Source organism: Lagenorhynchus albirostris, chromosome 6, assembly GCF_949774975.1.
Source record: "Lagenorhynchus albirostris chromosome 6, mLagAlb1.1, whole genome shotgun sequence".
Lineage (NCBI taxonomy): Eukaryota > Metazoa > Chordata > Mammalia > Artiodactyla > Delphinidae > Lagenorhynchus > Lagenorhynchus albirostris.
The window spans coordinates 20,943,059-21,004,006 of NC_083100.1; the positions used below are offsets into that span (position 1 = coordinate 20,943,059).

Sequence of the window (60,948 nt, forward strand, 5' to 3'; positions counted from 1 at the left end):
TTAAATAGTTTGAATGTCACCTCCAGATGAAACTACCCAAATGGAATGAGGCATCTAACAGAGCCACATGGGGTCCATTTGGGATGGCTCCTCGGAGGACAAACCTTGCAAAGGAAATCTGAAGGGGTAAGAGATGCAATTTAGTGCCTGGGAGAGTGAGGGATTGGACAAAATCTCTGATTAAGGGGCACTCCTCCTGCGCATGCTGGGGCTTAAACACAGGGTTCAGGCGCCCTGCACATCCCTCTGCCCTTAACCACCCTCTGGGCCCCTCCCCTGTGACGGACCCTGAGGGCAGGCCTAGCAGCCAGTGGCCGCATTATTAATACTCCTTGATCTGCCCGACTCCCCGTTGTTTCCCTGCCAGCTGCGCCCTCCCTCTCCTCTTTGCTCCTAGACAACATGTGCTGGAAGAATGCGGGTCAGAACAGCCACAGAGGGCTCCCAGCAACCCCTGAAATCCTCTGCCCGGCAGGGGCCTCCAGAGGTTATCTAGGCAGGGTCGAGGATAGAAGACTTTCACTGGGATGCAGATGCTTTTCAGGGAAAGAGGTTCGATAACTTCTGGGGGATGGTGTCCTATATCTTGTAACAGTTGGGAAAGGGCTCCTTAAGGCTTCATCTCAGTTCCTTCTATTCAAAGGGAGAAAGAGTGAATTGGAACAGGGAGGAAGGGAGAGGAGGGGAGGGCCAAAGCCCATCCCCTCCCCCTATCTTGCTATGGAAATGGAGAAACCAGATGGCAGCTCATTTCACTGGCTCTGGAGCTGGACAGCCCTGGGTTCACCTCCGGGCTCTCTCCTTACCAGCTGTCTGACTCCGACAGGTTATCTAACCTCCCAGGACCCAGTTTTCTCATCTATAAAATTGGAATAATAATAACTCAGGGTCCTTGTAAGGATGAAATGAGGCAATGGATGGAAAGCATCTACCCATGTGACTACTGTTAGTTCCCTTCTCTTCCTTCCTCATATTAAGTTGGGCAAGAAGACAAAAACTGTCTCCCTAGCCATTGAAATATTCATAAAATAAGCTTAGGAGTTCTTTCTGCCAGCTACATATTTTCTCGCATATCTTCACCTGGTCTTTTCTTTCCTCGGGTTCCCCATCCCTCCCTGGTCATCTCCTGGGAATAAAAGAATAAGAGATGCCCAGACAGTCAGAAGATGGTTCCTGAAGCCAAGCAGAGATTTCAGAAGGGACAGTTTCTACCGTTTTGTACTGCATACCAGGAGCCTCTCCAATGTTCATAGTGTATAACCTGGAACTTCACTTCCAGGAATCAAAGTGAAAACATTTGAAGATTTAAAGCTTCAAAGATTTATGTATAAGGGTATGAGATATGTGTGTGTATACACACACACATAAGTCTGACACATATATTTACTTGACGTTTAGGTTGTGATATACATATGATGTGATTGATATATATATATATATAAAAACATAACCTAAATGTCAGGTAAATGCTAAACAAATTAAATAAGTAAATAAATAAAAAAATAAATAATTTTTTTATGCTAGAACATTATCAAGCCATTAAAAATTAGGTTTGGTGCACCCCAATGTTTATAGCAGCGTTATTTACAATTGTTAAGATATGGAAGCAACCTAAGTGTCCATCAACAGATGAATGGATAAAGAAGATGTGGCATGTGTATACACACACACACACACACACACACACACACACACACACACACACACACCAATGGAATACTACTCAGCCATAAAAAAGAATGAAATTTGCAACGACACAAATGGACTTGGAAGGTATTATGTTTAGTGAAATAAGTCAGACAAAGAAAGACAAATACTGTATGATATCATGTGTATGTGGAATCTAAAAAACACAACAAACCAGTGCATATCACAAAAAAGAAGCAAACTGACAGATATAGAGAACAAACTAGTTGTTACCAGTGGGGAGAAGGAAGGAGGGAGGGACAAGACAGGGGTAGGGGACTGAGGTACAAGCTACTATGTATAAAATAAATAAGCTACAGAGATATATTGTACAGCACAGAGAACATAGCCGATATTTTATAGTAACTACAAATGGAGTACAAACTAAAAATTGTGAATCGCTATGTTGTACACCTGAAACATATGATATTGCAAATCAACTATACCTCAATTTTAAAAAAAGGAAAAGTACACTGGAGCAAAAACAAATAGGTTTGGGAAAATATTTAGTGAGAGAGAGAGACTCTTAAAATATAAAGCACAGTGAAAAGTCAAGACACATACTGTATTCATGGCACGATCTCAAATATTCAAGAGATGTTTGAGTGCAGACAAAAGGCTGCAAGGAAATTCACCAGAATATAAATTCTGGTCAACTCTGAGTATTGGAAGGAAAAGTGAGGTTTATTTCCTTCATTACAAAAGTAATCCATGTCACTGTAGAAAATTTGAAAAATGCAGAATGGGATAACCAGAAAAGGTTGATTTGAATTTTTAAGTATCTTTAAAAAGAATGGGTGGTTTCCAATGAACCCACCAAAAACAGCGGTCAAAATCATCAGCTCCTCTACTACCTGCTACCCACCTCCAGTGTTTGTAACACTATCCTCCATACACACCTACACACACGCACACACACATGCACCGACCCCTGCCTACACATATGCACACACATGCATGCACAGAACACACCTGAGATTCCCACCTAGGCATGTGGTCAAGTCCCTTGGGGTTGTTGCAGGAGCCCGAGGCTAAGGAGAAAGTGTCTGCTGGAAGGATGGAAGAGAAAAAATAAGAGGAAGTGGGCGTGGGGCTTGTGAGGGAGGAGTGAAATGAGAAGGGAGGGGGAGTGGACTTCTAGGAATAAAATTCCTGCAAATCACCATCTTCGTTCAGAAAGATGAGCTGAGTTTTTCCAGGGAAAGGAGAGTCCACAGGATGGTTGGGGTGGCAGTTGTTTTAAGAAAAATAGAAGCAACTGGTCCGGAAGGACTTGAGGGGCTTTTGCTCCCCAGCACCAGGGGCGCCAGTGTTCTGTTGTCCCTTAACAAACCACCCCCCACGACTTAGCGACTCTATGAGCAACAAGCATTTATCGTGCTCAAGGACCTGCAATTTGGGCGGGGCCGGATGGGAGCAGCTCACCTCTGCTGCACGTTCTGTCTGCTGGGCTGGCTGGACCGGGGGCTTCCAGGACGGCTCACTCACGGGGCTGGCACCTTGGCACTGGGTGTTCAGCCAGGGCCACGGGCCTGGAGCCTCGCTTCCTCCCCACGTGGGTCTCTCCTCCCCACAGGCCGCTTTGGCTCCCACTCGGCACAGGGCTGGCTTCCAAGAGCGAGCATCCCAGGAGACAGGAGGTGCCGGCTGCCCGTTTCTGAAGAGCTGGACCCAGACATGGGCACAGCGCCTCGTCTACTGTATTCTTTCGTCAAATGGTCACAAGGGCAGATTCAAGGGGAAGGGAGACAGATCCCGCCTCTCAAGAAGCGGAGGGTCAAAGGATTTGGGAACTGTGTTTTAAATTTCTACAGAGGGCGACAGATAAGATCAGTTCTCAAGGGGTTCCTCCAGACCAAGCTGTTTACAGCATCACGGCACTCATGAAGGGTGGATGGGATAAGAATCTGTGGGGTGAGCAACGTTGCATCATATCCATAAAGAAGCAGCCTGCTCTGGCCTGGGAAAGGAAAGTCCAGTTTTTCTTTGTGGTCTGCTTCCCAGCTCCCACAGCATGGACCTCTGCAGTCTCTGGTCCCCACCACTCCTCCACCCATCCCTAATGACTTCGAACAGCCTCAAGATGGTCCTCAGGGCTGTGACTCCTCAGAGCCAGCTCTAGAAGCCACAGAATGGCAGGGACCACTCAGGTGTCCCTGACAGGAGAATCAGGCCACTTTCTCTCCATGGGAAGAAGGAGGGGACCTGGCAAGGGGGAGGAGGGAGCTAGTTGTGCTTCATCGAATCAGTGTGCAGCCCTGGGGAGCTGCTCTTCTCGTGGGACTTTAACTCCTGCAAGTCTCTGAGAAGGGACCTCACAGACAGAGTCCAGCCCTCATACTCAGACGACAGTGAGGCTTAGGACAGGGCAGAGGCTGCCTGGAAAAGCAGGACTAGAAGCCAGTTCTCCTGACCCCAAGCCCAGCGACCTCCTCACCAGCCCGTCTCTTAGGGCACATTCATTCCCTACTATGGAGTTTCTACTGTAAGCAAGGCACACACCCGCCAAGGAGCTCGTTTTTGTTGAGAAGATGTTTCCAATCCAGCACCTCCACCCAGAAACCCCTAAGAGGGCATCTAAACATTTCCTCTAACGAGGCCAGGAGCCGAGGAGAGATCTGCAAAGCCAAGGCAATCTGCTTTCCACTCCTGAGCTCACCACCACCACCCGACCCACCAAGAGTGAGACTTCTCCAAAGTCACCAGTGCCGTCTTAATGGTGGGAACTGTGCTTTCTATGACATGACGTAGCCAAGGTTGATACGCCATAAAAAACATGCTTCCGGTGAATTAGATAAAAAGGATGATGCATTTACAGCATGCTCCTTATGCCCCCCTCCGGATACACCACACACACACACACACACACACACACACACACACACACACACACACACACACACACACACACACACACACACCCCGCCCCTATGCCCCATGCCCAGGGTAAGAAGTGCAGCCCTGGTGGGGATTTTGCTAGCTCACTTGAGTGTTGTGGCTGGCAAACTGGTGGGAAGACCGGCACTTGAGTCTGGGCGTCTGGGCACGAAAGCCAGGAGTGTTAGAATTCTCCTACAGTCATATAGCACACCCTACCAGGTCACTGCACATGGCTGTGCAAGTCGTAACCTGCCTCCGGACGCCCAGAGGAAGGGGCAAGTGAAGGCTGAAATTCTGCTGGGGACTGACTTGCCCAGACATGCCACAGGCAGCAGGGCCCCTGTGCCCCTCACCCTTCCCCAGGCAGAATCCACCCTCCCAATATTTTTGGTTGAATAAACCATTTAACAAATATTTATTGAATATCGATTGTGTGCTGGGAACTGTTACAGACACTGGGAATAAAATGAAAAAACCAGGCAAACAAGGTCCCTACTCCTGGGAAGCCGTCACCTCCGGGAAGAGACAGGAGAAAGTCAGGGCTTGTGAACGCTATCAGAACAGCAAAGTGGAGAGGCTGTGGCAGGCGCTGGGGGCGCTGCTTCAGACACCCTAGTCTGGGAAGATCCTGCAGAGCTGATGTTTGAGCCGGGACCTGAGTCAAGGAGCCACGAGGAGATAAGGTAGCAAGGAGACCACCCCCCCACCCCCCCACCCCCCACCCCCCCCCCCCCGAGCTGAGGCGGAAGCAGGCATCAACGCCCCAAGGCGGGGGCTCTTGGTATTCGAGGCTGGAAGGAGGTGAGTAATGGGAAGAGAAGTAGAAAATGAACCTGCAGAAGTAACTAATGAGGGCTCCTGCTCTCTCTATGCTGGTGAAGAAGATGTAACCGGCGCTTGTTTAGGGCTGACTCTGTGTCAGGTACCAATCTCACTCAATTCTCAAAACCGCCCTAGGGGGGCACACTCAGAAACCCCTAAGAGGGCATCTAAACATTTCCTCTAACGAGGCCAGGAGCCGAGGAGAGATCTGCAAAGCCAAGGCAATCTGCTTTCCACTCCTGAGCTCACCACCACCACCCGACCCACCAAGAGTGAGACTTCTCCAAAGTCACCAGTGCCATCTTTCCTAAAGGTGGGGACTGCACTTTCTATGACATGATGTAGCCAAGGGTGATACACCATAACAACTCAGCCTAAATCCCCAGCCACTGGATCCTGTACTCACCCTGTCAGGACATGAGAAAGGATTTGGGGAGCGTTGCCACTTAAGACAAAATTTGCTTTCCCTTCCAATTCTGAAGATTCAAGACGTATTTTCCATCCACTTAATAGAGAAAACCTTCTCAAAAGAGAAAAGCTTCCTTTCAGCCTTCCTCCATTCCTCTTTTTCTTCCTTTGTTTCCTTTTCCCTTTATATGTCTTCCTCATTTGTGCTCAAGTTCCCTCTCCCTCTCTCTCTCCCTCTCTCTCTTTATCTATCTCTCCTTTTTCTTCACAATCTAAAGCAATGGAATATTCTTCTTACGGGGTCATGGGGGAATTTCTGACATCTGGGAGCCTGGATGACGTATATGTATTTACACTATATATTGAGTTCTAGCTCAAGAATTTGCTGCTCCTTTGATTACAGTCTAAAAAGATGCAAGGTCAGGAACACCAGCCTTGAGAGACACACTTCCAGCTATCACAGCCTCCTCCCTGGTTGTTCAGTTCAGAAGCGACATCAGACATCCCTGGACGATTTGTTACCAGGCAAAAATTTTAGAAGAACCATGCTTCCAAAAAAATAATTAGGACATTTAAAAAAAGACATCAATCATAAAACTTGCTCCTAACTTCTTTGAACAAAAATTAGCATTGGAAGAGGTCAATCTGGGATTTCAATTTTCGAGGTGGGATTAAAAGAAACGCATATATGGGTTTAATGCTAACAGTGATTCTAAATGCACATCAGCTTCATGTGTCAACCTGTTTTTCTGATCCAATGCATTTATGAGTGCCCTATGCCCCACCTTAGAATAGAGACATGGAGTCGTGAAAGATGCTTTGTTATCAGGCAACACTGGTTTCTAACCCTGACTCGGCCACTTACCAGCTGTGGATGTAAAAATACTTCTCTGAGCTTCAGTTTCCTCATCTATAAAACAAGAGACAAAAAGCATCCAACTCTTAGGGTTGAAAAGAGTCAATGAGATGATGTCTGAAAGCTCTGGATAAATGTTAATTTGCCTCATTCCCACATCCTTGCCTTGGGTGCAGAGAGAGGTGATTCAAACAGGTATTGCACTCTTACCATCAAGAAGATTACAGCCTTGTTGAAAAGACAATGCTTAGTAATATAACATAAACTGCCAAATTGGTGCGAAGTTGGAAAGAATTAACACACGAACGGTAAGGGCATGAAGGGGATGACCCGACTGGGAATGCTTCACAGAAGAAATGGGCCTTGAAGAATTGGTGGTTTGGAGCAGAACTGAAGCTGGCATTTCAGGCCCAGGTGTGGAGGGAAGAATCAAACTAACATGCTTGTGGGAGAGACAAGACGAGACTGACCAGAGAAGAGAAGCCATGGAAGGGAGCCACACAAAATGATTCATCAGGAGAAGGGCAAGGGCATGATGTGGAGACGCCAGGAAGCCAGGCAGAGGCAGGTGGGCATGACTTCATCGGAAACGGGGTTAATTGTAGGTTCTGATATCATGAGAGCAGAGTCTGATGGAAGGGAGAGCTAAGGGCCTCCTGTCTCCCCCGACAAGAGGCCTGCAGTAGGAGCCAGTAGGAGAATCACCCACACAGGGGGGAATGGCGAGGTTCACCATGGCATAGATGCTGGGGGTAAAGGGGAGGAGGAGATGACTCCTGCCATAAGTCAGGAAAGCAGGGGGAGTACACTGACAACACGGAGACTAAGAAGTTACGAAGGGGGTTGCCTGAAGGAGAAAGCCCCGTGGTTGATGTTGTTTATGTAAGAGCCCTCCAGGCGGATGTCTCCAGGGTCTGGTTCCGTTTCTACTGAATGCTACCCCTCCTCTCACTTTCTTCCAGCATCATGTTTTCTAAAACCTCAGCTGAATTCATCTCTAGGTCTGCCTGGAGGCAGGAAGTTATGCAAGCTGTCCAGAGGTAACCAGAGGTATGCTCAACACCTGTGTTGCCTAAATCTTTGTTGGGTCCCTGATGCAGTCAGCTAGCGGGTCCCCCTGTTGTTGTATTCAGACCCCCTCGCCTTTTTTTTTTAATTAATTTATTTTTGGCTGCGTTGGGTTCTCGTTGCTGCGCACGGGCTTTCTCTAGTTGCGGCGAGCGGGGGCTACTCTTTGTTGTGGTGCGCGGGCTGCTCATTGCGTTGGCTTCTCTTGTTGCAGAGCACGGGCTCTAGGCGCATGGGCTTCAGTTGTTGTGGCACGTGGGCTCAGCAGTTGTGGCTCGCAGGCTCAGCAGCTGTGGCGCAGGGGCTTAGTTGCTCCGCGGTGCGTGGGATCTTCCTGGACCAGGGCTCGAACCCGTGTCCCCTGCATTGGCAGGTGGATTCTTAACCACTGCGCCACCAGGGAAGCCCTCCCTCACCTTTCTGCAGAAGAAAAATAAGAGTTTCTGGAAAGGCTGTGACTCCATATCAGGCAGAATCTCATGACTTAAGGGGAGTCGATGCCATAGAGAATCTTAGAATCCTGAGGTAGCCTGGAGATGTTCTTTATGGGTTCTTGGTAATATTCTTCCTCGATTATGTGCATTCCAACTACCTCCTCCTAGCTGGTAACGTGTCTTTTCTCTTTCTGTAAGGTACCCTTTGATGAATGGTCACGGGTGCCTCGCGTGGATCCTCCGGTCCGTGCATCCTGCCTCCAGGCAAGCCCACCCTTACCTGCTGCTGCAGTTCCCCATGGCTTCAGCTGGCAGGGCTGTGTGGGATTCTGGGCACCGGCAGAGCAAGCAGGCCCGGAGGCAGCCAGCATGAGGAATTGAGGAAGGGAGTTCCAGATGGAAGCAGCAGAGTGTGAAGATGCTTGACTGAAGGCCAGCCCCGGGGCGGGGGGAGAGGTGCGGGGGCTTGGAATGCCCTAAAAGGTTCCAGACCAGTGGAGAAAGGCTGCTAGGAAAGGCTGAGAGCATCGGCACGCAGACCCAAAGGAACGTCTGGTATTCAGTCCCTATGTTAATAAGATCTGGGGAATTACAGACTCCCCAGGATTGAAATCACCCTCACCCTGAAATTCTCATGCCCACCCTCAAGCCTCCTGCCAAGATGACCAAAGCGGTGTTTCCCAAAAAGAAGTGGAAATCTGCCACAACTCTTATGGGTCATTCCTTCAACTCCCCCGAATACTTCTATTGCCTTCTATGAAATGTCGAGAAGGATAGGAAATCCAACTTCAGATTTTTCTGGACAACTAGAAGGAAACAGGTAAAAGCAGAGGAAATGATTTACATCAATTACAACGAAATGAATAAACGTTAGAGAACAGAAAGAACTTCTCAGGAGTCTGAGAGGGTGTGAGGTACAGACTATAGTCTCAAAAGTGAGTTTCCACATTCTTTTATGGAAGAGACAACCACACTGGGCCTCGGATCCCTCATCTGTCAAATGGGGAGACCATTCCCTGCCTTGTCTTACTTGATATTGCAAAGAGTAAAGTCCACTTGAGATGCTATAGACCTTACCATCTTCAAAGGAAGTTTCTTATGACTTCTGCAAAGTAGAGGCTTATGAACCGTGAGATTATCCAACCAAGGAGATGGGAAAATGAGGGCCCTTCTCCCCTAGATCATCTTCCAGAAGCACTAGATGGGTAAATGGGGCCAGAACCATCTGTAACATGCTACCAGACTGTGCTTATCCTTTCAGTTGCCAGATGATAACCTATCCTGCTTTCAGCTGATAACCTATTTTCTTCCCACCAAAGCAATCATGACTTGACCACTCCCGGGACTTGCTGATCCCGCGTACTCCAAGACCACTTCCCACCTGCCTCCATCAGAGCTCCCAAGTAGCAGGTGCAGACTCCTTCTGGAACCAGGGACCAGCCACATGCCCAAATGGAGGCAAAGAGAGAACATGAGGAAAGCCTGAAATACCGTCTCAACCTATGGCTTTCAACTGCAGCTGAGGGAACCCCAGAGTCCCGGTGAGGTGTTTCAGTAGGCCAGGACTAGTTTTGGGTCTCCCACCCCTAGCTCAATCACAGTAGCTCTGATGTTATTGGTCTTATATACTGGGGTTCCATATATGCTTTTGTTCACTAAAGGGGTTCTGTGACTCTAGAAATGTTTATAAAACTTTGTCTGCACTAATATATTTTATAGGTAAAGAAACCAAAGCCTAGAGGTGTGAATTAATTGTACTCAAGACTTCTTTAGAATCAGATACCAAATCCAACAGAAGAATTTTATTGGGGAAAGCGTCTATGCTGCCGACCCCAAACTAAGGTAACATGCACATGAGTCCCATCTATCCTTATGTTCTTGCTGTTTCTTCAGCTCTCCCCATTCCCTCAACTCCTAAGCACTTCTCGGACAGGTAGAGATGCTATTTAGGAAAATGTCCCCTATGTATCCTCCCTCTGGGGCACTGCAGACCTTCCCCTCAGCTCTGTTTTGTGCATCCTCCATCACTAACACTCCATACTGTTGGTAGATTTAGGCTATGAACACCTTGAGGGCAGGGACCAGGTCTAATTCCACAAATCTGTATAGTCTCCACGTTAGGGACAGTGCCAGTAACTCAGGAGAAGCTCAATAGATGGTGGAAGGAAGGAAGGAAGGAAGGAAGGAAGGAAGGAAGGAAGGAGGGAGGGAAGGAACTTCTGCACAGACATAATCTCTTGGTTTCTCTTCCCTAAGCAAGCTAACCTCCTCCACAGTTTTTGGTTTTTTTTCTTCTGGGTTACAGAGGGCAAATGCTGTAAATTCTCTGTAAGGGAAAAGCTGGGCAGATGTACTTGGGAACATTTAAAAAACTAGGTTGGCATTGGAAAGGAAACAGCCAATATATTTAGCTACCCATGGCACGCCAAGGCCTTATTGAGACAGAAATAAGCACTGTAGGAGGAATCTCAATTAAATATTTTTCTAAGCAGTCAGTTCTGGGCTTTGCCTGAACATGGGTATAGAGCTGGGGCAAAGCATAGGACAGGAAACCCAGAGGACTCTGAGTGGGGCTTCTGAATCATCTTGGGGCTCAGCTGCTTGCAATGTAAAGCTAGTGACCCCAGGGATAGGGGTCTGCCCTACTTCCATGGTCCAAAGAGCGGGATACCTTCCTTTTACGCACTTTCCAGAATCCCTGCAATGGAGGGACCCAGCATCTCCTCCACACCTATTCTTAAGTGGCACCATGTCTCTGAAATATTCTTCCTACCAGTGCTACCCAATTTTCCCAAAGCTCTTTCCATTCGTTAACACTCTCTAAGAGTCTTGCCTTATCGAGAAATAAGGTTCCTGGAATGACCTGAGTGGAAGCAATGACAATTTGCGCATGGAACTCCACACGCATCCTGCTTATCTTTGTTCAAATAGGCAGTACATCAATCCAGAGGCACAAGGATGACCGTCCCAGACTGACTGGGATGTGAGGATGGGCTCTCAGGCTAGGCAGGGTGAGGATGAAAGAGGGTACCTGGTGGTGGCATAGGCCATAGGCAATCCAGTACGGAAGCCAGATCTGTCTGCCAAAGTACACACATGTGAATAATAACAAGTATCTTTCCTTTTTCATATTTGGGATCATACTGTTTTGAAAACAGCTTTTTTCACTTAAAAACGTATCCTCAACATTTTCCCATGTCATTGAGTATTCTTCTACGACATGATTTTTAACATCTATATCACATGCTCTCATTTGGAAGTCAGACTTTATTTAGCCAACCTCCAGCTGTTAAGCATTTAGATCGTTTCCTGTTATTATAACGCTAAAATGAGCACCCCCAGGGCGCAGCCTTGTGTTCATTTCTAATCATTTCAAGAGGCAGAATGGCCTAGTGGTTAAGAAGGGCCTTGCAACTGTTCTCTCCGAATCTCGATCCCTCAGTCGTTGGACCTTGCTCAAATGTCAGGACCTCTCTGGCCTCATTTTCTTTATTTGTAAAACGAAAATTTACTCGTAAAAAGAATGAATAGTACTGACCTTATAAGATTGTCCTGAGGATTAAGTAAATTAATAAATGTAAAGTGCTTAAAAAAATGCTATCCTTAGCAAAGGGTACTCTGCTCAGTATTCTGAAATAACCTAAATGGGAAAAGAATTTGGAAAAGAATAGATACGCGTATTTGTATAGGTGGATCACTTTGCTGTACACCTGAAGCTAACACAACATTGTTAATCAACTCTACTCCAATATAAAATAAAAATTAAAAGAAAAAGAATGCTATCCTTGACGCTGTGTTGTTGGTTGAGAAAGTACTCAATAAACTTTAATTATTATCTCTTTTGGGTTACATTCTTTGACAAAGAATTTCTGCATCAGCAATTTTATAATTTTAGGGCCTTAAACCCCAATCCCCTGGTTCTCTGTCTTTTTTTCTGGGCTCTCCTCTTACACCTCTGGTCTTTCTTCCATGTCTTTTGTTACACCCCTGTCCCTGGGACCAGGTAATGCTGAACATTTCCTCAGGTCCAGACCTCAGCAGCGTCCTTCTCTTTCACCACATCCTTGTCTTGGAGGTGTCAGCCAGTCCACGCCCTCAGCTTTCTCACACCTGTAGGTCTCACTCATCACTAATGTCCCAATCCTATGCTTCTTGCCTGCTTTGGGGTAACCGTGGGATCCAGTGCTGGCCCAAAAGTCATGGGGGCGTTTGCTGGGGATCTTCTGGAGACATTATCCTAACTCTTAAGAAGGAGACACAAGGTTTTCTGACCTTTTTTCCCCTGGACTATGCCATGTCTGAAGTCTGATGTCTAGGATGTGCAGCCTGAGGAGGGGAGGCCTCAGTGTTGGTTGAATGATGTCATCAAGGATCCAGACTCTCTTGTCTCTCTGCTCATCCTCTTCCACGTGCTGGTTTCTTCCAAGCAGCAAGTTGGCTGTAGCAGTCCCAGTCATCACGTTCCAGGCACAGCGACAACCAGAGGAACAGAGAGACTGCCCGTTCCCGTGGCCATTAGGAGTGCAAGAAGCTTTCCCATAGGCTGCCCAGTAGCCCCCTGTTCCCGCCTCATTAGCTGGAATTGTGTCACACGGCCTTTCTTGAACCAACTAATGGCAAAGGAAATAAGGAGCCCAATCCGGGCAAGCCTAGACCTGGGAGAGGGGTCATCGTCCTGAGACAGCGATGATGCTCCTGGCAGCATCTCTACTGTCTCCTCTGTCCACTGGAAGTGGTGTCAAGATGAAGGACTTTCATGTAAGGCCCAAGAGACCTGCGTTCGGGTCCTGGCAAAATGGGCAGCTAGCTGGGTGACTTAGAACAAGTCACTTAACTTCTCTGGGTCAGTGTGCTCATCGGTAAAGTAGGAAGAGTAACGCTGTCTTCCTGTTGTAGGAATCCAAGGAGAATACGTAAGACAGCACTTTGTGAGCTTCAAGTTGTTCTATAAATGTAAATAAAGTGTATGAATTTTAAGGGGCTGTCTTCCTTCTTTATGAATCTACTCTCTTAGGCAACAGAGCTCTACAGCCAGCAGCCAACTCAGGGAGTCAGGAATCTGTCTCCTTCCTCTTGGCCACTTGCTTGGGCTGCCTCACCTTGTGACCCACTGTTGTATCAGCAACCCCACCACGGGTCGTCTGTCCATCTCCACTCCCATAACCACAGGCCTTTTTTGGACTGGAGAGTCTTTTTTTTTTTTTTGGCTGTGCCGTGCAGCATGCAGGATCTTAGCTCCCCGACCAGGGATTGAACACCACCCCCTGCAGTGGAAGCACGGAGTCTTAACCACTGGACCACCAGGGAAGTCCCTGGACTGGAGAGTCTTTAGGGAAGAAAAATGTCCTGCTTACTTCAGATGCCCAGGTCTGTGTGCCTCAAATCTCACTGTCAGAGGGCTGGAATGTTGCATTTCCATCTAGAAGCTCTAGGCTGTCTTGCTTTTGAACCAGTATCCTGAGATCTGTAAAGGCCAGACAGGAAGGTTTTAGAAAGTAGCTGTTCAAAGCATAGGCTCCAGAATCAGGCGGTCTCTGAGTTAGAATATGGACCTCAATGCTCAGTAACTGGTTGATCTAAGCAAATCACTTAGCCTCTGAACTTCAGTTTCCCCATTTTTAAAATGAGGCTGTGAATGTCTGCTTCATAAGGCTGCTCTTAGATAAGATGAAACATGTAAACTGCTTAGCACTGGTTTGTACCTGGCATATAGCTAGAACTCAACAAGCAGCAGCTAGGCTTTCTAGTCTATTTATAACAACTGTTGGGGAAAACTCATTCTAGCTCCTGTCCAGCCCTTGAGGAGGTAGAAGCCTTGGAAAGCGGAGAAGGAGATCTAGGTTCCAGTCCTGGTGCTACCGCCATGAACTGTGTGGCCTTGGTCATCCCATTTCTCTCTCAGCTTCCGTTTCCTGATCCGCGAAGTGGTGGGAGCTACACGGAGCGACTCGCAGGCTCCTCCTTATGCCACATGCTCACGAGCTTATTTCTGTGGCTTCCATGTTCTTCCATGGCAAGACTTCCAGAGTCTCCTTCTGTCCATCTGATTTTCAGCATTGGCTCCCGGGACCGTCTGTGTCCCGGAATTTGGTCCAGGGTGCTCACCATTTTCGGGTGTAGACACTGCATCTCCAGATCGGTGTCGCTGCTGCCCTTTGGCTTCTATCTAGGGCTCCTCCTGGGTTTCCTGGAGGAGAAGCCATCCTCACCCACTGCCCACCCCCCGCCCCAAGCTTCTGTGTCCTTTCACTTTCTTGACTCCTGCCAAAATTCCTGGCTCCCTAAGCCAGGTAAGAAAGCGGTTTAGTTCGACCCAACCTGGCAATTTCTCAGAACCTCCCCTGCCTCTGGTACATTCCTTGTGTTTGGGCAGAACCCAGAAAGCTAGAGAATTCTTCTCCCTCCTTAGCGTGGGTCCCCGTGTTGGCATGCCAACAGTCCCAAATATTTAAAGCAATCATGAAAATGAGCTCAGAGACCCATGCCAGAGCCTTGAAAGGAATTAGGCTAAAAACAGGACAAAGGAAGAGGTGAGGCCAAACGGAAGACGCCATGAAAGGCACTGCCCAGCCTGCCCGGGGCCCAGCGCCCTACTCACTGGCTTCATTCATCTGCAGCCAGGCCCTGTACTGAGCACCAGCGATGCAAAGTTAAATGCATCATCATCCCTACCCTCGAGGAGCAACAAGGTCAGCCAGGGAAGCTATACAAACAGACAATCAGCTGCGGAGTGGTAAGTAGGGGCGAGAGATCACCAAAGGCACAATGGAGCCACCAAGGAAGGGGGCATCATCTCTGCCAGGGAGGTCAGCAAGGCATCTCCCAGAGCATTGGCCCAGGCCTGCCTTAGGACAGGCGTTCTCCAGGGGACAAGGCAGAAGATGTGCTTCCAGGCAGAGGGGAAACGGCAGATGCCAACGCGCTGGAGCCTGAGACAGGGTGGAGGAGAGGGAGAAAGGGCTCATGCATAACTGCTTTGTAAACTGTAAAAACGTCTCCACTGGGCATGTTTATGCACATGTAATGCACAGGACAGAGAACAAAATTAGCCTTACGATTTAATATTTTTTAAAATGTTGACAGGGATTGATATATATACACTAATATGTATAAAATGGGTAACTAATAAGAACCTGCTGTATAAAAAAATAAATAAAATTAAATTAAAAAAATAAATAAATAAAATGTTGACAGAGATGTACACTTGGCTGCACGTAGACAGAAGGAAGGTCTTGAGCAGAAAGCCTTTATCAGAAGGGCCTTGGAGTGCAAGCCAAGCATTGTGCATGTGTAGGGAGAGTGGCAGGGCTGCGTGTCCACAGAGCAGCACCTTTCCTGTGATGAATCCAGGGAGACTGAGCCCCTGCTGGAGGGGAGGTGGGATTTCCCAGGTCACTTGTGTGATGGAAGAGAGTCAGCTTGGCAAACTGGGAGAGCTGGCAGGCCTCCAGGCCCCTGGCACTGTGCAGGGAAGGTGCCAAGGTCAAAAGCAGATGCCTGAGTGAGCTGTGATTAAGGGAGCTCCAGAAGGAGATGGGAGAGGTGGGGCAGGCCCAGTGCCTCCCTCCTGCCAGGCTGCTTCCAAGTCCTCACAGCAGGTGTGGGGAGTAGCTTTGATCTGAATCTTGGTGTGCTGGGCAGCCATGGGGAAGCCTCTTTTGGAAAGAAATGAGCAAAATGAAAATGACACAAGTGATATGATCGTCAGGTGCTGTAAAAAAGGACAGTTATGACCAAGACATCTGCTAATAACACTGGTGCTGTTAGCATCATCATCTTTATTTATTTAAATGGTTCTAACGGTTACTAAGCACCTACTATAATGCACGCTATGTTAAGCCTTAGAGCCGTCTTCACAACGACTTCAAGAGATCAGTATCCTTACTAATCCCATTTTACAAAGGAGGACATATCTCCTCGGAAGCCTAAATGAAGGTCCAGGATGCCCTGAAACCGGGCAGCGTGCATTTAAAAAGTGTTAAGTGTTGGAGGTTGACTTGTGTCCTACCTCCTAAATTCATATGTTGAATTCCTAACCCCTAGTACCTCAGAATGTGGCTATATTTGGACATGCGGTCTTTAAAGAAGTAATTGAGTTAAAATGAGATCATTGAGGTGGGCCCTAATCCAATATGACTGGTGCCTGATAAGAAGAGGAGATTAGGCCACAGACAGGTACAAAGGGAAAACCATCTGAAGACACAGGGAGCAGATGGCCGTCTACAAGCCCAAGAGAAAGGCCTCAGAAAAAACCAAACCTGTCAACACTTCGTTCCTGGACTACCAGCCTCCAGAATTGTAAGATACTAAATTTCTGTTCTTTAAGCCACCCAGGCAGTCCAAGCAGACTAAAACAGGGAGCAGGGGCCCAGGAATACCTTAAAGGAACGAGGCAGATCAAGAATGCAGGGAGCATGTGGTGCCCATGAAGGGGAACCGACTACCACAAGCCTTTGCCTTGCCCTTGGCTGTAGGGAACCTAAGGACATCTCAGCATCCTCAGCTGAGCGCTGAGGCTTTGCAGTTGTGCAGCAACAGTGCCACTGATGGGTGTCTTCCTTGACAAGATCAGGGCTTGAAATCAATGGGATGAAAACTGAAGTTTAAAGAGATTAAAACACTAGCTCTAAAACAAAGCAAAGACATCATAATCTTTCCTTTATATACCTTTATACACCAGACCTCCAGGAGAGGTGAGGTCAAGGGGGCTGAACAATATTTCTACTTGCTTGAGAAGCAAAACTAGTGCCACAGCGGAATTCACATTCTCACCTGAAACAGACCAGAGCCCAGAGGATGGACCCTCATGAGAAACACCACTAGGATTGGTCAGTAACTAGGTCAGCAGTCACTGTGTCTGGGTTCTTGAATTCTTCGAAGCAAATTAATCATTAAAAGGAAGAGACTTCCCTGGTGGCGCAGTGGTTGAGAGTCTGCCTGCTGATGCAGGGGACACGGGTTCGTGCCCCGGTCCGGGAAGATCTCGGGAAGACCCCACATGCCACGGAGCGGCTGGGCCCATGAGCCATGGCCGCTGAGCCTGCGCGTCCGGAGCCTGTGCTCCGCAACGGGAGAGGCCACAACAGTGAGAGGTCTGCATACCGCAAAAAAGAAAAAGAAAAGAAAGCTGGATTTCTGTGTTGAGAATAGACTTTATTTATTTATTTATTTTTTGGCCAAGCCACGAGGCACGCAGTATCTTAGTTCCCCGACCAGGGATTAAACCCGTGCCCCCTGCAGTGGAAGCATGGAGTCCTAACCACTGGACCGCCAGGGATTTCCCTGTGTCCTGGGACTTTAACGGGGAGGATCACTTGGTCAGACATCTTTGGTGAGAAGTGGCGCTAACTAACAGAGCCAGAGCTGACAGTAGTGGGGTGTGGAGTGAGCTAGGAGAATTCAGCAGGCGCCTTCCTGGGCAAAGGGGGAGCAGGGAGAAAGGGTCGTAAAAGAGGCCTGCTGGATTTTCAATCAGACCTGGAGTGTCAAGTTGCAGCTCAAGTGATATCCAAATGTCTCGTATTTCTATTTGATCATTTCCACACTTAACTTCCAGCAAGCAGAGCTCACCATCTGCACAATGTCAGGCCAAAGAAAGAAAACCCGAGAGGAAATTGCACTCCAGCGCAGCATAATCGGCCCGATACGCCTGGGATATTAGCTGAGACATGTGTGTCTTCACTTATCTAAGTATTAACATCTTGACTGCTTCGAAGCAGGACGTTTCCCATTTGGTCTGGCCGAGAGGCAGCTCCAAAATCAGCCGTGAAGTGGCAGCTTTCCGGTCGCGCTGAACTCCTCTCCCCGGCTCCTAAATCATATTTCTCCCCAGTCACTGCAGATGATTCTCATGTGTTGACAGGTTATACGTTTCAAGACAAGACACCAGCGGGAGTCCGGGTCTGAGCAAGAACCAAACAGTGCAGCAGGGAGGCAACGTGAGATGGATGCTAAGTGACAGGGGCAGGAGGGGACCTGCCCGCTCTTCCCAGCCGGCTCTCTTCTTGGCCCTGCTGACGTGTCCTCTGCAGCCCATGGGCACAGTGGCCCATCTCAAACAAGTCACGTAAACTCGTCAAACCTTAGTTTCTTCCTACGAAAAGCAGGCTCAGCAATGCCTACCTTGTAGGGCAGTAGGAGAAGCTCTAAACACAGCACCTGGCACACAATATCCACAACATCAAGAAATGCTTCGCAAATAATACTAATAGTGAACGCTCGGGACTTCCCTGGCAGTCCAGTAGTTAGGGCTCCTCGCTTCCACGGCAGGGGGCGAGGGTTCGATCCCTGGTCGGGGAACTAAGATCCCGCAAGCCAAATGGCGCAGCCAAAATAAAAACTAACCGTGAACGCTTATATCATGCTTACTACATGCCAGGAATGGTCTTCATTTATATGTCTGATTTAATCCTCCACAACCCTGGAAGGCAAATCCCATTATTATCTCCACTTTACAGAGGAGAACGGTAAGGCACAGAGGGGTTCTGTAACTTGTGCATGGTCACAGGGCTGGTAGATCTGGGGTTCAAAGTCAGGCAGTCTGGCTCCAGAGGCTAGGTGTGAATAGATAAACGAGTGAATTAACCAGCTGGTGTATTGGTGTTCAGGAAGCGGCAGGTTATCTAAGCAGCCCATTGATGACTTGCAGTCTGGAAGGTCCCATCCCAGCCCCATGGCGCTTAGGAATACCGGTTAATCATCTAATGTTGCTGTGTAGTGGCCTCACCGACTCCAAGCTAGAGGTGAAGGCTATCTCCCTTACTGAGGCAGGGATAGTACATGCTATAATCTGGAAAGTTAGAACTGGAAAGGACCCAGAGATCCTTTCCAGTTCTCATTGGACATTTGAGGGAACTCAAGAGACAGGAAGTGACGGGCCCAGGGTCACGCAGTACCTGCTGAGACAGGACCCGCATCCATGCCCAGTGCTGTTTTCACTACACCATATGGCCTCTTCTTCATGCCAGGAAAGTCCTATCTGACTACCTGGTCTTTTGTTGCAAAAACTCCTATACATCCTGGCTCCTCCCTCACCTCTTCAGAGCAGTCTCTCAGCATTATCTGAGATGCTGTGTTCCGGGCTTGAAGTCCTCAGAATGTCTGCCGAATGAAACATAACTCAAATTTTAGGTTGTGCGTTTTTTTTTCAGTCGACATGAGCGATCCCCCACTCTCCATTTCTACCCAGAACTTCTGAAGCTTATTTAGAATGGCAGTCAGCACAGGCTCTTTACAAAAGCTGTAACCCCTGCTTCTGGTTCCAATGAACTCATCCTGCTTGTGTCCAGTTCACTCCGACTGAATGCGTGCTCACTGAGCACCGATTTTGTGCGGGGCTCAGGGTGCAGCAGGAGCGGAAAGATGAGCTTGGCCCAGTTCCTGCCATTAAGATGGGTATCTCTTTAGGAGGGAGATAAGATGTAAACCCAAACAACCATAAATCAAAACAGCCTGTGGAATAAACCTTCCAGGGAGGCAATCCTCTTTCCCATTTACTGAGGGCCAGGACCTCTGCTACATGCTTTCTGTACATATGTTAATCTCATTTCTATAACCCCACAGGAGGGGATTATTTCCCCATTCGATAAATGGAAAATGGAGTCAGAGAGACTGTTAAGGTACTTGCCAAACGTCGCACCCTGATGAGCTGAGGATGGAGAATCACACCCAGGTCTGGCTGATGTGGGAGCGAGAACCTGACCCACTGCCCTCAAGTGGCTCAAGCCCAGAAAGTCCACTCTGGCTGTGCCAGTTGGGGAACAGCAAGTGGCCCATTTGGCCGAGGAGGGTGCATACCAGTGTCCGGTTCGCTCTGTGCGTCCGTGCAGCTTCCTGAGCCTTCAGGCAAGAGGAGAGGCAAAGCCTGATGATGTCACCAGACTTACAAAAATAGAAACTTCTTGCAACAAAAGAAGACCTTTCCATTGTGAAACAATCTGCCATGTATTCATGTGTTCAACTCTTCTTCAAAAAAGCTTGCTTTTTTTGTCTGTCATTGCTCTTCCGTCTTTCAGATAGGACTTTCCTGGCATGAAGAAGAGGCCATATGGTGTAGTGAAAACAGCACTGGGCATGGATGCGGGTCCTGTCTCAGCAGGTACTGCGTGACCCTGGGCCCGTCACTTCCTGTCTCTTGAGTTCCCTCAGATGTCCAATGAGAACTGGAAAGGATCTCTGGGTCCTTTCCAGTTCTAACTTTCCAGATTATAGCATGTACTATCCCTGCCTCAGTAAGGGAGATAGCCTTCACCTCTAGCTTGGAGTCGGTGAGGCCACTACACAGCAACATTAGATGATTAACCGGTATTCCTAAGCGCCATGGGGCTGGGATGGGACCTTCCAGACTGCAAGTCATCTCAATGCTTTCTGCTATGATGAGGAATCCATTTCTTTTGCTGAGACCCGCCCCCCCGGAAGACGCAGCACCAAAATAAAACATAGGTATGGGGGCTTCCCTGGTGGCGCAGTGGTTGAGAGTCCGCCTGCCGATGCAGGGGACGCGGGTTCATGCCCCGGTCTGGGAAGATCCCACATGCCGTGGAGCGGCTGGGCCCGTGAGCCATGGCCGCTGAGCCTGTGCGTCCGGAGCCTGTGCTCCGCAACGGGAGAGGCCACAACAGTGAGAGGCCCACGTACCACAAAAAAAAAAAAAAAAGATCACTGTTAATCAAAGAAAACCAGACATCTCAAGTTAATGAATTTAGCGCTTTTCTATGTATGGGAAGATACAAAGTCTGGGCTCATTGAAATCACTCCTTTGATATGCAGCTCAGGTATCTGGGGCCAGTATTCTGCACTCTCTCATCCTGAGTCTCCTCAGGGTGAACTGGCAGGGGAGGCTGCAGCATCCTCTTTCCCTCCTGAGTTCCCTCAGGGCTCACCGTCAGGGCAGCTGTAATGTGGTGGTTTGATGGCTGCAACATCCTTTGTTTACCGATACGGCAGGCGATATTTTAGTTCACACTCATGACTAGTTTTCTTATGAGTGATAAACACAATAATGGTAACCTCCACCTACAGAGGACTTCAAATAGTCCGCATCAAGTTCTTCACACCCTCTACCTCATGTCATGCTCACTGAGCTAGGCATCATTATCCCTATTTGAGGGAAAGGAAACTGAGGCTCCAAGAGACGACATCATCTGCCAAAGGTCCGATGGCAAGTGTACATCTGAGCCGGGGTTTGACCCCAGGACTGTCTGACTCCCAAGTCCATGGTTTAAGCTCAGGGGCTGAAAAAGCCCCTCCCACTGTCTGGCCCTGTGCCTGTTTCTATATGGCCATCAAGCAAAGAAGCGTTTTTACACTTTTAAATAGTTGGGAAAAAAATCAAAAGGAGACGTATTTTTGACACATGAAAATTATACGATTCCAATTTCTGTGTCCATAGATAAAACTTTATTAGAACGCAGCTACATCATTTCATGTATGTACTGTCTGGCTGCTTTTGTGCTATAACGGCAGTGTTGGAGTATTTTCAGGCGAGACTATGTGTCCTTTAAAGGTTAACTATCTACTACCTGGCTCTTTACGGAAAAAGTTTGCTGCCCCCTGCTCAATGCCATGCTACCTCTTAAAGATAAACTTCCTGCAAAGAAAACATCCCTTCCCACAAAAGTACCGTTATAGAAAGGGCACCCGCTCCTGCAGCTATCAACACTGCAGCTATCAACATTGGTCCTAGATTCTGCCTTTCCCTATGCCAAGCCAGCTCTGGGTTCTCACAGCTATCACCAGCTCCCGGTGCAATTCGAAAGGCAGAGCTGGAGGCAGCGTCTGGACTCTGCCAGGCAGGGACAGGCCGGAGCAAGCCTGGAAGGAGTGGGAAAGGGATTCAGACACAGAAGTCAGCCCGACTTCTTTAATACCTTCGCCCCCTTGATTCGCAGTTTCCTGCCACATCTTGTTCAGCTGTGAACGTGCCCAGGCACCAAGCAGGGACAGGCGGGCCAGAACCGATGAAAGCACAGGGGCCCCGTGCCTCACAACATTTCAGCGGGCTCCCACCCTGGAGGAGGACAGAGGCCCAGCTCGGAGGCGCCTCTCTGGGGAGCCTCAGCCTATTCCATGAAATGAGAGCTTGGCCTGACTGCTCTATCCCCAACCTGACCCACGCACCTGCGAAAAGCAGGCCTCTCCTTCGCGCTGCACACCGCTCTGGGGGAGTCTGTAACACCCTCTGCCCTTCCACTGCCCCCCTGGGGGGTGAGTTCCAAAGAGCAGATTTTGCTCTCTGTGGCACTCCTTCGTTCAATGGGACATTTGAACACCAGCTAGGTCCACCTCTGTAGAGATACGAAGGGAGTAAACGCAACGGAGGAGATTTCTGTTTGCTTCAGGACACGGATGCACCAGATGGAGAAGCTACAGAACAATCCGGGCCAATTCGGATCCCTGTACCAATGCTGAGCGCCAGCTGTATACCTGGCACGCTCCAAGTGCCTTCACATCCACGCTTTCACTTAAGCCGCAAAACATTCCTGTGGCCCAGGCATCCTCACACCCATTTTACAGATAAGGAAAATGAGAATCTCAGAGTTTGCCTGATCAAATGGCTGTTAAGAGGTGAAGCTAGGCTTTCCATGCAGGTCTCACTGGTTCTAAAACATGTGCATCTTTGAAAAACGGGGCTACCTCCACGGCATGCAGCTGGGTGCCTGAGTGGGTGCAGCCTGGCGAAGGAAAAAAGTCTTTTTTTTTTTTCTTTTTGGTCACGCGGTTTGTGGGATCTTAGTTCCCTGACCAGGGATTGAACCCGGGCCTCCTGCAGTGAGAACGCCGAGTCCTAACCACTGGACCACCAGGGAATTTTGAGAAAAAAAAAAGTCTTAATTGAACGCTTATATAGCAGCTGAAAGAGCACTGGACCAGCAATCAAAAATTCTTCTAGACCCAGCTCTGCCTTTTAATGAGCGATATGCCCCTGGGTGAGATTTTTTTTTTTTTTCCATCCTTGGGTCTCAGGGGATGAGTGAAACTACAGTGGAGAAGCTGGACCAAGTGATCTCAAAGCACTACCCACCTTCATTGCTTCTCTCTGTACCTGCTTCACAGGTGCTGCACTTTGGCACAGGATTCATCATTTAGCTCTGGCCGTGAGTCACAAGGCTCAACCCTAGTGCCTGTATCAAAACCTTAAAAAGACAGAGAAGCCCTCATAAAACTCAGATAGTTGAGCTATATGGGCTCATTTGGCAATGAGAAGGGAGTGGAAACGGTGTGATGGGGGCAGGGCAGGGGGCAGAATTGTAACCGTATGTCTTTTTCTATTGCCTTTGAATTTTCCCTCCCTCCCCCCAACCTTTTAACTTTTTTTTGTTTGTTTTTTTTTAAATTTTTGGCTGTGTTGGGTCTTCGTTTCTGTGCGAGGGCTTTCTCCAGTTGCAGCGAGCGGCGGCCACTCTTCATCGCGGTGCGCGGGCCTCTCACTTGTCGCGGCCTCTCTTGTTGCGGAGCACAGGCTCCAGACGCGCAGGCTCAGTAGTTGTGGCTCAAGGGCCCAGTTGCTCTGCGGCATGTGGGATCTTCCCAGACCAGGGCTCGAACCCGTGTCCCCTGCATTGGCAGGCAGATTCTCAACCACTGCACCACCAGGGAAGCCCCTTTTAACTTTTTGAATCATGTAAAGGTAGTACTCATTCAAAAAATAAATTGAAAAATGAACAAAAGGAGTTGATTTACAGAAAATGATTAACTCAAATACTATCGAGGTGAAATGTGGATATGACAGCAGTCATGAAGGTCCTGTGCAAACGACTGGCACAGAGAAGCTCTGCCCCACTCTGTCAGCAGCCTGCCAATTGTGCCTTGGTCTGCTTCCTAGTAACTGACTGATTGATTATTGATCACCCTTTAAATCTTACGGGCTGAACATAAAGTGGTAAGAGAAGAAAAAACACAGCAAGACAATTCACAGATTTTTAGACGGAGAAGAAGCTGAGAGAGCTTCTAACTCAGCGCCCTCACCAAACAAAAATTGTTGGGGATGGAAGGCTCAAGGCTTGTCAAGGCTCGTTGGCAGGACTAAGACGTCCCTAAGCCCTGGGCCCTTGTTCTTCTGGAGGCGCTATCTCCCAGCAAGCATGTCTAAATGCACCTGCATTGAATAAATGTTGTTCGTATAATCTCTAAAGCATAATTCTAATTTTGCTTTTGAAGTGGTTTGACTCTTTTATTTTTTTTATTCTTTTTTAAAATTTTTATTATTTATTTTTGGCTGCATTGGGTCTTCGTTGCTGCACGCGGGCTTTCTCTAGTTGCAGCAAGCGGGGGCTACTCTTCGTTGCAGTGCGTGGGCTTCTCACTGCGGTGGCTTCTCTTGTTGCAGAGCACAGGCTCTAGGCGCACGGGCTTCAGTAGTTGTGGCACGCGGGCTCAGTAGCTGTGGCTCGTGGGCTTCATTGCTCTGCGGCATGTGGGATCTTCCAGGACCAGGGCTCGAAGCTGTGTCCACCGCATTGGCAGGCGGATTCTTAACCACTGTGCCACCAGGGAAGCCATGGTTTGACTCTTAGTAATGTAAAATTTATGGTTGCTTATGATTCCTGAGTATTTGAATAATTGTGTTCCCTGGGATTCCAGCAAAAAACGAAAACCTCAATAAAAGTTGTTTTCCTAGGAACATTCTAAATCTAAATTTCATACTTAATGAAGGTGACATTAAGGAGAAGTTTTAATTAAACGTATATTAACTTTGATCTTGCAATTTCCTTTGGTATCATCTTTGTTCATGACTTAAAAGTTTCCTAATGCCTGCAAAGCTCCTAAGTAACAGGCACTGTGAACTGGTGGCAGCAGAGGTAGGAACCCACTCCCACTACCTCCCAAACCACTGTACCCTCTGAGAACACCAGTCCTTCAAAGGGAGAACTCCCACCACTGGCACTGACAAACAGAGCCCGTCTCCTACCCACTCCCACCTACACGGATGCTGCTAATAGTGGAGGTGATGGGAGCCCAGGGGGTCTATCCCCCCGCCCCCATTCCTGAAATAACCTGCTGTGGAAGGGGCTGTCCCTCCCTCTTTCAGCACCTCCCTCCCATCAGCCCTTCCGGCAACTCCATAAATCATCAAGGCTCTGCACAAAATTCTCTTACAAGGTTTCCCAGAAAGAATCACTATTAAGTAAAAAAAAAAAAAAAGGGAAGGGTGGTGCTTCTTAGAGGTTGACCCAGGCATGAGGAGAAAGAAACCAAGAATGTAAGCTGGGGACTGCAAGCTGATGCCTACCAGTTTTGTTTTCAATAACAGAGTTCTCAGGCTGCCTCTTTTTCATTTCCATTTGAAGTTGGGGGGGTGGGGAAGGGGGAGAGCTTTGGAGTGAGGTTTGGTGCTGAGAATATACCTACAAATGAAGATGAGTCAAGGCTGGAAGCATCCAGATGACCAGGATGAAAAGCTCCCAGGGCACAGAGTCACAACTTCTATTCTCTTTAGGGACCCAAGAGATGACTGCAGGGCAACACAAAGAGTCTGAATGTGTCTGGTTTTTTTGTTTGTTTTTGTTTTTGCGGTAGGGTCCTCTCACTGTTGTGGCCTCTCCCGTTGCGGAGCACAGGCTCCAGACGCGTAGACTCAGTGGCCATGGCTCACGGGCCCAGCCGCTCTGCGGCATGCGGGATCCTCCCGGACCGGGGCACGAACCCGTGTCCCCTGCATCGGCAGGCGGACTCTCAATCGCTGCACCACCAGGGAAGCCCTGAATCTGTCTGTTTTAACAGGATGTGGCAGCCCAGGGACTGCTATGTAACTGCCCCTACTCCTATACCTCAAAAAGCACACAGGAGACAGAGGCACCCAATTAGATATGCATTTATTGTCCTTGGTATGTACAAGTGTCAATGCATTATTCATCACCCTCATCTTTTATCCACTTAATTAAATCCTGTACTTGCTCAGTGCTTAGCCTGCGTCCCTCCAACACAGGCCCCGTGAGGTCCCAGAAAGCACTGGTCTTAGCTTAGTCCATGCAAATATAATAACATTAACAGCTAAAACTCATGGGCTTTTTTCTTGTGCCAGGTATTTTGCTAAGCACTCTATTCATATCTCATTTAAATCTCAGAGTACCACACTGAGATAGGGATCGTCATTATCTCTATTTTATAGGTGGGAAAACTGAAGTTTGGAGAAATTAAATATCTTCCAAGAGCCAATTAGCTAGGGTCAGAAAAACCCAGGTAGTCTGGCTCAAGCCACTCTTTGAACCAGTCCCCTTCACGGCCTTATTAACTGACTTCTGACTGTTATTTCAGGTTTGCTGGTGACCTGTGCTCATGCTCACTACAGGCTAAGATTAAAAACCCTCTACTGGGGCTTCCCTCGTGGCGCAGTGGTTGAGAGTCCGCCTGCCAATGCAGGAGACACGGGTTCGAGCCCTGGTCTGGGAAGATCCCACATGCCGCGGAGCAACTAAGCCCGTGCGCCACAACTACTGAGCCTGTGCCCTAGAGCCTTCGAGCCACAGCTACTGAAGCCCACGCGCCTAGAGCCCGTGCTCCGCAACAACAGAAGCCACCGCAATGAGAACCCGCGCACAGCAACGAAGACCCAACGCAGCCATAAATAAGTAAACAAATAAATAATAAAATTGTAAAGAAAACCTCTACTGGCCTCGGAGTGGTCACTCCTAAAGCACCTGTTCTCAGGGGCTCCATGTCTCCGCTCTAACTCCACCTCACTCCCCCACGGCACTCTCCCACCATGCAGCCGGCACTAGCTTAGCTTTGCACACCCTCTCTCCTTTGAGCCTCACAGCCCCCCTATGAGGTGGGCAGGGCAGGCCTTTTATCCCCACGCAACACAGGGAACTGGGCATAACAGGGATGGAGAGACTTGTCAAAGGGCACTGCAAACATTTGGTACAGTTGGAATTCTAGCCCAGTTTTCTAGAGCCAAAGCCACCTCCTATTGCTGGTACTACATCTCAAGGTCATGATGAAGAAGGGAAGGAGACTCTCTAGGGTCCTTGGGTCTATGGCTTGTCCTCCTCTCACCGGAGGTCAGAAAATAGCTCTCTGGGATTCTCCAGAATGACTGACAACGGTGATTCCTTCCCAGTTAAGACTCTCCCCTTAATTATCTGTTCCTTCGGGTTATGCAGTTCCCCAAACTGGTCTTATGCTCAAAGCACAAATGTGCCCCAGGGGAGAGTAACACAGTAGCTTCCTAATTCTTTCATGTTGAGAGAGTTCACAATCCCTTTGCGACAGAAAGGAGCCCACCGAGCTAAAAGTGAGGCAAGGTGACGGGTAAGGGAGACAGCAGAAGGGAGGTGGGGCCCATAAGTCATAGAAACCTCCTTTAGAGTTTTGCCAAAGTTGGTCCAGCACACTGCAGACAGACTGCTGAGTTCAGGGACTGGGAGAAGGCGGCCTCTGTCTTCTCTTTGATCTTCTCTTCTGCTCTCTCTCCCTCACACTCATACTTGTTGATCTGGTGGTGTTAAAGCACGCCAGGATTCAAGAGGGGGTTCAGGTGATCGGGGTGGGGTTCATGGGGCTTTCCTGAAGGAGAGTCAGAGGCAGTCTGGTTGTTAATGAGGCAAACTATTCACCAGGGTCTTTAGAGTCAAAGGAATAATCCCAAAGGCTAAACTCTCAAAGAAGTTCATCATTCTTCAGCACAGCTAACTTACCAGTTACCTTATGTGACCTTGGACAGATGGCCTATCCTCTCCAAACTCAGTTTCCTCAACTGCAAAATGAGGCTAGAAGAGACCTACCTCCTCAGGATTGGGTGAAGATCAAATGAGATAATCTAAGTTCTTTGTCAACTCTAAGCCAACAGAGAGATGTCATTATTCCTCATTCACTAATCACCTTTACCCCTAATTGGCTGTTGTACACAAAGTGAGTACCAGAATCTGCCATTAAATTGTTTTATTGGAAGAGGTAAAAAGGCAACACACACTGAAAAAAAGGTTAGCAGAAGAGAGCAGACAGTCCTGGACTGAAGTCAGTGGCAGCCTTGACGAGGAAATGCCAAGTTCTCTAACCTTTGCACCACACCTCCAAGGGCATTGGCCCCTGACTCACAGGTAACACAAATATTTTTTACTCCAATGTATTTCTTCGTTCAATACACTCATCCCGCTTTCCCTGGGTCCTCTCCACATTTATCAATATTATGACTGCCTTGTAAATAGTAACCTGAGTGTGATAAAAATATCACAGTCACTTATTTAAAATGCCAGCTTCTGGGTTCCATACCTAGAGACTCTGGGGTGAGCCTCACAATGGGTGACCCCAGACCCATTCTTTCAGACCCTCTGCATCGGTTTAGTTAAGTCCCAAAGGGCACAGACTGTGTCATTTAACTACCCAGAATATCGTCAGTGCCCAACACTCAGAAATGATGCTTGCTAATAAACAAGAAACACCAGGAAGTCTGAACACTTGCTTCTTAAAAGACGTAACACTTTGTCCCCAGTATCATTTCACAACTTCAACCAGTTGCATAATTCCCACCCCTCCTTAAGAATGAAATTCCAGCCACGTCAGTTTTCCTGTAGTGAACTTTTCTGACACCCCCAGGCTGGATTAAGTGGCCCTCCGTTGTGGTTCCACAGCTCCCAGACCAGACCAGCACTTACCTTATATTCTAGTTGTCAACTTAACTGTTAATCTTCCCCCCACTAGCAAAAAGTTTGCCCCTTCCCTGAGGACAAGTGCTGTGTCCCCTTCTCTTTTGTGTTTCCACAATCTAGACTGGTGATCGGCACTAAATCAGCAGTCGTTAATGAAATGAACCACAATGGGTATGGAATGGGATGGGACAGGTGATAAACACTTTGGAATGGAAGAGGGATGAGAACCCTCTGTGATGTCCTAGTAGCTGTGCTTTGAACATCTTGGAGGAAGCCACAAGAGAAATGGAGGGGATGCCCCAGGCCACAGAGGAGGATGTGCCTCCCCTGGGTGCAGGGTCTGCTCCAGTTACTTTCCTCTCTAAAGTTGCTGCCTTGCTGTGTGAGAAATGTGCCACCAAAGCAGAAAGCCTGCCTGCTCTTGCCGGCAGACTTTTACATAGAGATGGAGATCACGTACTGGAGAAGTGGTAGGCAGGGCGGGGGCTTCCTCTGGGGGAGGCCAGGATGAGGAGGTGTGGCCTCATTGTGTGGCTCTGGACTCGGGTTTGCAGCCCCAGGTCACAGGGAATTTTGTTCATTTTATCCTACTAATCCTCACAACAGGCACACCTCAGCCCCCTAAGAAAGGAGCAAGGCATAAGAATTTTCCCTAGTGGAAGCCCAACTCCTTTCATAGAATGACATTGGAGGAACACACAGAGATTTCCCATATCTTGAGCCCAGTGAGACCCTGCAAGGGACCTGCGTCCATCTCCCTTCTTCTGTTAGGCAGAAAGGCTGTTTTGAGAAGACACTTTCATTCTCTCTTGATGACCTGGCTCTAGAGATTGAAAAGAGCTCGAGTCCAAATGACGTGAAAAGAAACTGGTTCCTTCAGAAGAACAGAAATGCCAAACTAAGGGCCTCCAGAGTCTCTCAGCCAGAGGGCAGTAATGAAGCTCTCACCCATCAATCTGTCCCCAGAACAATCCTGACCTCCTTCCAAGGCTCTTGCAGATTCAATCCTGGGTCTTGTCATGGAAAGAGCCCGGAAGTAGACTCCTGGCTCTGTCATTATCTAGTTGTACGACTGGGCAAGCCACTTCACTTCTCTGGATCTGCACCTCCTTCTCTGTGAACAATGGATTTGGATGAGACAACCTCTAAGTATGCTCCTAGCAGTATGATTCCAGGATGCCATGGGGTCTGTGGTTCTGGGACCATATTGGCATAACTGTCTTGCCTGACCATTAGCAAGAATGGCATCATTGGTTTACCTCCTCCCATCCACTCCACCCTCCCTAAGTGTTACTGGAAGACTGGTGTCTCTTAACTTCTGTCCCTCTACCTACCTTCCAGCCACATCTAACTCTCCTCCTGTCCCCACTACCAGGGTGTACAACCTGTGGAGGGGAAGTACAGATGGATGCCGCCAAAGGTCATCAGACACTTTGTTTTGACCCTCAGCAGCTCTGGCAAAGGACACGGCAGAATTGCTGTTGGGGTGTTTATGAGGATTTCACTCACCTGCCTTCTCATCTTCCGTTAGCTGACTGAGTTCACAGAGATTTGGTTCCATTTTGGCATCCCTAAGAGGAGAGTTGAAGCACGAGAGGGACAAGATGGACTTTTTTTTTTTTTTTTTTTTAATGATTGACTTGGTACTTTTTTTTTTTTTTTTTTTTTTATTTATTTTTGTCTGTGTTGGGTCTTTGTTTCTGTGCGAGGGCTTTCTCTAGTTGCGGCGAGCGGGTACCAGTCTTCATCGCGGTGCGCGGGCCTCTCACTATCTCGGCCTCTCTTGTTGCGGAGCACAGGCTCCAGACGCGCAGGCTCAGTAGTTGTGGCTCAAGGGCCCAGTTGCTCTGCGGCATGTGGGATCTTCCCAGACCAGGGCTCGAACCCGTGTCCCCTGCATTGGCAGGCAGATTCTCAACCACTGCACCACCAGGGAAGCCCAAGATGGACTTTTTTTTTAGGGCCCTAAGCAATATGATGTGAGTAACCCCTCATGTTTTTCTATGAGAAAGAGTTCTACCAACGGCTGATGGTCAATGACATCAGCAAATCAACCCCCTGCTCAGGCTCCTCTGATCACAACTCCAGTGCCCCCCATTCAGATGCTCTTCACCATGCCTTCCTTTGGGCAACTAAATTCTTACTCCCTCCCCTGCAGGGGAGTGTCCTGCAGTACTCCCCCCTACCCCCAGCTGATCTGGGGTGCTGACTCAAAGAAAAGCAGACCCCTCAGGCGGCCGGAGGGTGGACCTGGGCCAGAGCCTGCAGGAGTGGGCAGGAGGGCAAGCAGAGGCGGGAAACCCATCAATCAGCCTGTCACCAAGTCTTTGCCGATCCCCTCCCCCACTCCCTACCGGGACTTGGTCCCATGCCGAGCTGCACAGTGGGGTCCCAGAGAAGGAAGGGGAGAAGACAGGAGTCTTTATTTTGTAGCAGCTAAAGATGTAAAGATGGAGCTCATTCTTTTGGGGGTCCATCCCCAAGTGTGCTAACCCACCGTCACTCACAGGAGGAAGGTCTGAGTACTGCCGGTAAAGGCTGCCACGGTGGAGTTTAGGGAAAGGGGCAGCCAGGGTAGAGTTTTGAATCAGTATTTGCAAAGTTTTAGACATAAGAGTGAGATAATGTCAGTTGTTTATAAGAAAGAGAGGAGGCAAATGGAAAGTATGAGCAGAGTTTAACGCCCTCAAATCGACACCCTTGGTGCTACCATTGCCACCGCCCCCCCCTTTTCTCTCCTACAGGCTTGCTGGGTATGGGGTAACTCCTTTGAGTTAAAGCACTGTGTTTTTAAAATGTCCCTGCTGAAATGAATCAACTATGCTACTCTGAGAATGTCTTTTTAACCCTGTTAGTACCCAGGATTGCATTTGCAGAGAGGGAATACAGGCCCATAAAAGATTCAGGGGCACAGAAAAGTGACTTTGGGATGAGGAGGATAGACTTTAGAACCGCAGAGCCCTAAGCAGTGAAATCGTGACTCAATGACTTAACCTTGTGTAACTGAATTAGGGGCAGTGAGTCAACTCCTTTGAGGCTTATTTTCCCCATCTAGTGAAGAGGAGTAAAGCAGAAACCTCCACAGGGCCTCGGTCAGAGAGGCACAATACTAGCACTGCATAGGCACTCTGATACACAGGCACTGAGTAAAGACGAGAATGGGGAGAAGTGAGCTCGTGGGCAGGGAGCGCCAGACACAACGGCACTTTCTCGTCCTTCTGAGGCCAGGCTTGACGAGCAAAACGTATCCAGGGCTCCCTCTGCTGTCCATTCTTTACACCCGTCTTCCTGTATCAGATACAAAGTGCCCAGGGTCCTGAGCCTGGGGCGCAGAATGGGCTCATGCCCTAATTTAATCAGTGGAGTCCTGTTTGCACTTTGTTAACGTTATTTCTTGAAAACTTTCTTTCCTTTCCATTCTGCTGTTCCTTCGCTAATTTTATGCCTTTGTCTCATGCCTAGGTTGGCCCTCCCATCACCAATATCCTTCACAATATATCACTCTCAAAAAACCTCAGTCTCTTTATCTGTAAAAAGAAAATGTTCTCTGAAGTTGAAGCCAGTAAAATAACAGAGTTAAAGTTCGATAACGGAACTTCTAGGTTCAAAGTTCATCCTTTTTCCACATTATCACCTCTCTCTGAAGTGTGTGACCTTAAACATAACATTTAACTTCCCTAAGCTTTTTCCTCGTCTGTAAAATGGAGGAAACAATTGTATTCATCCCATGAGCCTGGTGTGAGGAGAAAGGGTGACAATGAAGGAGCAAAGGAGAATCGACAACAGAAAGAGCACAGTCAATACTTGCTATGGTCCTAAAGCACAGTGCGTTCAAGTAACTGGAGCAAGTTAGGTGCTTACAGTGGAAACAGAACATGAAAACAGATAAGACTGGAAAGGTAAACAGGAGTCAAGTCATGAAGAGCGTTGGAAAATATGGTCCCACAGTCAGCCAGTGCAGGCTGTCGTGAGGATTACATGAGTTTATACGGGTCAAGCCCTTAGAACACAGTCAGGCTCCCCACAAGGCGCATGTGTTAGGTATTCCTGATAAAACCCTCCCGCTGCTAATCACGACTTAAAACGAAAGCAGGGAAATTTATGAGCAGAACAGCCTTGAGTCGATGAGTTAAGGAATAGCTGCTTGAAGGAGAAAAGACAGAAAAAAGAACATCAGGAAAGAGAAGTGAAGACCCACATCAACCCTGTAATACTGGCCTTTGAATTTTAACAAATTACCTCATTTCATGTGCACGTGTGCACACTCATGCGCGCACACACACACACACACACACACACACACACACACAGCTCCCTCTCAACAGAGAGAAGCCCCTCTCCTACTGGCTCCCTTTCAAGCTACACCTCCACTCAGCAACCTGTTGGCTCTGCCCAGTGGTAGCGCCATTAGGGCATCTCCCTGCGTCAGTGTAATCTTTTGACCTACTTCTGGGGGGCCATGCTCTCACTTAGGTTCACCCACTGGCTTGTGTCTTCATTGCTCTAGTTACTCAATTGGAAAGCCCAGTGTTTTTGACAGTGCATTTATTTAATACTTTCCTCCTGTACTGACCTTCTGAAAGGGAAAAAAAATTCTTGAAGACTCTGAAAATGTGCTTAGAGACCTGAACACCCTAAGTTTGACAAATGCTTGATAAATAAAATCTTATTCAATTAAATGCATTATCACTACAGAAGAGTTTTGTTTTTACAACTGGTAAAAAGAGTTTTTAGTATTATTAACAAAATGAAAATACTAAATTAAAATGTTCTCTTCAAACTAGCAAACCCTAGAAAATACACCCAAGTTCATCTTAAATATTTATTAGTGGGTTGTTTGTCCCAAAAGACCTGTAATTATTAAATCCTTTGGTCTCTTTCTTTACTTAGTCTGCTTGGTCACATGATGACATTATGGAAATTTAAAAATAACTTAATACTTACTAAACTTTAATTTTACACAAGCGCTTAACCATTTTATATACGCCCTCAAGATGAATCTTCCAAACCTTACACTTCATTGCCAGGCTATGTTCCTTTCTTGTGGTTATATTGTATCACCCCCTAGCGTTATATATGATGCTTGCAGCCAATACATGATGTCAAATCTCTGATTTACTGAAGGAATGAATAATATCTGTAGATAAGTACTTTCTTGATTTATAGATTAGGTTTCCAAAGAATATATGTAAATCCGTTGGGTTCCAAGGCCAAAGTGCACTATATAAATCTTCAAAAACATCTAGAGAGCTAGTGACCATACCATGATACCTTACGAAAGTTGTTTTCCAAAGTCACTGCACAAAACATATAGTGAATATAGTGTTATAAAATCAACAATGATTATTCTGTTACCCCTGCTGACATTTCTAGAGATACATCAATGTTTAATGTCAATCCAGGAAAATGCAGCAGCAGGCTTCAGTAATAGAGAACAAAACCAGAGACAAAGAGATGGCTCTAGTTCTACTTAAAAGGTTAATTTCTGGGCTTCCCTGGTGGCGCAGTGGTTGAGAGTCTGCCTGCCGATGCAGGAGACACGGGTTCGTGCCTCGGTCCGGGAAGATCCCACATGCCGCGGAAAGACTAGGCCCGTGAGCCATGGCCGCTGCGTGTCCCGCAACGGGAGAGGCCACAACAGTGAGAGGCCCGCGTACCACAAAGAAAAAAGGTTAATTTCTTTTAATGATTAGCATCTATTACTATTATATCTTGAGCTGCTGAAATAGTTCTCGATATTTTTTAGTTTTTTTTGCTTCATAGAATTTAATTAACATGTTTTCTAGCTTATAATGACTCCAGCTTGCTGGGTCTTCTTGTTCATTGGCATTGACTTTGTAGAATTTATCAGTTCTCCTTATTTTCTCTAAATTCTTCTATTAATTCTTCAGTGTGCTCCTCAAGAACATCTTCAGAGCCATCCCCACCTATTTATCTAGTGTTTCCTATCTTCATCATGGCCCAGAAATGCTAAAAAATCATGCACACATTTATTCTGTTTAACAATATAAATGTCCCTATTTGTTTCTAGCAATGCTTTTCTGCCTTGAAGTCCACTTTGTTAAATATTAATACTGCTTTTGTTTCATGGATTAGTGTTTTCAGGTTATATCCTTTTTTATCCCTTTACTTTAAACCTTTCTGTATCTTTATGTTTTTAGTGTCTGTATCTGATTCTTTAGGTCTTTCTTTAATCTTTATATTTTGTGTATGTAATCCAATTTGACGATCTTTATCTTTCAACTGAAGCCTTTAGTCTGTTTATATGTAACGTTATTACTGATACATAAATACATACACATGTGTGTATTTATGTATATGCTTAAATCTACCATCTTACTACGTACTGTCCTACTAGTTCTTTTCCTATCCCTTCTGATTGTTTAATTCTATTTCCACTGCGTTAATTTGTTATACATTATTTTCTATTCTTTTAATGATTACCAGAGATTACAACATATACTTGATTTGTAGTTTGACCTCTTCCAGAACAATCCAAGAACCTTAGAACATTTTAGCACTATTTACCCTTTCTCAACCTATATGCTGTTGCTATAATACATTTTAGTATTACCCCCAAATTTATTATTGCTACTATTTATACAGTCTATATTCACTTGTACTTACCTATTCCTCCTTTTTTGTTGACTTTCATTACTTCCTGCATTTTCAAGTCTTAGTTACTTTCTGTCCAATAGGTGGACCTGAGATAATAAATTGTTTTGTTTGAAATTGTCTTTATTTCACCTTCATGTTTTAAGAATATGGTCACTGAGTATAGAATTTGAAGAGCTTTGAAGATATAAATCTATTGTCTTACAGAGTCTATTGTTAAGAAGTTGACTGCCTTAGTGCTGCTCCTTTTGTTCTACTAGCTGCTTTCAAGATATTCCTTTTGTCTCTGGTATTCATAATACTATGATATTCTTAGGTGTGATTTTCTTTGTACTTATTTTGCCTGAGGCTTACAGGGAGATTCTTGAATATGTGGCTTGATATTTCTTTATTGATTTGGGAAAATTCTTACCCATTATCATCCCTCCTCTTTCTCCTTCTGGAACTCGTTACACACTTGTTATTAGAACTCTTCACTTTATTTCCTATGTTTCTTACACTTGTTCATACCTTTCCATTGTTTTTTGTGCTTCTGGATATTTTCTTTTGATTTCCCTTTCTAGCCAGATTCTCTCTTAATCTGCATCTAATTTGCTGTTAAATTCATCCATGGAATTCTAATTTTAGCTACTAAATTTTTTACTACAACAATTGTTTTGTGTGTTTTTTGGTAATAAAATTCTTAGTCTTGTCTTTTATTACCTTGTTCATATTATGTAGTTATTTTAAAGTCAATGTCTGATATTATTTGGATACTCTCTGGATCTGTTTCCATTGTTTATTGTTTCTCTTGTTTTTTTTTTAAATTTTTTTTATTTTTTGCCGTACGTGGGCCTCTCACTGTTGTGGCCTCTCCCGTTGCGGAGCACAGGCTCCGGACGCGCAGGCTCAGCAGCCATGGCTCACGGGCCCAGCTGCTCCGCGGCATGTGGGATCTTCCCAGACCGGGGCACAAATCCGTGTCCCCTGCATCGGCAGGGAGACTCTCAAGCACTGCGCCACCAGGGAAGCCCCTCTCTTGGTTTTTAAAATCAAACTATCTTGTCTCCTTGTACACTTGGTTATTTTTACTTGGGTGCCAGATATCATATATTAAAAAGTATAGAGATAATTGAAGTTTAGAATATCTTTTCTTTTTCCAGAGAGTATTTACATTTGCTTCTTGTAGGCAGCTAGGGCACTAGGAATTCTAAATTAACGAAATCCAGTCATGGGTTTAAGATGATTCAGAACTCATCTTCAGTCCCAGTGAGGACTTTTTTCTTGCTCACTTCTACTCCCGGTGTGTAGCCTGCTGGAGGAGTTTTACTCCATACTGGGATCTCACCAAATCAAAGGAAGAGCTAATATCCAGACAAGAACCTGGGCAACGTCAGGGAATCTTAGAGGCAAAAATTCATGATCTGTCTCTTAGGGTATTTCCATTAAAAGACTCAATTCCAGCTAACCACCTCTCTCTGTGTGTGACTCTGCCCAATTGATAAATTCCCCAAAGAATAATTTGTTTGATCAATTATATCAGTTTGTATTATGTGACCAAGGGAAAGGATCCTGCTATTGGTAGCCCCACCATAACCAAATGGAATGAAAAAGGTAAGTTGCTCAAAGGAAGAGATTTGGGGAGACAAAAATGTCTTATTATGGAATATAAGAGAGAGTAAGGAATCAGAGATCACAGAAGATGGGGAACGCATTTGGAGGAGAATATGATTTCAGCTCTAGAAATGTCAAAACAGGTTTCTGTGAAACATCTGATTTGGTCAGGGTGCCAGCAGAGAACAGATGGGACACTAAAATGGGGAGACTGAGGAGAGCTGAATAAAGGGACTAAGGTCAGCAATGGGTGAAGCCTTCAAGGACTAGTAACAATGGGGAGTCGCCACCACCCTAGGCCTTCAGGAATAAGGGGGAGTGGTTACTAAATCTCAGAAGGAGCAGCTGTAAATACAGGAAGAGAGCCACCTAAGAGAGCTGAAGCCTTCAGCAGAAGGTCTACCTGAACCAACTCTGCCAAGGAGGAACAGAGGAAATAAACATCATGATTCTGCTTTCTTCTCATCTGCCAAGTCTTCTGCTGGTGCCTCCCGTGCATTGAACCTAACCAGAAGCCAGAGAACAAGAAAACACATTGCTACAGCCCATACAAGGCAGAGAATCTCCTGGAGCAGAGCTGGGTGGTAAGATGATGTATCTGGAGAGACTCCCTTTTCTGCGTGTTGCTTCAGTGGCATAAAGAACCCAAAATGATCAAAGAATTGCCTCAAGATTTCAATTTAAATAGAACCAAGATTGTGTTCCCTGGAAGAAGCATTTCTTCCTTAGGCACTGAGACCTCCAAACTCATCAAATTCAAGGTCACAAAGCAAGGGAAACAAAGAACGCCTTCAGTGGGTCAACTGGCATAATTCTCAGTGGTGTAAGTCCCACTTTGATCCCTTGATTTCTTGACCTGTGCATCCTATGGGGGAGAAAGCACCATATACTATTAGGTTTAAGGCATATACTGTATCTCCTAAAACGGTACCTAACCTCACAGAAAGTTACCGCCCAGCTGATCCTATAACTGAGCCTTTGGCAAACCATTAAGTCTATCGAGCAAACTGTCTCTGGATAACGGGGCACATGGTAAAACAACAGATTTCCGTGAGTGTGAGCCAACTGCTGCAATTCCTTTACTTCCTTCACTGTCAGAGACTACATATATCACTGTATGGGATATCACAGTGAGGAATTAGGCGTTCTGCAAGTCCATGAACATTGATGCTGGCAGACATGTTGTAGGCAAGAAAGACAAATCCACACCTGTAATACACATCTATCCCTAATTAGACAAACTGCTATCCTTTGCATGATGGAAGGCATCTAATATAATCACTTGGCCAAGTGGCACCCCTAGGGAATGGTGTCACTTTAGCTCAGCACTGGCCTCTTGCAGTTCACCACTCAGCAGAGGCAACAGTGTCATCCTTGGTAAGGGGAGATCCACCTTTCTGAGCTCATACACAGGCTCAGTCGCCACTATCATGATTGCTTTGTTCATGGGCCTCCTGAGCAAGCACTGAGGTGGTGACAGGAAAACTGCTGACATCCACAGAATGGGTTATTTATCTGCTTAGTGAAAACAACATCCATAATGGATGCTTTCTTGCAGGCATTTACATGGGATACACACGTCATCAATTCTGTACTCATTCTAAGAACTGTCTACAAATTTGTCCTTGCAACATTCCTGTCACCAACCTTTGATTCTTATTCTTTCCAAGTCCAGCTGGTTAAGTCTAAGACTCTGGAGCAGGTTTAAGTTGTAGTCCAAGTCACTCTGCCACTCAGTCTCTACAATCCATCAAAGGGAACATTCCACTTTAGAAGGCTGCTGTACATTTATAATTTTACAATTTATACCATTTATAATTTTATGGACCAGGTAACAGATGGGCAGTTTCACATGCACAGAAACTCTACGTTCTGTGTTCAGGCATTCTACCAGTAGCAAACAAGAGCTACTTTTCAAATGGATAAGAGATGTTATTAGAAGTCTCCAACTCCAAACCCTTAGTGCATGTGACCCTTCTTTTAGAGCATCACAGAGCACCTCTACCACTGACACTTCCAATCTACTGGGATTTGCTAGGTCATAGATGAGATGGCAGTAACTTGGATTATGACTTGGACCTGTTCCAAAGTCCTTTCTCCAGTCGCCACTCAAAACTGATTGCCTTACAGGTTACTCAGTAAATGTGACAGAGAAGCAAACCCAAATGTGCTGTTTTGTCCCCCAAATCCAAACAGATCCAATAAATATCAAGCCCCCTTCTTAAGTAGGGGTGGTCTAAAGTGAAGAAACTTGTCTGTCACTTTAGATAGGCAGGGTGACCTAAATCACTGTATGCATGTCGAAGGCATGTCAGGTTCACAATACTGCCTGATCTCACTTGGTCCAGTTATTTCATCAGTGTAATGGATCACTCTGATATTCCGTGAGACGTGATTAAGATCCATCAGCATTATGACAGAGAACATGTGAGTTGCTGGCCCTGAAGTAAAACAATGAAAGTATACTGCTGAAGGCAAACTAATTTTGATTACTTTGCATATAGGGATGAGGGGAAACATTTGTTAGGTTAATAGCATGCCAGGGCCAGAGGTGTTGCTTTCCTCCAATACAGAACTACATTTGGAATCACACTGAGATTGGTTATGACCAAGACCATTGCTTGTGACAATTTCAGTTGTTCAGTCTTACCATTAATCTGATTCCCCAGGGATTCCTTTCGGTTTACTATCTTGGTATGTTTTAGGTGCAGGGGGAGGGGAGGAGGCAGAGGAGTACAATTCTAGGTTTGTGCTTGACTTTTCCAAAACTAAGAGCCTTCCCTCCGTTGGCCAAGGGATGAAAGTTAATTCACCAGCTACTAAGTATTATCTAGTCCCATTCTACATTCTGGGAGTGGGGTAAAAACCCCAGGATGGGAGGCAGCATTCCACACTACCCACTGATGACTTAATCCAAGATAGCATCTGACTTCCGTAAGCTCCTGTTCTGATCATAGTCAATGGCCTCAGGTTTCCACGCGGAAGAACTGAGGCACAATTTACAGTGTATACTTGTAGCCTAGTTGTAATGTTCTTCAGTGAGTTGCAATTTGCAAGGTGGTTTGAAGGACAAAATGCAAGAAGTGTTACTTTTAAACTAGACGGTTTGTAAGTTTAGAATACAATTCCAGTAATAAGTTTTATGTTATGGATACTTGCCCTTCTAAAATTATAGCCAATCTGATTTCCTCTTGGAGATTTTTCTTGTCATGTGTAGTTTTGATGAGACGGTTGACTAAGGTGCCAAGGGACAGAAATGTAACCTCAACTAAGCCAATTGGACCCTCTCTTCAGGTTTTTGATTCCAGAATAATGCCCAAAAGAAATAAAGGGGGCTTCCCTGGTGGCGCAGTGGTTGAGAATCCGCCTGCCAATGCAGAGGACATGGGTTCGAGCCCTGGTCTGGGAAGATCCCACATGCCCCAGAGCAACAAAGCCCGTGCGCCACAACTACTGAACCTGCGCTCTAGAGCCCGCGAGCCACAACCACTGAAGCCTGTGCGCCTAGAGCCCGTGCTCTGCAACAAGAAGCCACCGCAATGAGAAGCCTGCGCACCGCAACAAAGAGTAGCCACCGCTCAATGCAACTAAAGAAAGCCAGCGCAACGAAGACCCAATGCAGCCATAAATAAATAAATGTATTAAGAAAAGAAATAAAGGGGACTGTCTCTCAGCTCCTCCATTGGTAACTGTGCAGATGCCCTGGTTTCTTCATCTTACAAACCTAGTCTTTCTCTTCTAGCCTGTGAAGCGCTCAATTATGCTCCAGTAAATATCTCTTCTGCTTTAGTTAGCTTGAGTCAGTCTCCTACATGCAACCAAAAAACTAACTGAAACAGGCAGGAACTGGGGCAGCGCTGTGATCTTGGCAGGAGTCCATGAACGTTTTCCAAAGCTTAGTGCTTTGCCTTAGTGCATCTGTGCCATTTGATTCAAATTCTCTAAAAAGAAATGATTGGAGGAATTCCCTGGCAGTCCAGTGGTTAGGATGCTTTGCTCTCACTGCCAAGTGCCCAGGTTCCATCCCTGGTTGGGGAGCTAAGATCCTGCATGCCACAAGGCACGGCCAAAATATATATATATATATATATATAATGATTGGTTCCATTTACTCTATTATTTGTCCATCCCTTTTCAATAGTGCTTGGGGAAATTCTTTTATGATTCATGTGCAAAAAGCAGCCAAACCATAACTTGCTTTCTCCACAGCCTGGAGTAAGCTAAAGAAAGACTAATCTACAGCACCACTATCTCCAAACTTAGCACTCTTTCCCTCTCCAAGATCCAGTTAGTGAGTGTTCTAAAGCCAATTTTACCTAATTTGTTGTTTGAGGGGGAAACTAGTATATCCTTTCTACAAATGAGGAAATTGAAGAAACAGAGTAAACTTGTCCAAGGTCACTAGCTAGTAAGAAATTTAAACTCCTACTTCTGACTCTAGAATCCATGTTTTTAACCACTATTCTACATTTTCTTTTTCTTGTCCTTGTCCTAATTTTGTTCCCAAATTAAATTTTGGGAACATTTTGCAAATTTCAGGTAAAGAAAAATTAGCATTTTGATTGAAACTGCCTTATATAATTACTTTACACTTTTATCACATAAACCAGGAGTTTGTAAATGTTTAATGAGCCAAGCTGTTTCACCCCTGCTAGCAAACTTAAAATAGTGATCATATCTTGCCCTTATTTCAGGGAGTGGTCAATGCACACTGGTTTAATGTACGGTCTCCATCTTCAATTAACCCCCTTCTTCACTGGCTGAACCCACAAATATACCTGAAGTTCTCTGGTGTCAGCCATACCTCCCACACTCCTTGATACGCCTTCTCAAGGGTCCTGGCTTACAGAGCTGACGGTGGCATGGCATTAACTTGACCCCTGACTCATTTTGACTCACGAATCCCAAAACATATACTCAAAGTTTCCCTTCCCTGTTGTTGAATTCTGGCCCAAAGTGCTATCAACAACAAAATGGCTTTTGGTTTTCCAGAGGGAGATCGTTAACAGTGAAATTTTAAAAACTCTGTACAGATTGCTTGGCTCTGGTTCTACTCCCAAACTGCTGATGTTATTTCCAATCTTAACTGAGTCCTCCCACAATTCCTTCTTAGCCCATTTTTGGTCCTAAAATTCAGTCTCTAGTCCTCGTCTCTCGCTAATAATCCTTTGAAACAAAGCTCAAGTATCCTCAGCCCTCACCTACACACCCAAAACAAAACTTGCAATTAGATGTGTTCCTGTTTGGGCTTTCTGGTGACCTGTATACACACAAATAGCATTGGGTTGGCCCAAAAGTTCATTCAGGTTTTTCCGTAACATCCTTAGGAAATATTTAGAATGCAATGAGATGGCCTGTAAGCTTAGAGTCTAGTGAGGAACACAGGCATTATTACTCTTTATACCCTGATGCAAAGTCAATTAACAGCTTAGAAAAACAAAGGCTCAGAAAACCACTGTAAAACCAAGCCAAAGGGTGGGGAAGCAGATTACAAAGGGACACACTCTTGAGCCCAAAAAACAAGGCAGCCTAGTACAGTGAGAAAGCATGGATTAGGGGTCAGAAACCTAATTTCCAGCCCTACCCCTACCAGTTGCCTCCTGTAGTCTTGGAAACGTCACTATTTTTTTCTTATGAATTTATTTATTTTTGGCTGTGTTGAGTCTTCGTGGCTGTGTGTGGGCTCTCTCCAGTTGCGACTAGCAGGGGCTACTCTTCATTGCGGTGCATGGGCTTCTCAATGCAGTGGCTTCTCTTGTTGCAGAGCATGGGCTCTAGGCACGCGGGCTCAGTAGTTGTGGCACAGGGGCTTACTTGCTCCATGGCATGTAGGATCTTCCCGGACCAGGGCTCGAACCCACGTACCCTGCATTGGCAGGCAGATTCTTAACCACTGTGCCACCAGGCAAGCCTGAAAAGTCACTATTTTTTTAGCCACAAAAATATTTACTGGGCTTCCCTGGTGGCACAGTGGTTTAGAGTCCGCCTGCCGATGCAGGGGAAAACGGGTTCGTGCCCCAGTCCAGGAAGATCCCACATGCTGCGGAGCGGCTAGGCCCATGAGCCATGGCCGCTGAGCCTGCGTGTCCGGAGCCTGTGCTCTGCAACGGGAGAGGCCACGACAGTGAGAGGCCCACGTACTGAGAGAAAAAAAAAAAAACTTACTATTTCAACAGCCTTCTAATTGGTCTCTATGCCCCCCACCCACTCCTCTTAAACTATCATAAAAAAAACAACTATGTCTAGGCGTACCAGCTCTGGAGCTAAGAATGCATGGGTTGAAATCCCAGCTTCATCATTTACAAGTTATATAACTTTGTCACGTGTAAATGAGATTATCTACACTTCATTAAGTTATTGTGGTATTAAATAATACTCTATGCTTAGAATACCCAGGCTCAACAAATGTCACCTTACCATTTTAAAATTCTAGTAATTCTCTATTGCCTACAGAATCACACCCAAATTCCCAAGCAAAGTAACACAAAAGCTTTCAAACAAGACTCCAAATTAGTAATCCCAGCTCCCATCACATACTCCATTCTACTACCAGGCATTATGCGGGAAACTAAGCAGAGAAGTTAAGAAACTTAACATACACCACACAACTACCTACGCAGTTTGGCTGAGTTGGTGCTTCTTAACCGCAGCCACCTAATGCTTATTCAACTCCCTATGTGGATCCAAAATCCCATTCCTGCAGGCCTGTGTCAAACATTTCTACAAGATCAGTGTGTGGTCAGACAAAACACCAAGTTAATAGGCAGTGTATGTCATCCTACCTTCAAAATATTAAAATCTATATATTAACTGTGATTTTAAAACAGTTTGCGTTTTTTGAACCAATGTATCTCAAAGAAATCTAACTGGCAAGAACAGACTTAGGCTCATATTTTTATGTCATGTACCATTTGACTATTGAAAAAAACTGGATTATGACAACCCATCTGAGCATGTTCTTCCAACAAAAATTAAAAGAATTTTAATATCCAAGTCCTTTTTTAGAAAGCAAGTTAATGCAATGCAAATAAGAATGTCTAACTAATAGAATTAACAACAAACCAAAGTAATTTTGTTACATAAATTAACCCATTTATTATAGGCTAGCAACGTATCAAATGGTGGCGCTTCTACTGGTCCTTCAATTCCTTCAGTCTTCTGATGGCAGACTTTACTGTGACGGCAGAAGTGGTGCTGGAAAGAAAAACAAATTTGGTTCCAAAACTAGTTAACATGTAGAATGGCAAATGAGAAATGTGCCTCATTTTTACATTACAATCTTAATGATGATGATGGCATCTACTAACAGCCATGTCTTCAGAACCTGAAGAATTAGGCAATCTCATGCGTCTGATTTCTCAGACAGCAGAGCATGAAATTAACATGAAGGAATGACTACAAGAGACTGACTAAACTCATTAAAAGAGAACGGACAGAATGTCCGAAGAAACTAATAAACTGTAAGTTGGTACGGTGAGATATCAAGAAAACAATGACTAAGGTAGTAAAGCAGACTACAGTACATTGTGGAAATGACAGAAGAATGTTTTGCCACAACACTCAGGAACTGCACCTGAAAAACATACACCCACCCCACCCCCACGTGGCAGATGAATGCTAATTTAACCATCACGGCCAAGAGAGCAACCAATTCCCCACTTCCCTTCCATCCTCACAGACACTCCCACAGGTGCTTTTATGTATATCCACATTATCATTTCAACATTCTCCAACGTTTTACATTGTTTTCATTTTAAATTTAAATTTAACAAAAATCAACAACTTCAACTACACTAGCCAAGTCCCTTAACTATATGTAAGTGACTAGTGTATTGGACAGCACAAGTCCACACACTAGCTAGAGGAAAAACATGTCAACCTTCAGGGTCAGCAATGAATTCCAAGGTTAGCGGCCTTCAAGAGTGGCCTGAGTTTCCAGAAACGGATAAACTCAGGAGTCCACACAATCAATAACCAGCACAGAGGTTTATCACAGCAATAAATATCACCTGGCCCTTGTCAGTCACAAAGCTGAAAAAGTCCAACCAATACTGTTTAGAGTGGCAAAGGCGTGGCGGCCCAGATGGCCTCAATACACATACGGTAATAAGCTAACCGACCTTAGTTTTTATAAAAACAGCCTGCCACACAAGCGTTCAGCAGTCAGCCCAACTAACAGACCTGTTAAACAAACCAGCCCATCCAGCAACAAACCTGGAATTTCGACATGCTCCAAACACTTCCAAATACCATAAAGAAATGGACTCACTTGTAGGTCCACGCACCGCCAGCTACCGTTTTCATGCAGGAACCACAGTGCCAAATGCCCACAGCTCGTCTCTTCATCTTGGTCTGTAAAAGACAATCAATGTTTCCTATGACCAAAAAAGAGCCTTTTATATAATAAACATCCAGGGGTCTAAATTACACTAGAAAACTAAAGCTGGTGTATCTTATGTGGCTATTCGTGTTTTTTCTACTTTCAAGTTCGCTGGTGCAAAATTTGCATTCACCACGGTGACACTACCAGGGATGTGGAAGACCCTTCCCTCTCCCCAAAACAAGCATTGCCATGACAGTGCTTCTGCACACAATAAACAAATATTTAACAAAAATCTCTAGCAACATCAGTAGACAAAACACAGAGCGTGTCCCACAAAGCAGGTTTGGTTTCGGCTAGGGCTGCCAAATAATTTTCCCCCTTTAGCTCCCAAATAGTTTTCTTTAAATGAAAAGCGTCTGACAAAACCTGAAATTATAAACAATACTCTTATCTCACAACGGGTCACCCATGGTATGTGCAACTCTAACCGCTCAACAACTTAGAACCAGCAAACCATTTATAAACTTCCTTCAAGAGAGGGCTCACTTCAGAAGGAAACCTTCCCTCCCTCTCCCCGCCCCCGTCCCAGAGCCCATCTTACCTTGCCACAGAAGGAGCAAGTGTACTTGGCGTGCTGGCTGATTTCAATTTTCTTCACCATTTTCCTCAGGGAGGCACCATAACGGGTCCCGTATTTGCCCACGATTCCGACCTTCTTGGTGCGTTTCGCCTGTTAAGAATGAGATAAGAGAGAAACCAGCGATATTAGGACCAAGAAACGGAGACTTCGCCCCTCCACCAAGTCCCGGGGCCTCCATACGCCATTCTTCCACCCACCCAGCCCCCGCCTGTCACGTAGCTCCCCCCATTCCACCCTATCCCGGTAAAACCAGGACCGACGGTGGGCCCGGTGCTCCGAGGGCACCCGGTTAACCCGGCCGGACGCGCCAGCCCTCCGCCAAGCTCCCCCGCCCATCCGCTCCAGGCCGCGTCCGAAAGGAGTGGCGAGGGTACAGAGGCCGAGGACACGGCACAGAGCGGGCGAGCAAGAGAGGTAGGTTACGACGAAGAAACAAACAAAAAAAAGGATAGATGCAAGCGGATACACATCTAGGCCTCACCCGGGAGCAACACTCACCATGACGCAGCAACATAGGTCCAAGCCCAGAGAGGAAGTAGCCAACTGCGCAGGCGCGGTTTTAGGCGGTCAAGCGGAAGTGGAGGGCTGGGAGGCCCAGCTAGGAACTGAACTCTATGGTTCGGAGGTTTTTCTCATTCCGGGTGCCTCCCGGAGGGTGTGGCTGGATGCTACTGAGACAGGTTTACTCTTTCACACGTTGTAGCAACAAACTGTGTAGCAGAAGCACTTTCCCACATCGACATTATCTGACACATATCTCACGAAATCCTGCAAAGCAGGTACGATTTCCGTCATTTTTATGGACAAGATTCAGAATTTAAGTGACTTGCTCACTGGCGCTTGGCTTAGATAAGGGCTTAGATCTTATGATTCCAAATCTCATTGCTTTCTACACTATGCCTTCTAAAAGCGGCAGGCCCTGTGCAGGGGTCCGGCACAGAGGTGACGAAAGACCAAGGCTCCACTCATAAGTTACAGTTCAGCCAGAGAAAGCCATATGACCACATTAACAAGTTATAAAACCGATCAGAGCTCTGAAGGAAGGAAGATGGTTCCACCGACTCCTAAAACGGAAGAGCCTTGGGTTCCCTGAGGAAAGTCAGATCCGAAGGCTGGGGAGGAGTGAACCATGTAAGTCTTTCAGCTTCTCCCTCCATCTCAGTTCTGATGGCCTACCTCCCGCTTCATTTCAGAATCCACTCCCACGGCCCCATCCTCAGCTGTCAGGTCCCTCCCTGAAACCTTAAGCCCCAGCATCTCACTCTTGAACCACATCTATTATCTTTCCTTCCACCTCCTTCATAAGGGTCAGCAGAGAAGAACTAGGTTTCTGGTTAAGGCCAGGAACTGAAGGATATGTTCAAATAAAGAGGCTGGGAACATGTAGAACACGCTCTTGAAAGTTTTGCTGCCTTTTCTCAGAAGAGAAAGCTCAGAGAATTTTGAAATTTTGAAATAAAAGTGTAAGGGAGGATCCATGATTTAGGAGCTAAGAAAGACCATGAGGGCCGAAAGGCATTGTGGGATTACTTGACCTTGTTTCCAGTCAGAATTCAGGTTAAAAACTGGCTTCACGGGCTTCCCTGGTGGTGCAGTGGTTAAGAGTCTGCCTGCCGATGCAGGGGACATGGGTTCATGCCCCGGTTCGGGAGGATCCCACATGCCGCGGAGCGTCTGGGCCCGTGAGCCATGGCCGCTGAGCCTGCGTGTCCGGAGCCTGTGCTCCGCAACGGGAGAGGCCACAACAGTGAGAGGCCCGCGTAACGCAAAAAAAAAAAAAAAAAAGGCTTCAGTTCACAAATGATTGTGCATGTGTTCATGGCTCATGGTATATTAAAATTCTACAAGCCACCTGGCTTCAGCAGACAATTAACCACCAATCCTCGCTATTGAATATGGGCAGGGAAATTAAAAACTGGTTCTCTAGTTTGTTCTCTTGGATCCCACAAGGTATAAAAAACTTTCTGGTAGGAGGTTTTCGTTTTCTTATAACCCTTTTCTTTTCAGTCATACTGATTTATGCTATATTTCGTCTAGTACTCCGTTGTTTTCCCTACTGTTGTAAACCTGTGACTAAGACTTTTTTGTCCAAGGAGACCTGGGACCAACAGGTCCGACCTTCCACTCTAATAATAGAGAAACATGTTAAACTTTAACCCTGAGATGAACAAAAATATACACCCAGAAAGAATGGCTTCTTGGTAGGGGTGACAGCGCCTCCCCGTCTGGTCAACAGTTAAAGAAGCCCTCCCAAAGTTAACCTGGTTCCTTCCCTTTCTAGACTCTTTAAGGCTGTTGTTGTTGTTCTCATTTTGGCCCGTGTTTGTTTAACCTTTTGGTTAAGTTTGTGTCTTCTAGGCTCCAACAGTTTGAAGTAAGGCTCACTATGGCTCAAGGAATTCAACCCATTCCAGCAGAGAGTGGCCCAGGTCCCTACAGGTCCTTGGAACAGTCAGCGAGGGACTTCTACACCTCTAGGGTAGGCTACGGTCGGCGGCCCCCGTCCAGCAGGAAGAAGTTTCAGAAGAAGAGACGTCTCCTTCGGCCCCTTCCCCCTTAAGAATAAGGGTGTAGGGGCTTCCCTGGTGGCGCAGTGGTTGAGAGTCTGCCTGCCGATGCAGGGGACACGGGTTCGTGCCCCGGTCCGGGAAGATCCCACATGCGGTGGAGCGGCTGGGCCCGTGAGCCATGGCCGCTGAGCCTGCACGTCCGGAGCCTGTGCTCCTCAACGGGAGAGGCCACAACAGTGAGAGGCCCGCGCACCGCAAAAAAAAAAAAAAAAAAATAGGGGTGTAGAATCTCTCCGGGGGAATGAGACAGGCTGCGGCCAGGGACCCTTTGCTGCCGCGCTTGCACCTGGACACACCTCTCCTCCAGCAACAAAATACAAAGAAACTGTATGGGACTAAAAATAACTGTGTGCATGACCAGGTGGGGCAAATTCTGGACAAAAGATACAAAAGACCAATAAAGCCCAACTGCCATTTCTGAAGAGCCAGAAGCAAAAACTGGGTGAAGGGAGCAAAGGCAGGGTACTGAGCATGCCCCCTGCACTCAACACCACCAGAGGGGTGGGCAAAACACCTAAGCCGCGCCTCCAGTCCGACCCCTGGACACACTCCCACCCTCGCCCCATATAAGGAACCTGCTCTCCCCACCCTCGCAGTTCCCCAGCAAGCAAGGAAACCTGTTGTCAGTTCTCACTCCTCCTTGCTGCAGCAGGGGCCCCAGTAAAACCTTACCTGACAAAAAAAAACCACACACACACCTTGCAGACAGTTACATACTTCGAATTTCATATGGTTACGATCATTCAACCCTTCAAGATTTGAGTACAGGATGGGTAGAGTTGTTACCGACCAGGGTTCTTGGCCTTCTTAATCAATAGAAATTGATCAGAGGCCAGACAAGAAATTCAGGCAAGGCTTTATTGGGGCCCCTGCTGCAGCAGCGGGGATCGAGAAGAAACAGCAGGTCCCCTTGCTTGCTTGCTCCCTGAGTGGGAGCCAGCTGGCTCCTCTTACGGGGCGCGGGTAGGGGTGTGTCCAGGGGCCGGGCGGAGGGGTGGCTTAGAAGGCGTTGTGTGCAGGCGCGTGTGCAGTGCCCTGCTTTTGCTCCTGGCTCTTCAAAAGTAGCAGCTGGGTTTTTTGGTCTCTTTGTGTCTTTTGTGCAGAATTTGCCCCAGCTGCTCATGCACGCAGTTATTTTTAGTACCATATAGGTTCTTTGTATTTTGTTGTCCAGATGCAAGCACTGCAGCGAAGGGCTCCAGGTCCTAGCCTGTCTCACTGGGGCTCAAAGCAGCAGAAGTGATAACAATAACGCCAGCTGGCATGTTCTGGAAGGTACCGTATGGTGGGCACTGTTCTGAGTATTTTACATGGATGTTCACATTTACTTTTCACTATGATCCTTTGAGATAGGAAGAATCATTATCTTCATCATTAGGATAAAGAGAGGAGGTCTTACTAGTTATGGTAAGGAACAAAAGTCTGGTTTCAAAGCAGGGCTCTGCTATTTACCCCTTGTGAGGCCTCTGATAAGTTATTTTCCTTTTCTCTGTGTCGGTTTCCTCAACTGTAAAATCTGAATGATTATAATACCTACCTCATGATGTTGTTGTGAAGAGCCAATGAGTTAAACCCATGACAAGCATTTGCCACAGTGCCTGGAACATAGTAAATACTATACAGTTGTAACTATTACTGTTATCATTTCAGATGGAGAGACTGCCACTCAGAGAAGTTAAGTACTTTGTCCAAGGGCACACAGCAGTGTGGTGGAACTAGAACTGAAATCCACATCTATCTGACCCCAAAGTAAGTTCTGTTAATTGTTGGCTTATACCACTCCAAGTCATAATATTTAGTGCACTGAACTAAATCATAGCAGAAGACGTTCTTAACTTGAAATCGGGTCTCTGGCACTTGGTCTAGGGCAGGCTCTCTGACTACCTTGTGGTATGATTTTGGGTTAGCCACGGTCCCTGCATGGCCTGGAGAACCACCTCCTGCCTCCCAGCACTGACCATCTTTACAATGAGGGGCTGGACAAGATGACCTCTAGGGGCCCATCCAGTTCTTGTGTTCTGTGATTCCAGGAAGAGTTTCCAGACCTTGAGTGCTGTTGGGACAGAGGACTGACCGGGCAATTTGTGTTCTCACCATCCTGTAGACTTTTTGTGTGGAACAAAAGCAGTTCTCTCTTCACCCTCCCTGTTCTGTTATGCCAGCTCTGGCTATGTGATTCCAGAGAAAAAGCAAAAAGTCTACTTTTCTGTGGTTGTGGGTAGTGGGAATATTTAAATTGAGTTTTGTTTTTATACATTTCTGCATTTTCTAATTATCTTTTATAATGAGTATGTAGTTATAATTGGAAAAAAAATTTTTTAAGTCCATTAGCAATGAGTACACCTACCTCTCATCATGGTTTCTAATATCATTCTGTTACACGATGAAAGAAACCAGGGCTCCTTGGAGAAATGACTGATTCTAGGACTGGGGCAGAACATGTACAAGATGAGCCTGGAGCATCTTGTAGTGCCAGAAAGTAAAGGAGTGCTCACAACACAAAAAGCAGAAAAACCCTGCTGTGACGGAGCTGCGTCAAAGAGCCATGGGAACCAACTGAAAGAACTCCCAATGGGTAAGTCTGGAAATTTTTGAGCAAAAAATAAAGTTTTATTGATTTTTAACCCAAAGTAGAAAATAAATGTCCATGAGTTCATGCTGATATAAATAAATGGTTGAATAAATAAATAAATAAATGGGGGAGAATCTCTCTTGCAGAAAAATTCTAGATAATTTTTGTGGATTCTGTGCCCTCTAGGAAGGGGGATATAACTCCTCGCTCCTTAAGTGTGGGCTGTGCAGAGTGACTTCTTCCAAAGAGCACAAAAAAGGGGAAAAAAAAGAGTAACTTTAGAGTGGAGAAACCTGCCAAACAGGTCAAGGTCAATATCAAACAGTCGTAAATCATGGAGAGAGTGTGTCCCTCTGATAGATGTGGTGACAATGGCACTTTATTTCTGTGATCCTCCTCCCCCAAACCCATAACCCCAGTCTAGTCACGAAAAAAAAAATCAGACAAATTCCAATAGTGGGGTGTCCTACAAAATACTTGACCGGCACTCCCCCAAACTGTTAAGATCATAAAAAGCAAGAGAGTCTGAGAAACTGTCACAGCCAAGAGGAGCTTAAGGCGACATGATGACTAAATATAAAAATGAGATCCTGGAACAGAAGAAGTTAGGTAAAAACTAAGGCGCTCTAAATAAACTATACACTTAAGTTAATAATAATGTATCAATATTGTTTCATTGATTATAAGGAATGTACCATACTAATGTAAGATGTTAATAACGGGGAACTGGGTGAGAAAGTATATGGGAACTGTCTGTACTATCTCTTCAATTTCTTTATAAATCTAAAACTTTTCTAAACATGAAGTCTATTTGAAAAACAACAAGCCAAGGTCACCACAAGTCAACTCCCTGAAGACAGGGCCTCAGTTGTCCACCTCTGCATCCCAGGACTGAGCACAGAGCCTGGCACATCAGTGGTAATGGATATGTATTGAGTGGGGAAGTGTTTGTTACCTTGGACGGTATAATGGCGATGATGGGTTTTAAGGGTTTTATTTATCTGGGCTTCTCTGCCTTACAAGGTCAATCCACTTACGTTAGAACTAAAGAAAGGCTTTAGAGATAACATAGCTCCAACTGGAAACTGAAGCCCAGCGAGGTCAAATGACTTGCCCAAGGTCATACAGCCAATAAATGACTTCCGGACTAGTGCTCTTTCTCCTATATCACAAGATTCAAGCTGTTTCCTCAGCTGCAAAATGAGTATAACCATAACTTCTAAGGTTCTTGGGACGATTAAATACTTTCCGTGAGGTACCTGGTGGGCATTTCTAAATGACGGCTAGTATTGTTGAGATGGTGATGATGATACATGATTTCAATGTCTCTTGATGCCTTTTCAATCCTATTTTCTGTTCTGCCACACTCAGGGAACTTCAACATATCTGCTTTCTACTTCTTAAAAATATGCGCATCTCTTGTCTCCTTTAATTTCTTTAGCTTGAGCGCAATGAGACTATTATAGTCATGGCTACTGCCACCGACTACATGGCTACTGCCGATGGAGTAGGGTGTACTCAGTGTCCCTCAGTTTCACCAGAGGCTCCACCCACACATTCTCTGTCCCTTTAGGGTGGAGGACGGCAAGGGGCCAAGGGAGCAAGTCTCCTCCAGAAGAGAAACACACTGCCTTTGGGGGACAATTTCTGGAAACCTTTCCACCCAAACTATGCCCTGTCTCCAGAAAACTGAATTAAAACGTATTAGTGCAAACAAACAGGACTGGTGAAGGAGTGTTGAGAAACAAGCGCTTGGAAGTTCCCTGGTGGTCCAGTGGTTGGGACTTGGCAGTTTCACTGTGGTGGCGTGGGTTCAATCCCTGGTCAGGGAACTAAGATCCTGCAAGCCGTGTGGCTTAGCCAAAAAACAAAAAACAAAACCCAAGCACTCTCATGGCCCTCCTGTTCCAGTCTGTGCTCTAGGCCAGGCAGGAGTGGTGCTCACTCGTCCAGGGTGGGTGGGTAAGCACGGCCAGCCTCGCACTGGGGCAGCCCGAGCTGAGATGAGCTCTCCTGGGCTGGCTCTAGAGTCTAATTCAGACCATCTTTTAGCACATTTACCATCGCCCACCCCATCTCCTGTATAGCCTCCTATGTCTCTGGCCTTCAAATGGACACAGAGAGCAAGGGAAGAGAGGATGCATGAGTAGAAATGCAGTAGAGTGCCTGAAAATGAGACACTCCATTATAAGAGGAAGTCGTTGGGACTCCCCTGGTTGGTGCAGTGGTTAAGAATCCGCCTGCCAAGGCAGGGGACACAGGTTCGATTCCTGGTCTGGGAAGACTCCCACACGCCGTGGAGCAACTGAACCGTGGGCCACAACTACTGAGCCTGAGCTCTAGAGCACGTGAGCCACAACTACGGAAGTCCGCACGCCTAGAGCCCGTGCTCCGCAACGAGAGAAGCCACGCACCACAACAAATGAAGAGTAGCCCCCGCTCGCCGAACTGGAGAAAGCCCGCGCGCAGCAACAAAGGCCCAAGGCAGCCAAAAATAAATAAATAAAAGAGGAAATTGTTCATGCTCAGAGCAGTTTTTTCAAAACTCAACACTTCACTTTAAATAGCAAGCTTGAGGATGTACAAGTAGCACTCTCACGAAATCAGCCCTAAGTGACTTCAGAGAACTGTGCGTGGAGTCTCCATTTGTCTTACCTGTGGGCTAATAAATCTCCACCCCCATTAGAGGATCATCAGGTGTAGAAGTTGTTAACTGTGATGTGTGCCCCTAAAAGTCCCAGTCAACACCTCTGCTGAGGGCGTCCCTGGTGGCGCAGTGGTTGAGAGTCTGCCTGCCAATGCAGGGGACATGGGTTCGTGCCCCGGTCTGGGAGGATCCCACAGGCCGCGGAGTGGCTGGGCCCGTGAGCCATGGCCGCTGAGCCTGCGCATCCGGAGCCTGTGCTACGCAGCGGGAGGGGCCGCAAGAGTGAGAGGCCCGAGTACCGCAAAAACAAAACAAAAGCTCTGCTGAGTCACTCCTCCACAGGAGCCCTCAAAATTCACTTTTTGCCTTTAGAAAAATAAATAAGTTAAAAGTTGCCTCCAGAGAAGAGTTCTTGTAGCTGCTGCATTGACCAGTTCTCTTGGGGGCATATGGAACATTTTATTCTTGAAAGACATCTGAGGTGCAAGCATCATGCTACACTCATCTCATGCTGGAGACAGAAAGGGCTTATCCCGGGGTCCCGGGGCCCATGTTGTTTCTTCACTTTGTGCCTGAAGAGCTCTTGCTCGCCCTTCTCTGATGGCCACAGACAAGAGCAAAGTCTGCATCGAACTGTCAAAGAGTACTGCAAGCCAGGCTCCCCTGGGAAGAGCTGACTCAGCAAGAGGAGGGAGAGGCTGCCAAGGCCAAGGCCTGGACACCTGGAGAGAATCAGCTGTCTGAACTGGATTCAGCGCATGGACTCCTTCCTTCCTCTCTTCTCTCTACAAATTTACTTTAAATTCATTCTAGTGGTTGGTTGTTTTGAATGGACATTTCATAGAGAATTGACACAGGCAGTTAAATCCATCAGGGTGGGAGTTACTCGGCACCTCTTAAAAGGGATAAGGGAGAGCAATATGAAACAATGGCCAAATGTAGTATGTAAAATGAGTCATTGTCAGTATGAAGCATTTGATACAATTTTTATAAAAGCAAATTCTCTGTATATTTACACAGATTTGTATACAAAGGGAATAAGTTACCAATGGCTTCATCCCAAATTGTTTATATTAGTTATTACCTCTAGGAAATAGGGCTAGGAGTAATGAGGATGTAGGACTTTCATTTTTTTATTTAGGCATTTCTAGATTAGTTCATTTTTCTATAAAATTTATAGTAGTGAATAGAGCAGTGGCTGAAGGGACAGGCTTTTCAATAAATGGTGCTGAGATAACTGCATATTCATATGGAAAAATATTAACCTTGACCTTATCTCACTCCATGTGCAAAAATAAACTCCAGTTGGATTGTACATCTAAACATTAAAAGCAAAACAAGCTTCTAGAAGATGATATATTCATAACTTTGGTGTCATGGTTACACAGGTTTTTATTTTATAAATATTTTAAATAATATTTAAATAATATTTAATAATATTATAATTATTTTATAATATTTTGTTAAGCTGTAAATTTGTTTCATGAACTCTTTTGTATGTTCTGTTTCATCCCCCAAAAGAGGGGTTAAAAGGAAGAGGAAGAGTGCTTGGTACTCAATGTATCTGTTGAATGGGTTGGGGGGGGGATGTGGGCAGAGGGTGTTACAAAATCAGATAACTGTTAGCTGTCATAATACCCCAAAGACCGTGACTCACAGGCTTCTCAATGCTTTCTGCTATGATGAGGAATCCATTTCTTTCGCTGAGACCCGCCCCCCCGGAAGACGCAGCACCAAAATAAAACATAGGTATGGGGGCTTCCCTGGTGGCGCAGTGGTTGAGAGTACGCCTGCCGATGCAGGGGGCGCGGGTTTGGGCCCCGGTCTGGGAAGATCCCACATGCCGCGGAGCGGCTGGGCCCGTGAGCCATGGCCGCTGAGCCTGCGCGTCCCAAGCTTGCGCATCCCGAGCCTGTGCGCCGCAACGGGAGAGGCCACAACGGTGAGAAGCCCGCGTACAGCAAAAAAACAAACAAAAAACATAGGTATGAGAGACTGAGCCAGTGAATCCTCTTTAAGCTTCTAAGCCTTTTTTTACATTGTAATCCTGAACTTGGTAAGAAGTCAGAGGATAGGGTAAAAAAATAAGGATAGACTTCTTTTCATCCCCTTTGCAGTTTAAATTTCACTAAAAAAGAGCTTCAGAAAACATTGTTTCCCATAGACAAGAATGCACAGATAAGGCAAAACCCAAGAGCCGGGAAGGAGGGGAGGGCACCTCCAGATCTGTTTCTCAGTTCTCCCTCTGACCTAGAAAAAGGCTCGTGGGAAGCCAAGACGGAAAAGACATGATTAATTCAAGCACAAGCGGATCAAGGCTAACAGGCTGCCTTTTGGAGTCTTCCTGACGCCGGCCCTAGAGGCAGAAATTAACCAGGGTCATTCAGGGAGCAAGACTTCACTTGCTGACCTGGTGAGCAGAGGCAAAGCAGCTGCAGTGGGCCTTTAAGGGGAACATTGATGGCGGGGAGAGGAGTGGTATGAGATGGCCCCAGATTTTCTTCAATCCAACTGATGTTTCCAGAAAACATGGGAGGCCACTCTGTGTGGCAGGCCCGGGGTGAATGCAGCAGGTTATCTGTTAATTTAACTTAGAAGTGATTCTTCTAAGTGGCACTGTATGTCTCAAAATCACCTACACATTCATTTTTCCTTTGAATTGTACCCCTTGTATCCTAGCCATATCCCTGGAGTAAGGAGGGACTATTAATAGAAGTAGGAAATGAGATCCTAAGCAATTAAAGAACTTGACCAAACGCCGCCAGTGGAGCCCATGGAGAAGCTGTACCCACACTCCCCAGAGGCTCTGATAAGGGTGGAGGGAGCAGCAGGCAGGAGGCAGCATCTCTGCAGATGTCTACAGACTCACAGGAGAAGGCTTCTTTTTTTTTTTTTTGCGGTACGCGGGCCTCTCACCGCTGTGGCCTCTCCCGTTGCGGAGCACAGGCTCCGGACGCGCAGGCTCAGCGGCCATGGCTCACGGGCCCAGCCGCTCCACGGCATGTTGGATCTTCCCGGACCGGGGCACGAACCCGCGTCCCCTTCATCGGCAGGCGGACTCTCAACCACTGCACCACCAGGGAAGCCCCAGAGCTCCCACTCTTGAAGGGACTTATTACAGCTTATCTGATGAAACTGCAGCCACTGCTCTATGTTAATCACTCTTAGGAAAACATTTAAGTTGCTATTTAGGGGAAAATTATAGTAAAATTTATTTACTTATTTATGAATTTTATTTTATTTTTTTATATACAGCAGGTTCTTATTAGTTATCTATTTTATACGTATTAGCGTATACATGTCAATCCCAATCTCCCAATTCATCCCACCACTACCCCTCTGCTTTACCCCTTTGGTGTCCATACGTTTGTCCTCTACAGCTGTGTCTCTATTTCTGCCCTGCAAACCTGTTCACCTGTATCATTTTTCTAGATTCCACATATATGCATTAATACATGATATTTGGTTTTCTCTTTCTGACTTACTTCACTCTGTGTGACATCTCTAGATCCATCCACATCTCTACAAATGACCCAATTTCTTTCCTTTTTATGGCTGAGTAATATTCCATTGTATATATGTACCACATCTTCTTTATCCATTCGTCTGTCAATGGGCATTTAGGTTGCTTCCATGACCTGGCTATTGTAAATAGTGCTGCAGTGAACATTGGGGTGCATGTGTCTTTTTGAATTACGGTTTTCTCTGGGTACATGCCCAGTAGTGGGATTGCCAGGTCATATGATAGTTCTATTTTTAGTTTTTTAAGGAACCTCCATACTGTTCTCCATAGTGGCTGTATCAATTTACATTCCCACCAACAGTGCAAGATGGTTCCCCTTTCTCCACACCCTCTCCAGCATTTGTTGTTTGTAGATTTTCTGATGATGCCCATTCTAACTGGTGTGAGGTGATACCTCATTGTAGTTTTGATTTGCATTTCTCTAATAATTAGTGATGTTGAGCAGCTTTTCACGTGCTTCTTGGCCATCTGTATGTCTTCTTTGGAGAAATGTCTATGTAGGTCTTATGCCCATTTTTGGATTGGGTTGTTTGTTTTTTTTAATATTGAGCTGCATGAGCTCTTTATATATTTTGGAGATTAGTCTTTTGTCTGTTGATTCATTTGCAAATATTTCCTCCCATTCTGAGGGTTGTTTTTTCATCTTGTTTGTAGTTTGCTTTGCAAAAGCTTCTAAGTTTCATTAGGTCCCATTTGTTTATTTTTATTTCCATTACTCTAGAAGGTGGATCAAAAAAGATATTGCTGGGATTTATGTCAAAGAGTGTTCTTCCTATGTTTTCCTCTAAGAGTTTTATAGTGTCTGGTCTTACATTTAGGTCTCTAATCCATTTTGAGTTTATTTTTGTGTATGGTGTTAGGGAGTGTTCTAATTTCATTCTTTTACATGTAGCTGTCCAGTTTTCCCAGCACCACTTATTGAAGAGACTGTCTTTTCTCCATTGTATATCCTTGCCTCCTTTGTCATAGATTAGTTGACCATATGTGTGTGGGTTTATCTCTGGCCTTTCTATCCTGTTCCATTGATCTATATTTCTGTTTTTGTGCCAGTACCATACTGTCTTGATTACTGTAACTTTGTAGTATAGTCTGAAGTCAGGGAGTCTGATTCCTCCAGCTCCGTTTTTTTCCCCTCAAGACTTCTTTGGCTATTCGGGGTCTTTTGTGTTTCCATACAAATTTTAAGCTTTTTTGTTCTAGTTCTGTAAAAAATGCCACTGGTGATTTGATAGTGATTGCACTGAATCTGTTGATTGCTTTGGGTAGTATAGTCATTTTCAAAATGTTGATTCTTCCAATCCAAGAACATGGTATATCTCTCCATCTGTTTGTGTCATCTTTGATTTCTTTCATCGCTGTCTTATAGTTTTCTGAGTACAGGTCTTTGTCTCCTTAGGTAGGTTTATTCCTAGGTATTTTATTCCTTTTGTTGCAATGGTGAATGGGATTGTTTCCTTAATTTCTCTTTCTGATCTTTCGTTGTTAGTGTATAGGAATGCAAGAGATTTCTGTGCATTAAAAATTTGGTATCCTGCAACTTTACCAAATTCATTGATTAGCTCTAGTAGTTTTCTGGTGACATCTTTAGGATTCTCTATGTGTAGTATTATGTCATCTGCAGACAGTGACAGTTTTATTCCTTCTTTTCCAATTTGGATTCCTTTTCTTTCTTTTTCTTATCTGATTGCCATGGCTAGGACTTCCAAAACTATGTTGAATAATAGTGGTGGCACAGTGGTTAAGAATCCACCTGCCAATGCAGGGACACGGGTTCAAGCCCTGGTCTGGGAACATCCCACATGCCATGGAGCAACTAAGCCCATGCGCCACAACTACTGAGCCTGCACTCTAGAGCCTGTGAGCCACAACTGCTGAGCCCATGTGCCACAGCTACTGAAGCCCGCGTGCCTAGAGCCCATGCTCCATAACAAGAGAAGCCACCACAATGAGAAGCCCGCGCACTGCAACGAAGACCCAACACAGCCAAAAAAAAACAAAAAAAAATAGTGGCAAGAGTGGACATCCTTATCTTGTTCCTCATCTTAGAGGAAATGCTTTCAGTTTTTCACCATTGAGAATGATGTTTGCTGTGGGTTTGTCATATATGGCCTTTATTATGTTGAGGTAGGTTCCCTCTATGCCCACTTTCTGGAGAGTTTTTATCATAAATGGGTGTTGAATTTTGTCAAAAGCTTTTTCTGCATCTATTGAGATGATCATATGGTTTTTATTCTTCAATTTGTTAATATGGTGTATCACATTGATTGATTTGTGTATATTGAAGAATCCTTGCATCCCTGAGATAAATCCCACTTGATCATGGTGTATGATTTTTTTTAATGTTGTTGGATTCTGTTTGCTAGTATTTTGTTGAGGATTTTTTGCATCTATATTTATCAGTAATATTGGTCTGTAATTTTCTTTTTTTGTAGTATCTTTGTCTGGTTTTGCTATCAGGGTGATGGTGGCCTCATGGAATGAGTTTGGGAGTGTTCCTTCCTCTGCAATTGTTTGGAAGAGTTTGAGAAGGGTGGGTGTTAGCCCTTCGCTAAATGTTTGATAGAATTCACCTGTGAAACCATCTGATCCTGGACTTTTGTTTGTTGGAAGATTTTTCATCACAGTTTCAATTTCATTACTTGCGACTGGTCTGTTTGTATTTTCTATTTCTTCTTGGTTCAGTCTTGGAAGATTATACCTTTCTAAGAATTTGTCCATTTCTTCCAGGTTGTCCCTTTTATTGGCATAGAGTTGCTTGTAGTAGACTCTTAGGATGCTTTGTATTTCTGTGGTGTCCTTTGCAACTTCTCCTTTTTCATTTCTAATTTTATTGATTTGAGTCCTCTCCTTTTTCTTGATGAGTCTGGCTAAAGGTTATCAATTTTATCTTCTCAAAGAACAAGCTTTTAGTTTTATCGATCTTTGCTATTGTTTTCTTTGTTTCTATTTCATTTATTTCTGCTCTGACCTTTATGATTTCTTTCCTTCTACTAACTTTGGGTTTTGTTTGTTCTTCTTTCTCTAGTTCCTTTAGGTGTAAGGTTAGATTATTTGATATTTTTCTTGTTTCTTGAGGTAGGCGTGTATAGCTATAAACTTCCCTCTTAGAACTGCCTTTGCTGCATCCCATAGGTTTTGGATCAGTGTGTTTACATTGTAACTTGTCTCTAGGTATTTTTTGATTTCCTCTTTGATTTCTTCAGTGATGTCTTGGTTATTTAGTAATGTATTGTTCAGCCTCCATGTGTTTGTGTTTTTTACGTTTTTTTCCCTATAATTGATGGCTAATCTCATAGTGTTGTGGTTGGAAAAGATGCTTGAAATGATTTCAGTTTTCTTAAATTTACCAAGACTTGATTTGTGACCCACTATGTGATCTATCCTGGAGAATGTTCCATGTGCACTTGAGAAGAAAGTGTAATCTGCTGTTTTTGGATGGAATGTCCTACAAATATCAATTAAATCTGTCTGGTCTATTGTGTCATTTAACACTTGTGTTTTATTAATTTTCTGTCTGGATGATCTGTCCATTGGTGTACGTGAGGTGTTAAAAGTCCCCCACTATTATTGTGTTACTGTCGATTTCCTCTTTTATAGCTGTTAGCAGTTGCCTTATGTATTGAGGTGCTCCTATGTTGAGTGCATATATAATTGTTATATCTTCTTCTTGGATTGATCCCTTGATCATTATGTAGTGTCTTTCCTTGGCTCTTGTAACATTCT

General features: G+C 45.8%; 1 protein-coding gene and 2 long non-coding RNA genes across 3 annotated transcripts in view; 1 reads left to right on the forward strand and 2 right to left on the reverse strand.

Moving 5' to 3' along the window:
* LOC132521650 (uncharacterized) overlaps window positions 1–3,344 on the reverse strand; it is a 5,126-nt gene extending 1,782 nt beyond the window's left edge. Inside the window, exons 1-2 of the long non-coding RNA XR_009540928.1 lie at window positions 3,112–3,344; window positions 2,672–2,735 (exon numbers count right to left, since the gene is read on the reverse strand). This is a non-coding gene — a long non-coding RNA (uncharacterized LOC132521650). The remainder of the gene's footprint in view (window positions 1–2,671; window positions 2,736–3,111) is intronic.
* Window positions 3,345–44,020: 40,676 nt separating this feature from the next.
* On the reverse strand, window positions 44,021–46,569 carry RPL37A (ribosomal protein L37a). The gene is made up of 4 exons (XM_060151300.1): window positions 46,412–46,569; window positions 45,875–46,003; window positions 45,220–45,302; window positions 44,021–44,144 (listed from the first exon to the last, which is right to left on the reverse strand). The coding sequence occupies exons 1-4, from the start codon at window positions 46,412–46,414 to the stop codon at window positions 44,081–44,083; spliced, it is 279 nt and encodes a 92-aa protein (XP_060007283.1). The 5' UTR covers window positions 46,415–46,569; the 3' UTR covers window positions 44,021–44,080.
* On the forward strand, window positions 46,095–51,062 carry LOC132521652 (uncharacterized). Its single transcript, XR_009540929.1, has 3 exons — window positions 46,095–46,327; window positions 50,134–50,232; window positions 50,874–51,062. It is a non-coding gene; the product is annotated as an uncharacterized LOC132521652 (long non-coding RNA).
* The last annotated feature ends 9,886 nt before the right edge of the window (window positions 51,063–60,948 follow it).

Excerpts from the sequence above, each read along its gene's own strand:
- RPL37A (XM_060151300.1), bottom strand. Across the intron at positions 45,303-45,874 it reads CTTGCTCCTTCTGTGGCAAG|ACCAAGATGAAGAGACGAGC; the intron begins GTAAGATGGGCT and ends TGTCTTTTACAG. Across the intron at positions 44,145-45,219 it reads GGCGGTGCGTGGACCTACAA|CACCACTTCTGCCGTCACAG; the intron begins GTGAGTCCATTT and ends TTTTCTTTCCAG.